The 60,948-nt window shown below is 42.1% G+C and overlaps 3 protein-coding genes and 1 non-coding gene across 10 annotated transcripts; 2 read left to right on the top strand and 2 right to left on the bottom strand.

Moving 5' to 3' along the window:
- The first annotated feature begins 12,380 nt into the window (after positions 1–12,380).
- On the top strand, positions 12,381–33,121 carry NFE2L3 (NFE2 like bZIP transcription factor 3). Its single transcript, XM_087821214.1, has 4 exons — positions 12,381–12,993; positions 27,186–27,353; positions 29,006–29,089; positions 29,654–33,121. The coding sequence occupies exons 1-4, from the start codon at positions 12,394–12,396 to the stop codon at positions 30,908–30,910; spliced, it is 2,109 nt and encodes a 702-aa protein (XP_087677340.1). The 5' UTR covers positions 12,381–12,393; the 3' UTR covers positions 30,911–33,121.
- On the bottom strand, positions 17,773–17,911 carry LOC148092297 (small Cajal body-specific RNA 11). The gene has a single exon (XR_015715224.1).
- Positions 33,122–34,999: 1,878 nt separating the features above from the next.
- HNRNPA2B1 (heterogeneous nuclear ribonucleoprotein A2/B1) lies at positions 35,000–45,481 on the bottom strand. Of its 6 annotated transcripts, none has more exons than XR_015715189.1 (13): positions 45,312–45,481; positions 42,483–42,518; positions 42,275–42,385; positions 41,955–42,101; positions 41,436–41,646; positions 41,194–41,295; positions 41,036–41,116; positions 40,280–40,342; positions 38,922–39,041; positions 38,548–38,670; positions 37,945–38,027; positions 36,498–36,570; positions 35,000–35,827 (listed from the first exon to the last, which is right to left on the bottom strand). XR_015715189.1 is itself a non-coding variant. In XM_087821215.1 (12 exons), the coding sequence occupies exons 1-11, from the start codon at positions 45,315–45,317 to the stop codon at positions 37,966–37,968; spliced, it is 1,062 nt and encodes a 353-aa protein (XP_087677341.1). In that variant the 5' UTR covers positions 45,318–45,481; the 3' UTR covers positions 35,000–35,827; positions 37,945–37,965. The 6 variants fall into 6 exon arrangements, 4 of the variants coding, with proteins under 4 accessions (XP_087677341.1, XP_016072543.1, XP_016072544.1 ...); XR_015715188.1 differs by having other exon boundaries at positions 36,354–36,570; XM_087821215.1 differs by lacking the exon at positions 36,498–36,570.
- Positions 45,482–46,512: 1,031 nt separating this feature from the next.
- On the top strand, positions 46,513–57,408 carry CBX3 (chromobox 3). Of its 2 annotated transcripts, none has more exons than XM_087821217.1 (6): positions 46,513–46,610; positions 47,726–47,777; positions 50,470–50,612; positions 52,784–52,946; positions 55,453–55,547; positions 56,108–57,408. In XM_087821217.1, the coding sequence occupies exons 2-6, from the start codon at positions 47,754–47,756 to the stop codon at positions 56,232–56,234; spliced, it is 552 nt and encodes a 183-aa protein (XP_087677343.1). In that variant the 5' UTR covers positions 46,513–46,610; positions 47,726–47,753; the 3' UTR covers positions 56,235–57,408. The 2 variants fall into 2 exon arrangements, with proteins under 2 accessions (XP_087677343.1, XP_087677345.1); XM_087821219.1 differs by having other exon boundaries at positions 46,559–46,610; positions 47,732–47,777.
- The last annotated feature ends 3,540 nt before the right edge of the window (positions 57,409–60,948 follow it).

The raw sequence follows: 60,948 nt of genomic DNA on the forward strand, positions 1-60,948 counted from the left end.
CTCCTGTCAATGGGTATTTTGTATGTTTCCAGTTTTGTTTGTTCATTTGTTTCTGTCGCTACTGCAGACAGTGCTACTATGAACATTCCTTTCCATGTCTCCTAGTACATATATGCAAGAGATTCTGTAGAGTATATACCTAAAAATGGAATTGCTGGGTCAACTTTATTATGACAAATTGTTTTCCAAAATGGTTGTACTATTTTATATAAATTATCTCATAAAATGATAATTTATAAAAGATGTTCAGGAAATGTTAAATTATAACCAAATGGGGATAAGTGAATTTCTCAACTTACCCAACCATCTACAAGTATACGACCCAGAAAAGGGGGCTCCATTCGGACATTAACTGCCACACTTCATTCCTCTGCTGGGCATCCCTTTTCAGAACACTGGCTAATTGATGCCAGCAAGTGGTGGACTCTAGGACGGCCAAAGGTCTGGAAACTCTGAGGCAGGGAAGGCTGAATGAGATGGGATACCGGTCTGGTAATGAGCTCATGGGCTTTTTGGAGAGTCTAGTTCAGAGGCACAGCTACTGCTCTTTGCTTGGAGAAAGGGCTATTCTCTTCTCTCTGGGAAGTCCATTGTCTTTGATTAAGTGAGAACCTCAGAAGGATCCAGATCCACAGAATCAGCCTGGAATTGGAAAACAGCAAGTTAGGGGACACAAGCGACCTAACTTCGAGGACTAGAAAACCTGTCTTACAGAAGAGGATTCACTCTGGGGAGTTCCAGAGGGCAAGCCAAAGGGTTAGAGGTCAAAGGGGAACTTCATAAACTTAGATCTGGGCAAGCACCCACGAGACAGGCTGCCTGTGAGGTCGTGGGCATATCTGACCATCTAGACTGTCAAAGGTTCCAGGGCTGGAGGCTGGGGCAGCTAGAGAAGATGACAGCTAAGGCCTCTCCCAGTCTGTGGTGATTCAAATGCATCCATGTGGTGGGCACCCCACCCGCCAGTAACATGCTCAATCAGCCTTTGAGGTGGATTTTCTATCTAATTGGTCTACAACCCATTCTGATCTTACCATGACCTACATTAGCCCTTTTAACAACAGTTGTGGTCCCCGGAGAATTAAAACTGCTGCCAAGGCTTAGGTTTTACTATTCATAAAGTAAGTCATCTATTCCACTCATAAAAAGCTACTTCAAGCAGATGCCCATATTTCCCCCTATATTCCAGACAGGGCAGGCTCGGCCACCTCTCCTATAAACGGGTCCACCATCTTTCCAAGATTTCCTCCCACAAGCACTTTAAAGAACTTCCCTATTCTGCAGACAAAAATTCTTCAATTACATTTTTTAAAATTAATTTTTGATTGAGCTTATTGGGGGTGATATTGGCTAAGAAAATTATATAGATTTCAGGTGTACAATTCTGTAATTCATCATCTGTATATTGTATGGTGTGTTCACTCTTTGTCCCCTCCCTGCCACCATTCATTCAGGTGGCGTCACGGTGCAGTTTTCTGCTCCTGCTGCTGGCCCTGGCATCACATCAAATCTTGGTCCAGCCCTTCAGTGTGTGCTGAGTCAGAACAGGTGCGGGAATTGGGTAACCGCTCTGCACCCACATTTGAATATTGCAGCTCCTGAGCGAGTTGGCTCAGGTGTGCTTCCTCCTTTCATCCGCCATCAGTTGCCAGCCCGGGCCGGTTGGCTGCCCGGCATGACCTGAAAGGGTTGCTCCATCACTGTCGTTTGATGAATTCCAGACAGCGCGTTTGAAGCTGTCCTTTCATTGTCACGAGGCAGCTTCTTTCTGATGTGGAATCCCTTCTCCCCTCAGAAGACATGGTTTGGGGCACTACCTAGACTTCGCCCTGAAGCCCTGTCTGGAGACTGTCATCAAAGGGAGGTGGTCATGTGTTTGTGCATCTCAACGCCTTTCTCCTTGCCCAGGTGTGAAGCATAGAGCAGCAGCACGCGTCACCTTAGAGACTAAGCAGGGAAATACTGTCTGCTGTGCACCCATGCACAATAACACACCCTCTCTCTCCTCCCCTTCATCTCCTCTCCCTTACCTTTCTCCCTCCCTCCCCCTCTCTCTCTCTTTGCATTTATCACCCCCAACTAATTATTTGTTTGCTGCCTGTCTCTTGCAGGTGGAATGCAAACTCCATTAGACCTGGGCTTTGTTTTTTTCACAGAAAAATGTTCTCAGAACGTCTGACACAATAGATGCTCATTAAATACTTATTGAATGAATGAATGACTATAGTCCATACCAAAAGCCTTTTAGGTAAACGTGCCCATGTATCTTTGGGGGCTGAAATACGTGTTTCCATAGTGGTCAAAACGCTCCTGGATTAGCTAAATCTAGTTCAACTAGGCTACGGTGTCTGCAGAGCAGCCAAATGCCTTGCAGTGAGACACTATGTGCATCCTGGTCCATTCCAACCTATGGGAGGGACAGCTGGAGGAGATGGCCTACAGCCCTATTGAAGCTGGGATGACTGTTTTTTCCTGAGAAGACTGAGATCAGATGAAGGTCCAACTGAGGGGTGGTGGCATCTGCTGTGAATAAACATAGGTGGATGGAGTGTGTTGGGGTCACAAGAATGATACGGAGTCAGGCGCTACAGATGGTTGGAGGCTCCCAAATGAATGTGTTTTCAGGGGAGAGCTGGACCACACACAGATGGATTAGGAACTGAGTGGCAAATATCACACTGAGCAATACTCCTTAGGAAGGGAACTGGGCCCTGCGAGCTGCCAAATGTATATGAAAGAATTTCACTCCTACCCAAGATGACCTCTTGAATTACCCTTCAGGTTGCTGTTCAAAGTAATCTGCGTTTTCTCCACAGGAACCCAGGTAGCTAAGAGTGTCCTCAGGAACTCAGTTTAGCCAACTGACCACATGTTAGAAGGTGGGCTTTGTGTGTTAAACCTTCACCCTCAAACTGCAACAGAACTGAGTTTCCATATGTAACAGAAAAAAGGAGTATGCTTATTTGCTTAAGAAACAGCATATTATAACGTAACTGAAATAAAGGAACTATAAGAGGGGAACTGTATCTCGTTTTATCAGCTGCTCACTTCCTAAAAGGCTGAGCAACAAAAGGACTTGTAAATAATCTGAATATTTGAATCCATTAGGTGATTCTGCTGAAGAAAAGATTCCTATGTGAAACACTCTGAAAAAGAAAACAATCCCTAGTCTAACAGTTTCAAAACTGAAACACGTTTCTGTACTTCCAGTTTTCATATAGCAAAGTATCTGTTTACATCAGCCAGTTCCTGATCTGTAAGCCACCTTGCTGAATTTCTGTGTCAGCTATGCCAAATAATCATCTCTTGGCTGTGAAAAGACTTTCCGGCAGGCTCTCAAAGACAAGGACAGATGGCATTCCACTGGGGGTACTCCCACCTCGTTGTTGTAGCAAATATTGACATTTTTGCAGGAAACAGATCCAGGTTTCTTCCTAACTCCTCTTGGCCATCCTTAAGGTTTGGAGGGATATAGTTCCATAGAATTGGGAAAATGCACCTGCCACTGAATTTAAAAAGATATATATGTCAAGGAGAGTAATGTTCATATTTAATTCATGCTTGTAAAAGTCACAAAGTAGTAAATAATACACTGTGATCACAAGCAGTTTCAAACAGAAATGAGGCAGGATAGAAAGGGAGAGAAAAGACAGCTGAAGAAAAAGGCCCTCCAAGAAAATTGAATTACTGTATGAAATTATTTTTAATATCCTTTCTAATCTAGATGTTGGTAACAGCAAGATTATATTAGTTTTACTCAGAAAATCAGGGACTATTTACTGAAATTCAAAATTAGGAGATACTGTTAAAAAGCACTTAAAGTCACTAAATACAGTCCTTTCTGAAAGATCAATTGGCAGAATATATCTTACCCTTCCCAAAAGTTTATATTCTTTGACCCAGAAATTTGGGGGAATTTGTACTATGTAAATAATCAGCTATATGTCCAAAAATACGTATAAGATTTATCACAGAGTTGCTTATAACAGTGAAAATTTGACAATAACCTAAACTGTTTAATGAAATCAAGGTGGGTACATCTGTATAGTGGAATATTTTGCAGCCTATGAAGATGACGACATGGAGCTACATTTGTTTATATGGAAGATGTCATCAGTATAAGTGGTTTTTTAAAAGCAGTTACAAAAACCAATATGTTACAAAACCAAAGTATTTTAATAAAAATTATTATATAACTTATATGGTATTATAAAAATTACTGTAAAATTATTTTTACAAAAATTATATATATCTGTATAATTACATTTTAAAGAGTAGTTATCTTTGGGTGATGGAATTCCAGGTGACTCTAAGTTCTTGTTCCCTTTCTGTATTATCTGCTATTGTTTTACAATAAGCATATATTACTTTTATCATCAGGAGGAAAACTAAAGTTATTCTCAGTTTGTAAAACAGGAATTCCCACTAACTTTTAATCAACGTCTCTTACAAGAGCCTGAGGCAGTGTTTTGCTGGGAAGAGGAGAGGGTAGAGCCTTGAAGGTAAGACACACAGAGGAGCTAAGGGCTCAGGTGGCCTCCAAGTCAGGCCACCTGCCCATCGGCTGCCCTTACCTGAACAGGCTTCCTCAGAGCCAACATCCTAACTCCCTGTTTCGGCAACACTCCTAATGCCCTGGTTCTGAGGTTGCCACAAGCTGGGCAGAATTCAGCTATCCAGTCTTTATTCGAGGAAGAAATAGTCCTCACTTAATAACAAGAACAAAACAAAAGTGGAAAGAGAAATCTGTACTAGTTTCCTAGGAATGCCAGAACAAACTACCACAGCCAAAACTTGGTGGCTTAAACAACAGAAATGTATCTCACATGTGGTTCCAGAAGCCTGACAGCTGAAATCAGGCGCTGGCAGGCCGTGCTCCCCTGGAGGCTCTAGGGGCAGATCCTAACTTGCCTCTTCCAGCTTCTCTGGCGGCTCCCGGCATTCCCTGGCTTGTGGCAGCATCACTCCAGTATCTTCACTTTACCTCCTTCCCTGCATGTCTGTGTGTCCTTTCCTGTCTCTTCGAAGGACACTCTCATTGGGTTCAGGGCCCACCCTAATCCAGTATGATCTCATCTCAGCTACATCTGCAAAAACCCTATTTCCAATCAAGGTCACATTCTTTTGAGGTGGATGTGAATTTTGGGAGCAACATTACTCAACCCACTACAATATTATAGATAACATTTGTTCAGCAAGCAAAAACTCTGACTAGTATTTACCTTTTTAAAAGGGGGGTAGAAGGGAGGCAGGTGCTGGCAGGGGGGCTCGGAAGTGGATCTATATGGCCCAGGAAACCCCACCTTCCGTCTTGCAGTTTGGCAATCAGAAGCTGCCGCTGAGTTAAGATCAGAAAGAGATTCTGGAGTGCAGGAAGATAAAAGTAGGAATTAGAGAAAACCAGCAGGACAAAGCAACAGTTAAGCAGGAATTGGTTAATGATATGATTTCATAATGAGCACATTAGAGCTGCTATCAAAAATACAAATATGCTTAAGGGAGATGATTAAACAAAGGAGATAATTCAGGTGCTGAACTAATCATCAGTTCAGATAATTTTAAAAGCCCATCAAATTTATTAAATAACAATCAGGGTTGCTGGCCTCACAATGAGTTTCTTATAAGCAAAGGAGCCATAAACCGGGCCTCTGCAAACTGTATTTGTCCTTTTCGTTCCCAGTTATGGGTGCTTGGGTCTTCTACCTTGTGGATGGTCAGTGACAGTCTCCACAACCCAACTTCTGTGCTGCTTCCCTGTCACCAAATAGTTTCAAGTTGAAGAGTGAAGGTCAATGTGAGTGTTGGACTTTCAAAACGCCATCAAGCAGGTACACGTCCTAACAAACAAGTAAGAAGCATCACAAGTCAGGGATGTCGTTTTGATTCTTCTTCCAGTTGGAGACTGAATCAAGAGTCTTTTCCAAAGCTACGTGGTGGTGCTTTTAGGACTGAAAGCCTCATAGTCAAGTGAGAAGACTGGAGTTTGGAAGTAATCTAACATAATCCTCATCCGTGGCCAAGACTTTCAGAGCCACTCAAAGCAAGAAGGGAACTCAGAGACCTGTCCGGTTCAAGTTCTCACTGTGCAGGTGAGAGGCCCAAGGTCCAGAGACGTAGGTGTCCTTTCCAAATGACTTGCTTGGGCCAAGCTCGGATCAGACCCAGGAATCCCAAGCTCTTTCCATGATCTGCATCACATGCTCTGACCAGTCTTACCAGGTGGCATCTTAAACACCTAGACTTGTCAAGCTTGAACAAGCCACTCTAGCTTTGCAATTGTGTGTTAATTCACAATGAGTGGCCAAAAATAATATTTTTAGTCAAAAGAGCTAGATACCCAGGAGGTGCTGAATAAGTGGTTCCTGAATAAATGGAATGTGGAATAAGACCAAGGGACAGTGGTTCACCAGAATTGTCAGAGATACATCTTAGTCTTAGGAACACGGCTGGGCCCCATCTCCCAGGCAGTTAGGTGTGGCCATGGGGCCAAGTTCTAGCCAATGGAATGTGAATGAAAGTTATGGAGGCCACTTCCAGGTGCAGCCCCTACCCTCCCAGGCTTGGTCTTTGCTCTCTTTCTCCATCACCAGCTGAGCAGAGAAGACACTGAGGACCTAGAAGAGGTCCTATGTCCTCAAATGACCCCAAAGGGCAGAGTCCCTGATCCCAACCCTTTTTGAACTGTGAAACGAGAAAAAAAGTAAACTTTCTTTGGGTTAAGCCACTGACATTTGGGGGTGGTTTATTATAGTGGTTAGCCACCCTGACTAGGTTTGTGTGGGAGGTTAAACAGAACCAGGCCCAGAACAGTTTAGGGATCTAGCACTTTGGATGTGATAGACAGGACGAAGGTTGACAATGGTAGTTCCCCTTTGTTCCCAAATGTGTATATGCTGTGAACTTGTAGACTTCTCATTCCCTGCTGATCAGCCTCCTAGACCTCTCTACCTCACCCTCACTTCCCTTTCTGCCCTCTGCAATCCCCCCGCCTCCACCCCCTGCCCCCCAACACACACACAGCAACTGCTGACTCTGGAACCTTAACCTGAATGTTCAATTCACACTACAGGCAGCAAAGCTACTTAGCTTGTGAGTTCCCTGGCATAGGCCTGGCCCTAAACAAACCTATTTTTCACATGAGGAGTCTTAGGCTCCCAAATCAGTGCTGTGCATTTCACCCTGAGCACATCCTGCCTCCCTGTTAAGACTGCACCTCTTATCTTTGTATCCCAATGACTGCCACCAACCGGGTGCTTAATATGTGTCATTGATGGAAATGAGGCTGGCACAGATCAACAGGAATCGAAACTGTGCAAGAATCACCGAAGGGCCAAACATGAGGGGGTGCCCTAAACACACAGTTGGCTATGGTTGCATAAACAGATCAAGAAGGAGCATCGCATGGAGGGACAAAACCAACACTCCACGTCCCCCTGAAACTCTGCCGAGAAGATACGGTTTGAGCAGATTTTACACTTTCAAAAGTCATGGAAAGACTGCACTGACTGAAAAAGGGCATCTTCTTCCTGCGGGAAGACGGATCAGTGAGCCAAACAGCGCGGTGGCGGGGAGACTACAGTGGAAAGAGGACGGGCTGTGGGCTTGGATTCTGACCCTGCATTTACCAAGGGCACGTCCTTGGGCACAGGGTGTCCTGTCCCTGAGCCTCCGTGTCCTCAGCTAGCCAGTAGAAAGTGGTGGTCATACCTACTTCACAGAGCTGCTGCAAGGAATAAATGAAATCATGCATGAAGAGGGCCCAGCACAGAGCCCAGCTTCTGTTGTAAACGCTGCGTGTGAGTAGATAGATGGTGAAAATCGTCACTGTACTGCCCAAAACAAGCTCACAGTTGGGCTTTCATAAGATCACAGACTAACAAGAGATAAAAAACAAACTCTTCCTCTTTGATAAGTATCAGTTAATTCATCAGACTGGTAGGAGGCAGCAAATTAGGCCGCTCATAAATCTATTTCGCAGAAGCCCTTGGCAAAACGTCTCGACAATGGCAGTCATTCAAATTCTAGCGACTGTGCCTGTTTGGAAACTAGCCGTGAATAACTCTGTCTTGATACTATCTTCCTCCTAGGTAATACGACTTCTATCTTAATTTACGTCTTGGATTTTAATAAGTTATCTTGCCTGATCTTGGAATTTCCACCACAAATTTAAATTTCCTGTGGCTAATCTTAGCAGAAACTTTCTAAAAGGCTGCCAAGATTCAGATGTTTTCTTTCTTGCTGAGTGTGGAGAGATACTTGTAAGAAACTGTCACGGAACAAAGCACTCGTGCCCACCTCACACGGGCTGACTGGTAGTTGTGTTTTAGTAGGAGCTACGTTTCAAGTTACAATCTTGCAGTTAAAGAGGTAAGCCGGCTTATTGCATCTGGGACCATAATGCCCTACAGTAATGGGACTTTGTAATTACAAATTATTCAATGAATATAACTGCAGTTGCATTTTTAGTGTGTCCTTCCTCATCTGATGTCCACTTCTCACACAGAGTGTGTTAGTTATCCAGGCTGCATGACAAATTACCCCAAAATGTAGTGGCTTGAAACAACATTTATTATCTTGGAGTCATTTCTGGGTCAGGAATACATGTGTGACTTAGATACATCCTTTGGCTTGATCAGGGAGTTGGCTAGGGTTACAGTCATTTCAAACCTCAACCAGGAAGGACCTGCTTCTAAGTTCCCTCAAGTGGCTGTTGGCAGGACCCAGGTTCTCATTGGCTATTGGCCAAAGATACCAGCGCCTTGCCACATGAGCTTCTACATAGGGTTGCTCACAGCATGGCATCCTCTCCAAGAAGGAGGGAGCCAGAGATGGAGAGAGAAAATGTTTAAGTGCTATGGGCTGAATGTTTGTGTCCTCCCAAAAGTCATGTGTTGAAACCTAACCCCCAAGATGATGGGATTAGGATGTGGGGCCTTTGGGAAGTGATTAGGTCATGAAGATGCAGTCCAAGAACAGGATTGGGGCCCTCACGAAAGCCACGGAAAAATCTCCCTTGCCCCTTCTGCCATGTGAGGACACACTAAGAAGCCAGCAGTCTGCAACCCAGAAGAGGGACCTCACTAGAACCCAACCACACTGGCACCCTGACCTTGGACTTCCAGCTTCCAGAACTGTGAGCAATACATTTCTGTTATTTATATAAGCCACCCTGTTCAATGGCATTTTTGTTGTAGCAGCCTGAACAGACTAAAGCAGTAAGCAAAAGAGAAACCACTCAGAGTCTTTTCATAACCTAATCTTGGAAATGACATTCCATCACTTTCCCCACCTTCTGTTTGTTAGAAGTGAGTTAGGAGGTTCACCCCACGCTTGAGAAAAGGGGGGCACTGGACGTCATCTTAGACCCTGACTCCCTCATAGAAACTGCACTGAAGGCAACGCTTCTAAGCTAATCCTGGTGAAGGACCAGCTTTTGTTTGTTTGTTTTCATTTCCAATCTGTGGTAGGTCACAATTTTTGTAAAATAAATAAAAATTAATTTCTAGAAAAATAAAATAACAAAGATGTTTAAAAAAGCCAACAAACTATTGATCACATGTTGGATGTTGCAACAATGTCAAGCTGCTCTATAAATTTCTAAACAGTCTCCATTCTGTTACTTACCTCATCTGGACCAGATACAAATGGTCTGTGGACTGGCATCGGTTTTGGACTGTGTTTTGATCTGTGCTGGATTTTAATAAACACAGATGACTTTTCAGGATTTTTACATGATCTGCACTATTCATTTGGCTGTTCCTGGATGGAGGGAGTCTAGGGTAAAACAAACAAACTACTCTCACTCCACTCTCTGAATTCCTACAAATGGGACCTTTGTTACAATTAAGGTCAAGGGTGTGTGGGATTATGAGTCTCCTATTTAATATTTTACCCCAAAGTCCCTTATGTGCCTCCTTTTCCTTTCGCCAGTCTGTAAACTAGAATTAAGCCTCACTTAACTGAGCAGTCCAACAGATACTATGATTATCAATTCACGTTTTATAAGGTCAGCCCCCTCCCCAACTAATGTTAGAAAGGAAGTCTGAATGCCCTTCTTAGTCTATTCAGATCCCTCAAAACATATCTCAAGTCCTGCTTTCCCTCTCAGGAGCGTTCCAGCCCCTTTTCCATGCCCCACCCCTTGCCCCAAGGTGTGTTACCTTTGCCTCTCTTTCTCCTAAACTCCAGGGGGCCCTTCTTTTGCTTCAGTAACTTGTTTCCTGGGCTTGTGCAGCCCAGCTGGCCCATTTCTACTACCTCTGTAACTTCCTAAATAAACTTTCTCTTATAATTTGGAAAAAAACACATACCTTATGTGTAAATTCCTCAATTTAATTGAAAAAATATATATATTTTTGAGCACAACTCTGTGTGAGATTCTGGAAGATACCATTTTCAGGAAGGCCCCATCTCTCTTCCCACCTGCTTTACAGCACTTCTTTTAAAGTCATTGACATCTCCTCAATATTTTGGAATTTGAGAGCATTCTTTCCCTTGTTTCTAGGTGTTTCAAACATCTACTCTTAATGAAACCATCAACTTACCGAGCAAAAGTATCCATTTCCTATCCCTCACAGCCTCAAACACAGCATCAGGCAGTTTAGCAGGGTCCCTGCAGAAACACAAATTCAGCTGACGTTTACGAACCCAAATCCCCTGTCCAGGGACTACGTGGTGTGAACAGGGCTTCTGTCCAGATTCTCACTAATCTGGCCGGCATCTCTTTTCATCCCTCTTCCAGCCTCTTCACCACTCCTAAGTCACCCACCACGGCTCAAAGCAGAAGAGGACTCTGCTCCCCTGGCTCTCACAGGGCAAATCAAAATCTCCTGTGAAGTTATCACACTATCCCCAGGAGAGAGGAGAAACCCAGGTGGAGGATGGAGCCTTTGGAAACCAGTCTTGCTCAACCTCCTACACAGCCCTCAGTTGGGCATCCCTTCCTTCCTCGCCAAGGGAGGGAGGGAGGTGAGTAAAACGTACATTTGCAAGCCCGGTGCCAGGCAACTGTGCAGGCACAAAGGTGAGCCAAACAGGTTTTTTTGCCCCAAGAATGTCCAATAGGAGAATCACACCGATCTTCAACTAGAATACAAAGTGGAAGGTGCCTAGTGTTGCAATGTTGGCATATGGAGAAAGCACTGTGGGAGAACAGACGGGGGAAGTGATTAATTTCAAATGGTGAAAACTCAGAGGATGTGTCTCTGGGTTAGGCCTTGTTGGATGGGTAAACAACCGGTAACACTCAGGAGAGAACCTCCCACCTACCATGTGCTGTGGTTGGTGGTTGCCTACATCTCATTTGGGGCTCACAGAAGGTCTGCTGGGAAGGTGCTATTATTAGTCCCATTTTACAGTGAGGAAACTGAGGCCCACAGAGAGTGAGCAGTTTGTGCGAGGTCCAGGCTAGTAAGTGGCGGAGAGGGAACGTGAACTCATACTCAAGAGCTAGTGCTCTTAACCCTCACTGAAGGAGCAAAGGAGGCCACGAGGGCAGGCCTAGCATTGGGTAGAGCAAGCCCAGGGGATAGTGAGGAGCCTGTGAGGCTGGGGCACGCGGCCTGGGGAGCGGGGAGTGCTCTTTAATCCCAATGGCAGCTGTGGCATCTCTATGTCAAACTCTGGGCTTTATATATAATATTTCACGTGACCTCACCACACCCCTATTTGACAGGTAGCATTCTCCCCATTTTACAGATAAGAAAACTAAGGCACAGAGAAGTTAAGTAACTTACTCAAAGCCACAGGACTGGCAGGCATCGGAACCCAGCCATCAGGCTCCTGAACCCACGGAGGGGGCCCCGCGTTCTCACGTGGGTGGAAGCCCTGCGCCCGCTGCCTGTGCCTCGACCTCCCCCTCAGCCTACACATCCTGCCCCCTCCCGCCCATACTTCCCCCGACTCCCACCCGGGTGCTCAGCCCCCCAGCGCAAGGCCGGGAGCCACTCGGCGCCCACAACTCCCGCTCCCAGAAAGCTTTGCGTCCCCTGGAATAAAAGGCCTTTGAGCCGCGGCGCCCCGCCCCGCCCCGCCCCGCTCAGGCCCCTCCCCTGGGCGCCGGCCCCGGGCGGCGGGGGGCGTGTCCCCGGCGGCGGGGCCCGCGGCGGGAGGCGGGGCCTGGCGGGGCGGCCGGGCGGCGGGGGATGCGCGCAGGTGGCTCCGCCTCGGTCTCTCCCGAGCCGCGGGCACCGTGCGGACCTGCGAGAGGTACCGCCTTTGTGCCGGGCTCCGGGCACCTGCGACGGCCGCCGCGCGTTCGGGTCCATTGTTTCGCTTCTCCGTCTCTTCCGGACCAGCGTTGGCGGTGCGCGGGGCCCGCACGTGTCGCAGCGGCGGCCGGAGCGCCGGGACCCGCGCGGGCGCCGGCAGGGGCGCCCCGGCGTGCGCGAAAGGATGAAGTACCTGAAGCCGTGGTGGTCCGACGGCGGCGGCCTGCTGCACCTCACCGTCCTGCTGAGCTTGGCGGGGCTCCACCTGGACCTGGACTTGGACCTCGACCTCGACCTGGACCTCTACCTGCTGCTCCCGCCACCCACCCTGCTGCGGGATGAGCTGCTGCTCTGGGGCGGCCCGACGAGTCCCGCCTACGCGCCCGGCCCCTTCGCGGCCTCGGGAGGGTGGGGGCGCGCGGACCACCTGCACCTTAAAGGACGGGAGCCGAGCCCCGCGGCGGAGCCCGAGGGCCAGCTGCTCCGGGAGGTGCGCACGCTGGGGGTCCCTTTCATCCCCCGCACCCACGTGGATGCGTGGCTCGTGCACAGCGTGGTGGCCGGGGACGCGGACGGGGCACACGGGCCGCTCGGCGCCGCCGCCGCCTCCGCCTCGTCCGCGGGGGGAGTCGGCGCCAGCGCGGACGGCAGCAGCCAGGCTGCGCTGGGGGGCGGCGGGGACCCCCGAGCGGCTCCGAGTAGCCCCTTGGCCGCAGGGGAGGAGGAGAGGACACCGGCGGAACCGACGGCGCAAGTGCCGGACGCCTGCGGACGCGCGAGCGAGGTAACAGGAGAGCGAGGACGCGAGCGCGGTGCGGGGCAAGCTGGCCGGGAGCCCCGGCGGGGAGGGGACGGACACGCCGCTGACCTTCCACCCGCAGCCCTGGGTGGTTGGAGGTTCGCTGACACCTCTGCGCGTCTCCTTTTTGTGACTCTGAACGAGGCTATTCGTGCTGTCGCTGTGGCTTTTAGGGTTTTGAGAAAAGTGGGTGAGGTCACCCGTTTCGTTGTAGGGGACACCTTTCCTGTGCGTGACGGCTATCGAGGGTCGTTCGGGGCTGGGGAGGGGAGAAGGGACGCTGGTCATGTTCTTGCCCACTGCCTTCTTTCAGTACCTCGTGTACACTGAGACATTTTTTTTCTGGAACCCGTGCCCGACTCGGAGGACCCGAAGGAGGCCTTGGCCGCCGGGAGGACACACGTTTCTCTTTAAGAGCCACGGTCCCGGCCTAACGCGACGGCCCCCGCCCGGATTTTTAACCCAGTTGCAGTTCGTTTTTGCTGCTTTCCTGGATGCAGGGGCGGTGGACAGTGTCCAGGCCGAGGCTAGCAGCTGGCTGACCGTCCCGCGGTGATTCACCTTCCCCATCGCTAACCACACGCCTCCCTCTTAGAACAAGTGTAATCGCTTATTAGCATAAAACAGGATCCTGACGGTCACCTAGTGACTAACAAGTTACCTTTGGTTTATAGGTTCAAACCCTTTGCTTGACTTTCTTTGGAAACCAAGATCAGTGGATCGAAGGATGTGTGGCTCCCAGCTGCCCCTTCCAGTCTAAGGACACTTAATACCAATTTCCACAAAGCCACCGTATCCAAAGTTCCTTCAAAGGGACCTTTTTAATTCTTTCCTGGCCCAAACCTCAGTGTTAACAATTGGTATCGATCAACAAGTGTTCCTTGGATGTTTTTGTGGAGTGCAATCTTATGCAAAATGGGGATTGGGGCTAGACTGGTTTGTTTGCTGCTCTTCGGAATTGTCGTTTGTGTAGGCAGTTGTCAGACGAGCTTCTCCACCCTCTCCGGGAGGGTCATTGTGCCCAAGTGCTCGGTGATTCACTGTTATGCAAATCTGATTCCTCCCTCTTCCTGGGCCGGAACTAGTGGGGTGGCCTGTTGGTGGGAGTCTTGGTTCTTCCCACCCACTCATCAGATGGGGGTCCTCACCACAGTCCGCTACCTCCTAGGGTGAGGTGCGTGCTGCGATCCTGTAACATACAGGTGAAACCCAATGCTGGGTGCTGTACCAAATGGCAAAGCATATAGGGACCTGGAGGGAGGCGAGACAGTTCCCTCTGCAAGGACTTCCCTCCCCTTCCCTGCATCACCTGGCTGATACCCTTTTAGACAGGCAAGCCTGCCTTGGGGGAAGCTCCGGGGCCTAGGCCCAGCCAGACCTTGGAGTCCTTGAGCCCAGCTCTCCTAGGGGAGAGGGTGAGGTTCACTGGAAGCTATTCTGGCAGTGTCCACCACCTGGCATTTGTGGACCTGCTGAACCTTGGTAGGTGTGACGATGACCTGGTTATGTTAATTTCAGCAATGATCAGCTGTGGAGCACCTTACAGTTTTCACAGCCAATTCACTTTTATTGGTAATGCCTTTTTTACATCAACCTTGTGAGGTCCACAGGCCAGGCAGCTATATATCCAATTTGTACGTAAGGAAAATGGAGGCCCAGCGAGGGTAGGGGACTTGGCTAAAACCACACAGCGTGAGTGCTGGAAGTGGGACTAAAACCCCAGCTTCCTGACTCGCAAACTGGTGCATTGATTAGGCACCTGCACTGTACTCAGGTTCTCTGAACAAGCATGCAGCTGACCCCACTGCTCTTCAATGCTGGATTGACATTTAGAAGCAGATTATACCATCTGTAATGCCGAGGCTACAGTTTGGAGCCATGACCCTGGGAGAAAATAGACTGGGAAAATGACATTGGTCTTTGCAATCAGCAAACCTGGGTTTAGGGGCATCACTTACTATTGGGCCCTCATCCAGGTCACTCCAAGCCTCAGTGTGTCATCAGTGGGAGAGTAATGCTTACCTCGGGGGTTTTGTGCCAATTAAATGGGAAAAGCATGTGTGACGTGCCAGCTCAGTGTCTGGATTGTAACTGGTGTTCTCTTAACTTCGCCTCCATCCTCAACCCACCCTCCTTAACCTGTCCCCACTCACTTTATTGTCTTTTATTTATCTGTCTGTCTGGCTTGGTTGTTTGTTTGTCAAGGGGGTGGGGAGGGTTGGAGTCAGACTGCCTGGTTTTGAGTCCCAGCTCTACCACTTATAGCTCTGTGACCTTGGGCCTGTTTCTCAACCCATCTGTGCTTCAGTTTCCTCACCTGCACACTGGGAATAAGAAAGGTGCCAACATCATAGGGTTATGAAAGATAATATATTCCCACAATAGGCTTAGAACTGTGCCCGTCATGTCTTAAGTGCTTAATAACTGTTACTGTTAACTTCAAAGAGGGGGAGTCCTCTGCCCCATAGACCCATCATAGGTTTGTTATGTTTTTAAATGGATCATTCTGGTAGCTTACATTTGAGTTGTAGGAAACCCTGGTTTTATAGTACAATTTTTCATACTTTCTGTTCAAGTGCAAAAATATCCTGGAGTAGGGGATTTTCCAAGTGTCAAAAGAAGTACTGCTTTGGTTTCACTTCTTAGCGGGTCCAATCACTATCTGAAAACAGAATCCGGAATTCCCCAGGGCAGACATGCTTCCCTTGGTGACCACAGCCATTCACTCACGAGGGATGAAGCACTCGTTCTTCAGAGTAATGCGTGGGTGAAACAAAGAAATGAACAGGTTTTGCATAATTGAATGTGAGCTTATTTGAAGATGGGTGACTGCTCACTGCCAGCCTCAGTATTTCAGGGAGCTGCTGCCACTTTGAAACTGAGAAGGCTGTGGTCGTCTTGATGTGGTTTCATTCCCTGGGATGGGCACCCTCTGCTGGGCGAGGGGTCCAGGAGGACCTCTTGGTTTACTTAGTGCATTTGGACTGTGTTTCTTTAGGTCACAGGAAGACTCTGGTACCATCAATACTTGCTGCTAAGAGGAAAGGGAAGAGAAAGGTCCTTGATTGTTAAAGTAAAAATTGTTTTTCCTTTCAAAATCTCAGTCCCTGATGCCTAGGCAGATAGATGGGATTTCAAACAGTTGCCTGTTTTTAACTCACACCTAGGATACAGAAATAGTCTGGCGAGCACTACAAAGTTTCACAGCAGGCTCTTCGTTCTGCTTACTAAAGGGACGCAGGCAAGGTGACCCTATGGTCTTGGATAGAAAAGGGTGACACAGGCCACAGTATTAGTGTCCCAGGACTACCGAAACAAAGTTCTACAGGCCGGGTGGCTTAAACAATGGAAACGTACTGCCTCCCAGTTCTGGAGGTGAAGGTGTTGACAGGGCTGGCTCCTTCCGAGGGCTGAGAGAGAAGCTGTTCCAGGCCCTGGCCTCTGGCACTTCATTGGCAGCCTCTGGCAACCCTCGCCCCAATCTCTGCCTTCATCTTCATATGGCATTCTCCTTGTGTGCACGTCAGTATCCAAATTTCCTTTTTTATAAGGACACCAGTGTCCTGTTGGATCAGGGTCCCCCCCATTCATCTTCACTAATGACATTACAGTGCTTCAGTTTCCAAATAAGGTCACCTTCTGAGGTGCTGAGGGTTGTGACTTCAACATGTGGTCTTGAGGGTTACAATTCAGTTTGTTACACAGTCACCATCTCCCTTTTCCTGGCAACTCGGGTGTTCAGCTTGCTTAGCAAGCGGGCTCCAACTGTTGAAAACTAAGCTGTTTCTGCAAGCAGCTGTCCATGTGTAGGATCATTTGCTGCAGGATTTGGTAAATGCTCAGGAGCAGATCTGCTTTGATTTGCAGCAACCCTGAGGAGACTTATTTCACACTTTCTCCAGTTCTTCACCTCAATTGGTAGGTAATAGGCATACCATCTCTGCAGTGTCCCTTGTACCATTGTCTTCCTCTCCATTCCCTCCATTTCTCAGTTCAGCTGAGACATCAGAGTGCAGGGCGCAGGCCCTGACTCAGAGGCAGGTTCGCCTAGTGGTCCAGTGCCCTGGACTGGAGTCAGACCAGCTGCATTAGCTGTAGACCTCCGCTCCACCCAACGGGCTGCGTGATCTGGGGCACACTTCTTAACCTCTCTGTGCCTTGGTTCCCTTTTCTGAAAAATGGATGGGAAGTGTACCTGAGGGAATTGTGAGCAGATATTGCAAGTTCAGCAGGGTTGGTACACGGTAAGCCCTCAGTGATGTTAGCTACTGCTATTAATTCAGCTCCCAGGGCTCTGTAATACCCTTTCCCATAGTTATTTCTGTCCAGTCTGCTACCAGGGACAGGTTTCCAAAGCATGCCTTGGTTCTCTTCACTTTCATTTGGAGAGCCTCCACCAGTTCCTTGCTACTGACCGATTTGGTATTTTGTCATTCAAGGCTCCTCATGTGGCCAGTGTGACCCAGCACCCTAACTGCCCCAGCTGAGCTCATCTCCCACGATCCTCTGCCTGTAGCCTACTTTCCAGCTAAAACTTTCTTCCTTCCTTTTCCCCAAACAGCCCAGTTCCTGCTTCTTACTGTTAGCTTTGCCCAGAATGCCTCTTCTCATTCCTTCCAAGGTTTTTACTGTTAAATTCTCAGACTCATCTCAACTGTCACCTCATCTACAAGCATTTCCTGTTCTTTCCTTCGAGCCCTGTTACATTCTGTAATATTTATTTTGTGGGAATTGGCATTCTCTCCTTTTTTTTTCCCATCTTAAATTGTCCTCTTATGCCTTGAAGAGCCAGCCCTATACTCAGGACAGCCCTTCTAAGTGGAGAGGGAGATTGCCGATGTCCTGCCAGACTCCCCTGTTGGAACTGAGCTCAGGGGAGCTGAGAGAGCACAGGCCAGGGCAGGTAGCACTGTGTGCTTTGAACTGCAGTGTCTTGGGTGTGGAAACTGGGTCTTCACTTTAACCATTAAGTGGTACCCAGGACGGGGTGAGGGGCGCAGGCCAGTATCGCCAGTGTCTGTTGAGCACTCCTCCATCCCTCCATGTTGGCTTGATACCGTGAACTTGAGTGTGTCGTGGGTCCTTCATGGCCAGAACCCAACTGGAAAGTAGGTCAGATCTGAATCCTCATGGGCCACCTTACCACTTAATGCCAATTTGAGTGGATGGGGGCAGCAGACTTGCAGGTTGGCGTTATAATTAATCAAGTGGTGAAACAGGATTGCCCAAAGTTACATAGCAAGTTAGCAACCTTGCCCAGAACAGAACAGGCCTCTGTTCTTAAGCACTGAGTAAAGCCTACCTCCTACACACTGCAGAATGACCAGCTGTAAAAACCAGCTTCTCCCATTCATGGCAGCCTTTCGATATCAATAGTTTATTCTCAAAATCTAGTGAAGGGTCCATGTTACTATTCAGATCCACTTGTGGGCAGCCGAAGCTAGTGAGGCTCAGGTATGCACCGGAGTTGTTTTGGGTTAAGTTGCATGTGGTGGTGGCAGAATATAAGCAGTGACATAGAGGCCTGACCTACAGGGTGTGACCTTTTGAGATTAGGTCTGACTCAGTATCAGTCTGTGCTCTTCAGAGAACAGAACCAACAAAATATGAATAGTATATATTATAGCAGTATAATATGAAGACACACACACACACACACACACACACGATTGATTTCATGGCATTGGCTGTCTCGGTTGTGAAGGCTGATGAGTCCAAACTCTAGGCTAGTTGGAAACTCTCAGCAGGCTGGAGGCAGAATTTCTTCTTTCTCAGGGAAACCTCCCTCAGTTTTGCTCGTAAGGCCTTTCAATTGATTAGATGAGGCTCACTCACATTATCTAAGATGATCTCTTTAAAGTCACCTGATTGTAGCTATCAACCACATCTACAAAATACCTTCACAGCAATACTTAGGTTAGTGTTTGATTGAGCAACTGTGTACCACAGCCTAGCCACACGCCACGTTAACACATAAAACTGTTCCTCACACCCTCCCAGCTCCATTCTACCTGGGCAGCCTTTGTGGGAGGAGAATGGTGATAACCTCTTTCTGGACTAGTGCTGGTGAGAATAGTAGCACCGTGCATTAAAGGGCTGGTACAGTTCCTGGCATTTTACTGTGTGCCCAACAGACTATTTGCTCTTATTGTCCCAGAGCTGGGGGTCGAGTCTCCAGGAAACTCCTGTCCCACTAGGTCATGCTTGTACCTGCTTTGGGGTGACAGGAACCCTTCTGTCCCCAAGGGGGGAAATCATTCAGGAAATGATTGACCAGAGTGGAGATGCTCCAAGCTGAGATGATCAGACCGAAGAGGGATCGAGGTCTCCAGCTCAAATATTTGAAGAGCTGTGGTGGGAAGGAGGCCTTGGGCTTTGGAGGAGGCAGAACCCTTCTATAAATATATCAGTATACATTCCTGAAATATAAGGACTCTTTTAAATATAAGCACAATGCCATTAGTACACCCCCCAAAATCCATAATTCTTTGGTATCACCAAATATCCAATCAGTATTCAGATTCCCCAGTTATCTCATGAGCAGTTTTCCACGGATGGTTTGTTGGACTCACGATCCAAACAGGATTCGTACCTTGCATGGTGGCCAGCTGTTCTGCATAATAACCTGATATTCAGGCAGGAGCTTCTTTTATTCGTGTGGAGTCAATTCTTCCCACCACTGCCGTTCTCTGTGGGACGCAGTGTGAGGCACGTAGGAGCCAGTGTGGGTAGTGGTGGTGCAGTCAGTTTCCGGCAGGAAGCAGCATTCACCCTAGATGGCTCCACGAAGGGACTTAATGAATGACTTCTTGCAGGAGCAGATGGGGTGGGGTACCCAGAGACTACTTGCGGCAGGAGTAGAAAGAGTGTCACCAGAGCCAAGTGAGGTGAGGAGGGGCTGTTGTCACAGAGAACGAAAGAGAACTGCCTTGGCCTTTCCTCTGCTCGCCCTCCAGTCTCCTGCTCCCTCCTCCCACTGGTGAACCCAGTGTGAAGCCAGCCAGCACAGGAGCCCAAGGGTGGCAAGGGACAGCTTCTGGGGGACACATATGGTTCTAGAGGGGCAGTGTAGCAGGACAGCACCTAAGATCTGTCTATGAAGTAAAAATGCCTGCAACCAGATCCTGGTGCTGTCACCTACCAGCTATGTGACATCAAGGCAAGTTGCTGAACCTCTCTGTGCCTCAGTTTCTTCCAGTAAGAGGAATGCAGAGCAACTTAAGTAAGGTCATGTAAGTGGTGCCTGGCCCACAGCAAGTGCTCAATAAATGCGAGCTATAATTATTATAAACTGCTGTTAAAAACCACCCAGGCCAAACAGGACAGTCTCTCTTTAACTGGCTCCTCGCGTCTCTCTAGACCTGATGACTCCAGCCTAGAGCCCAGCCTCAGAATTCTTTGGCCTTCACCCCTCTCCCTCTGATGTCATCCTTCTCGTAGGCATCACACTGCTCTTTGTCTTTGAAGGTTCGTCCAACCCCAAAGGTCAAAGCAGGTCTCAGTCCTTCTTCCCCCAGATGAATAAATGAAAGGCCCGGCGAAGCCAGCTGTGACTGTTCACAAAGAGTTTTTTCAGCATCAGACTCTGCATCACACTATTCAGGTACCAATATAGCCTGATACGTACAGACATAGAAATCATGTTGCCAGTTAGCAAAACTTCAGAGATTTAGCAAGAAGAGAAAAGCTTGGCACCTTTCTTCCCCTTCCCACTGCTTTCATTGACTGAGAAAGCCTTTGTGCGAGGCTTCCAGCAGTGGCAAAGGTGAATGAACAGCTGGAGGACAGGTGTCATAAGTTTCCAGCCCAGCAGGAAAGAAAAAATCCAACTAGATGTAGTTTTAGATTGAACAGGGTGAGTGTCATGAGAGAAAACCTAGAGGCCATGGGATTTTAGAGATAGGAGAACCCGGTTTTAGCTGGGGGGCCCACACTGAGAAGGTTGTGGATCCATGTGGAGGGTGAGGTGGGTCTTCTCCCAGCAAAGAGGGCTTTGGTGAGGGGGCCTTTCTAGCAGGGGCCAGTTCAGAACAAGTCACTGGATTTCTGGTTGTGATCAGACACCCTGGCTCACCGGTTTACGATGGCTTCCTATGGTGAGCATGGAAACTTTCTTTTTTTTTTTTTATTTATTGAGTCCCAGCCTCACAAGGGTAAATATCACCTACATACAAATAAAAAGTAACTTAATGATGGGTTTAACTTACTCAGTCTTTAAATTAAGAGCATGGGCCATAAATCTCCAGTGTACTTGTAAAACACATGTGCTCTGTATCTCAGCTCCATGTCACTGAGTTGAGAAAAACAGGAAGAGAGCCAACAGTCATTACTGGCGACAGGGGCCAGCATCGCTTTCTCTGGACATCCTGATTGAATTGCTAGCAGTTGGGTATTAATGGCAACTCTTCAGAATCAAAAAGCAGTAGAAAGGAGTAGCAATTCATGTCTATATAGCATCCCCAAATGTATGAAGTACTTTTTCTCAACTAATTTCTTCAAATGTGATTTAGAAAATATCCATTCAAAAATAAGGCTAGGTCTTCAGTTACCCAAATCCTCAAGTATCTTGCATCCACTTGAAATATCTTGAAATAAAGGCTCTGTGTGTTTTTTCTTTCAAAATCAGCCCTGCCACTGGCACTTTGGAGCTCATCTTCTATTACCTTCTGGTGGCCCTTGCTTTGCAGCTACCCTTTCCCCTAAATCATTCCCTTACGGACATACTCTAGTGAGCAGCTTTCATCTTCAAAACAAAACTACTCTGACCCATTTCTCCACTTCACAGCCAAAATTCTTGAAAGAATTGACTGTACACGGCTTCCAATTTGTCACCTCCATTCACTCCTCCACCCAGTTATCATCTGGCTTCCTCCTGAAACTGATTTTTTGAAGGCCACCCACAGCTTCCCTGTTGCCAAATCCAATGGATACTTTTCTGTCCTTACTTGTGCCACCTCCAAGCAGCACTCAACACAATGGACCACTGCATTCTTCTTGAAACACTTGGATTCCTAAACATTGTCGTCGTCCCCCCCCCACTCCCCCCCCCACTTCCTGTCCTCAGGCTCTTTGCCCGCTTCTCCGAATGAATGTTGCAGTGCTGGTGATCAGCACTCTTGCTTGGCACTCTCCTGTAATCGCATTAGTTCCTGAGTGTTTTTGTGTTTTTTCTTTATGTATTTCTTTATGTATTTATTCCCCCATTTATACCTCCAATTTAGTCCTTTGCTGTAAATTCCCGATTCTCATTTCACCAGTGTAATGCATATTTCTACTTGACTCTGCACATCTCAAATTTAACACATCCAAATGGGACCACTCTGTTTCCCTTTTAACACTGCTCTCTTCATAAGCATCCACCAGTTACTGAAGCCAGAACTCTAGGAGTCATTCTTAATTCTTCCCTTCCCTTTATGTCCCATTTCCAGTCCACCAACAATCCCTAGCTATTCTTTCCCCTCAATATATTATGGATTCTTCCACTTCTCTGTCAGTTACCAGTACCTTTTTCCTGACTCATCTACTCTCCAATTATTGCAATAGCCTGCCTGGGCTCCTCACTCCCATTCTTGCATTGCTGCAGAGACTGGGTGGGAGGAGGTGAGTAAAAATGATCTGATACTACCACTGATCAATAAGAACAGGACTAACAGCCCAGCAGAGAAACGGGCTAAGGCCACAAACAGGTCACAGAAAAGGAAATACAAATGCTTTTAAACTTGTGAAAGATTTTCAGCTAATAAGAGAAATACACATTAAAATGACAATGAGATGCCAGTTTTCATCTACAAGTTGACACTTTTATCCATTGTTGGTAGGATTTTAAATGACCACAAGTGTCTTTGAAGGCCTGGTGGGTAGAATCCATCAGATAAAAACTATACATATCTCTTGAGCCAGCATAAATTCTAGGAATTGTACATGTGTGCAAAGAAGTATTTATGAGCACGTTTTACTATTGTTTGTTATAAGAAAAGATGGAAACAGCTAAACATCCATCAGTAAGAAGCTAATTAAGTACGTTACAGTAACAGGCAGATGAGCCCAACATGGATATTCTCTGTGCCCTGAACACATTCCTCTTGTCGTGCAGCTCTTTCTCTCTCTAGATCTCAGCTAAAATATCACCTTCCCTAGGTGAGAGGCCTTCCCTACTGACCGCTCTCTCTAAAGTAGGTCCCCTCTTCTTTTTTAAAAAATATGTTTTTATTGATTTTTTAGAGAGGGAGCAAGAGAGAGAAAGAAACATTGATGAGAAACATCAATCAGCTTCCCCCTATTGGGGACCAAGTTCCCAGCCTGGTCGTGAAGCCTCACCTGGAATCCAGCCGGCAACCTCTTGGGTCGATGCTCAACCACTGAGCCAAACCGGCTGAGCAGTCCCCTCTTTCTTCTTTCATTTGCCAGAAAACCTGCAATTATTTTGTTAGTTCGCCTGTATTTTTGGCTCCCTCTCCCTTTAGAATGTGAGCTCTGAAAGGGCAGTCTGGGTGTGTTTTCTCACTATTTTATCCCCAGCATTTAGTGTGGTCTTTGGTATTCATATTGGTTGAACGAATGACTGAAAAAATAATTGCCTGTTGGATCTCAAATAAAAACCCACATGTCATCCTCACTGGTGAAACATTAAAAGCATCCCAGTAAAGGGTGTAAAGCGTAGCATAGGCAGTGTAATCAGTAGTATTGTAATAACTGTGTGGTGTCAGAGGGCTACTAGACTTACCAAGTTGATCACTTCGTAAGTTACAGAAATGTCTAATCGTTGTTGTAGACCTGAAACTAATATAAATTGTACAGCAACTATAACTGGAAAAAAATTTAGGCGGCTCTCCCTATGGAGCATGCCCCCCCCCCCCCAGCTCTCTCTCTCTGTGCACAGCAGGACACTCAACCAACTGTGCCACTAACGGCTGGGCTAGGATAACTTTGTAATTTAAAACACTTGCTTGAATAGCGTATGTCCTTTACTCAGATTTACCTGTTAACATTTCACCACATTTGACTTATCTATTTTTCTGATGATATTTATCTCTGTATAGACACACAGTACATAATCCTTTTTGTTCTGAAACATTCAAGAGTGAATTGAAGCCATTGTGTCCCTTGATACCCAGATACTTCCATGTATGTTTCCTAAGGACAACAGTTTGCTCTATAACCAATTATTAAAATCAGGAAATTTACCATGAGCCTAAGACTATAGTCTATTGTCCATATTCAGAGTTTATCGCTTGCCCTAGTCATGTCTCGTAACACCTTTCCTCCTGGGTCAGCATCTAACCCAGGACCACCTATTGAAGTGAGTTGTCACGTCTCTCTTAGTCACCTTTAATCTAGAAAACATTTCCTCAGTCTTGGGATTTCTCGACCTTTAGATTTTGGAAGAGTATCAATCTGTTCCTTTGCAAAATGGGCCCAATTTTTATTTGTCTGATGTTTCCTTGTGATTATGTTGAGATTATAAATTTGGGGCAGGAGTAGTACAGAAGTAATGTGTCCTCCATATCATAGTAGGAGGTGCTTGATGTTGGTTTATCTCCATATTGTGGCAATAGATTTGAACACTTGGTTTAGATGGTATTTGCCAGGTTTTTCATGTAGTGTAATTTTCTCTAAGTAATTAAAAAAATAATCTGGAGTGATGCTTTGAGACAAAACCTATTGTTTCTCATCGGATTTTTGCTTCTTAGTTTTAGCATCCATTGATGATTTTCTAACCATTTTTGTATATTTATAAGGTGCATCCTACTATACAAAGAGGTTTCCTTTTTTCATTTGCTTGTTTGTAGTCAAATGGAGTCAATGATTCTTTAAACACATTTAATGAGTGATATTATTATATGAGAGGCTTTTTAACCAAATGATTCTTGCAATGTGAGTGTGGTCATACAGAATTTCTCTACCTTCAGTTCTTTTCTTCCCGTTTTTAGTTAAGCCATCTTACATACCTTTGTTAAAACCAAACTCTCATACACTCTAAAAAATGTTTCCGACTAAAGTTTACTTGGTCCGTTTCTTTATGGGCTTGATACAGTCTTAGTTCCCTCTGCTGTTGTTTATTGATATAACCTTACAGATAGATGTTTGCAAGTTCATGTGTGTGTCCACATGTGTTGTATTAACTCAGGGTACCTTGCCTCATCTAAAAATCGATCCTGTGATTTAGGGATTCGAAGCTCCCATGCCCACCAGCAGCAAATTTGTAAACAAAATCAGCTGCCTCAGGAATCCAGAAGTTAGAATTTGATTACCTTCAGATTTAACAAAACAAACTTTGCCTTGGCAAAAAAATAGAGGTCTGAAGAGTCATGACCCTTTCCTTCCTTCCCCAAATTTAGATAGGAGTCAGCATTGTAATTGCAGAAAAGAGCAAGACTGTGGATCTCACCTGCCAGAAGTCAGATCCCTCCCCCGTCTTAGGATGTTGTGTCTTGAAGTTTATTTAACAAATACCTATTAAAGGTCTACTGTGTGTCATACAGCAGGAACCAGGCAGACAGAGTCCCCGCCCTCAGGACCAGCCTGAAAGTGAGATCCTAATATTTGAACAGGGACCTGAAAGGAAGCCACAGGGGGGTGGCGGGGAGCGGGAAGCAATCAGACGGAGCGCCCCTGACAGTCTGGAGGTGGGAGAGGCTCGGTGCCTGAGGCTGAGCCCTGGGCCACTGCCATTTTTAGAGACAGTAAAGATGAAGGTGCAACAAGCAACAAAGTGGTGGTGAGCTAGAAGGTGCTTGGATGCCATGGAAACTACCTGTTTCCAGGGACGGAGCAACTGTGAATGCTGCTCGAGGGGCCAGTAGGATGATGGAGAACCGGCGACCAGGGGAGGCCCTGATGGGCTCTTTCAGAGGAACCTTGGTGGGGACAGATCCTCCCTGAAAGGGACTCCAGAGAGATGCACTGACTCCAGAGGCTGGAGGGTTTCTCGGAAACTGGGAGGGGATTTTATAGATGGGTGGTGCCATTGTAAGTTAATAGGCCGATGAGATGGGAAACAATTGTTGGTGCAGAAGGGAGGGTACAGGAGCAATGTTCTCGGGCACCCGGACTCCTTGTAATCGGGTGTGCGCATGGACAGATGGATTGAGGTGGGATAGACTCACATCCCCATGTCAAGAGGGAGGTTGAGTGTCTGTCACAGAGGTCTGTGTGGTGAACAGAGAAGCAAGTAAAAAGCAAGTGGGCCACCAGCACATCAGCTTTTTTCTGCTCTTTGATTACTCTCTTTGTTTCTGGAATGTGGATTTTCGTTTGACTTTTACATTTAAGATTAACATTTCTATGATTTTGGGCTGAGGGGGGTTGCTGTTAGTCCAGTGTTATGTTGTTGGAAGAGAGAAATTAAAAATAGATGCTTTGAAAGATTTTGAGAAGCCTTGGTTAAGTTAGAGGGGGGCGGAAATTGTACGGAAGTTTTAATACCATAGTGGAAAGTATCAGTACATATAACATATGCTAAATGGCAACTATTTGAATGTCTAAATATACAAATTCTCTGGCCTTTTAATTATTTAAGTCTCCTCAATTAAAAGGTGGAAGGACTCATCCGGTTAAATAAGCATAGTTGAAAATATCTATAGAGATGTTAGTTTAAGCTTTGTTGGTAACTTTATTTCTTCAGAATAAAAATATATTTACCTTTTTCCTGTGTATAAAAGCATTACGTCTTTGTTGTGAAATATCCAAACAGTACAGCAATGTATAACGTGAAATCCACTCTTTTTAAGCACTCTGCCCCAACTGATCCCACCTTTCAGACAGAACCACAATTACTATGTTGAAATATTTTCCAGATTTTTCTGTGTATATTTGATCAGTGTTTGCTTCTAAATTAGCTGTTTGCTCTATTTTCAACAGAAAACTAAAAAACTCCAGGCAACATTGCTTTCCATATTTAATCAAATCCACAAGTTCAAGGGCTTTGTAACTGCATGGAATTTAAATCATACACGTTAGAACAGTCTGTCTCAGCGAGTTCTTACGAAGGCCAAGACAAAACTGAGCTTCGTTTCAGAATTAAGCGTTTCTTTGATAGTGAAGTGGCTGTGTCAGCTTTTGGCTCGTGTGTTTTCATGATCGCGGAGCGGGAAGTGCAGTGCCCTTTTAAAGACTGTTTTGACTGACTTGATGAAATACGGATTTCTACTTAGCACATTTTGGGGGTACTTTTATAGGAGTATGAGGTACTAAGAGCTACGAGTCCCAGTTCCCAGGAGGAGGACAAGGAGCTACGAGTGTCGGCCCAGAAGGACAAATCACTACCGCAGAAGAATGAAGATGAAGCCAGAACAGCAGAGGAAGCTGAGTGGGAGGCGGAGAAGACCGCGGAAGCTAGGGATGAGGTGAGCGTGTCACCATCTCACTTTAAGGTGGATTTGTCAATTTGTGTTGAGGATGAATTTTGTATATAAGTATGACCTAGTATAAGCAAACCTGATATATGAAAAATACAAGGTATTTTGGGTTTTGTAATCTTTTATTGTGGGAATGGTTATTTGATTTACAAAGGAAATCAGTCCATAGAATTAGTTATCCCTGGTTAAACTCAAGATTGTGTGTGTGTGTGTGTGTGTGTGTGTGTGTGTGTGTGTCTGTGTGTCTCTCTCTCTCCACCCCTCCACCCCTCCACCCCTCCAGGACCTTGCTAGCAGGTTTTGTTAGTTCCATTTGCCATGGCTGGGTGAGGATTCCCGGATGCAGGATGCCTTGTCACCCGCAGGCAGATCATCCTCAATACCAGCTGGGGCTTAGGCTCACCTCCTCCCGCAGTCTCCCTCTGGGCCATGCTCCTTGGGCATCCAGGGGCCCATTTTGTACCTCTGGCCTAGAATAAGGCCAGGCCCAGTGGGGACAGCCTCCTGACTCGTGTCTAATAACCACACTCTCTAAAGGCTCTTTGGTTCAGGAAATGGGGACTAGGATAATTCTAGCCACCAGACAGGAGACAGCCAGGAAGCTGTCTACCCTTTAGAAAACAGAACCCCAAATGGGCCCCAAAGCCAGCTATAGAGTCTGACCCACACCATTACCATCAGGAATCCTGAGCCAAGAAAGCAAACTTGAGAAAATGATATAAAAACTGATCCTTGCAGAGAAAAAACACAAAACTGTCTCATAGTCGGTAACCCTTGATATGTGGGATTCCTACATTAATAGCTCCTGACAAAGATGAACTCTCTAATCGTCCCAGGAGAGATTAGAAAGCATGAAGGAGAAGCAATTTCAAAGTTTATGGCAAAATATTTACAAAATTAAAATGATCTTGTGACTCAGATGAAAAGGAATATAGAGTCCCAAGCAGACTAAGTACAAAGTCCCAAACATATCAAAGTGAAATGGCAGGACAACAAATAAGGAAAAAAACCTTTAAAATTACCTAGGGGAAAAAAGATTGCAATCTGTCATCTTATAGCCAATCAGTAGTAATAAATGCCATGGACAAAGTACTGAGGGAAAACCTTAAACCTGATCATCTTACCAAATAAGTTATTTAAACATGAAGGCAAAATAATTCCAGGTTATAAAAACTAAGATTTACTACTTGAGGAGCCTCTAAAGAGTTATTCAGGAGTTATTTCAACAAGAAAGGAACTAAACCTTAATGGCAGATGACGTAATGGTGAGTAAAGAAGTTAGTCGAAAATTTTGGCACATCTAAATACATATTTGACTGTGAAGTTACGTAATTTTGTAGCAAATTTGGAGGGTTGGCTGTGAAGGGGCAAAATAAGATAGAACAAACAATTCTAGCCAAAAGTTATATGGAGATGGTTAGGGCAGGAATAGGGGAGGAGTTTGGAGTTGGAAGGATCTTATTTTAAAAAGGATATGAGAATATTGAGTACCTAAAGGAGGGGTATAAAAACCCCAAGGTAGGGATAAAAAACCAGCATGGAGACAAGATCTGGTTGTCCTTATAAGATAAAACCCAAAGCACCCAGGCAACCACTTCAGTCTTTTATTTTAATGATGTACCTTTTGCATTTTTCTGCAGAGACATCTAAATGGGACTGACACATCTTTCTCTCTGGAAGACTTATTTCAGTTGCTTTCATCACAGCCTGAAAATTCACTGGAGGTAATTGGAACCTTGGCTTTTTGTCCTTGCAGGAAAATATCTGTACTGACCTGTGAATGAATATAACCTTTATACCTGGATGACATAGTTTAAGTACTTATGCAGAAATTAATATCTAATGTACTATTTAAGCACAGACTTAGGATTCCTTTTTATAGAAACACGTCAACTTTGTAGAATTAGTCTAATGTGTATACTATTCCTCCAAAGGTCTAATTGAATTTGTATAATTCATATTGAATCAAAATGGCAGTCAACACTGACAAACTAAGGCATAGCTTTATTTTTCTTGTAGCATTTGTGTCATGATTATACGTTATTGGTCTTACTTTGACACACACACACAACCCAACCAGCACTACTTCACTATTACTATTTTTATCCATGATCCTCCACAATGTAGATTTAGATTGCCAACAGCTAGGAGAGCTGCATCTTACAGTAGTAAAATATACAGTAAGATTAGAACATTAGAATGATCTAATAGCAAGACTAGGTTTTTACTAACCTAATTGTTTTCTAAATTGCCATATTGTAAGAACTAACTAAGTGCTCTTTTTCCAGGGCCTCTCACTGGGAGATACTCCTCTTCTCCCTGGAAGTATCAATGATGGCATGAATTCTTCAGCATATTATAATGTGAATTTTAGCCAGGCTATAAGTCATGATGTCAACCTCCATGAGGCCATGTTGCTGTGTCCTGACAGTACATTTAGAAGAGATCCAGTAGCAAGGACTCCACAGCCACAGGAACCATTTCTGCAGTTAAACTCTCAGACCACCAGTCCTGAACAGACCCTTCCTGGAACTAATTTGGCAGTTTTTCCACCAGTTGACCAGCAGATAAGGAATCTTACAAGCCAAGACCTGTATGACCTTGATATAAACATATTTGATGAGATAAACTCAATGTCTTTGGTGACAGAAGGTGGTTTTGATCCAATGGAAGTTTCTCACCTTTTTGAACAACCAGATTCTGATTCTGGGCTTTCCTTAAATTCGAGTCATAATAGCACCTCTGCCACCAACTGTGATTCTTCTGTGTGTGAAGGTGCTATGGGTTCTAGTAGTGACCTTGAATCTCTTTCCCACCATGCTTTAGAAGGGGCTGTAGGAGGCTACTACCCGGAGCCCAGTAAGATTTGTCACATGGATCTTAGGGATGATTCTGGTTTTTACGGGGACCTTGCATTTCAACACATATTCCATAACCACACTTACCACTTACAGCCAAGTGTACCAGAAACCACTTCTGAATCTTCTCCATGGCCTGGGAAGTCACAGAAAATAAAAAGTAGGTACCTGAATGACACAGACAGAAACTTAAGCCGTGATGAGCGCCGTGCTAAAGCTCTGCACATCCCTTTTTCTGTAGATGAAATTGTCCACATGCCTGTTGATTCCTTCAACAACATGCTAAGCAGGTACTACCTGACAGATTTACAAGTGTCACTCATCCGTGATATTCGACGAAGGGGGAAAAATAAAGTTGCTGCTCAGAACTGTCGGAAGCGCAAACTGGACATCATTTTGAACCTAGAAGATGATGTATGTAACTTGCAAGCAAAGAAGGAAACCCTCAAGAGCGAGCGAGCCCAGTGTAACAAAGCTATTAACATCATGAAACAGAAACTGCATGACCTTTATCATGATATTTTTAGTAGGTTAAGAGATGATGAAGGTAGGCCAGTCAATCCAAACCAATATGCCCTTCAGTGCAGCCATGATGGAAGTGTTTTGATTGTACCCAAGGAACTGGTGACCTCAGGCCACAAAAAGGAAACTCAAAAGGGAAAGAGAAAAAGTGAGAGAAGAAATTGAAAATGGATTAATTTCATTAATGTGTATATAGTAGTAATGTTCAGATGATACATGGCTCACAAACCATTGGAACGGCTTGAAGGTTTAGCTCAAAATATTTTATAAGCATCTTTTAAGTACTGCTACTTGAATCACTCAGTGCTACATTTTGAAGCTTATATGGACAAGTTTAGGACTCCCAGGTAAGGCCTGTGGGAAATCTGGGGAAAGCCACAACTTTCCAAGAAGTCCTCATGTATTCTATGCACAATTCATAAATATGTACCGAGTAGCTGACAAAATATTTTATAAGCATCTTTTAAGTATTGCTACTTGAATCACTCAGTGCTACATTTTGAAGCTTATATGGACAAGTTTAGGACTCCCAGGTAAGGCCTGTGGGAAATCTGGGGAAAGCCACAACTTTCCAAGAAGTCATGTATTCTATGCACAATTCATAAATATGTACCGAGTAGCTGACATAAAAACTTGATAGGACTATATAGTCACTTTGGTAGCCACTTCTTATTCTTAGTAAGATGGTCACTTCAAGCACTGGATGCAATTATTTTTAAAAGTTTTAGCTCTTGACTTGAAATGCAGAGTAGCCTTAACATTGTTTGTTGGCACTGAATTATAGTGAGCTTTTCAAAAGCTATTTTAATTCTTATGAATACTTAAATTATAACTTTTTCTGTGGAAATAAATTTTATACTTGTATTTATTTAAAAAGTTAACGTTTCCTTTAAATACAGAAATTCTAAGCAAATTTACCTTGGCTATTTTTCCTCTAATACACCTACATTCAGGAATACAGGTGAATACTTAGCAGAAAGGGCTTGATCTAAATTGAACTAAATATGGTCTGTTAATGTGATAAGGGAAATCCCCACTTGGATTTAACAGAATACTATATGAAATAAAATGGCCAAGCTGTAAACACGTGTCAAAAACAAAACAAAAAATGAAGCTTTAAAGAGTGCATTAGACTTTAATGACTGAGATCAATGCTCTACAGTGATAGTCACAGGTTTTAGAGATAAAACAGAGCTACCTATATATAAGAACTCCCAGGCAAGTAAGGTAGCCTATAGGGATGGCCTCACGTCCAGAACATTGATGTCTTACCAAAACTCTCGTAGCTTCGTGTGAAAACGTTACAAGCCATACATGAACACAAACCAACAGCAGGGTAAGAGTTAATAGATGAGCATAGACTATACAACCAAACTGGAAATACCAAAACCATATTAAACAGGACAGTAAGAAACAAGTGTACTTGAACTAGTCATTAATCCTAAAAATAATTGAAATGCAAATGAGTTATTGTGAGTACTAATTTCAAAATAAGGTTGTCATATATTTCTACCTAACAATGTTATCTTGGGTTGCAAAAATGCAGTGTTTTATAAGAGTGGATTTTTATAATAAACTTTTTCTCCACTTTAAATTGGGCCTAGGCATTTCTTTCAAGCCCTAGATTTTGCCACAATGCTTCTAGACACATCACTCTTCGGATCAGTTTTGTACAATCACCACTGTTGTCATCTTTGGTATTTAGATCACAGCTTCAGGGCACTTTACCACAAATTATTTCAAGTCTGAAATATAAAATTCAACAGTACCAACTTATGTTGTTTCAAAATTGTTTGTGGCCTTTTTACTCAAGTATTGTCAAGACTCCCCAAATCTCTGGAACTACCAAGACCACAATAGGCGGCATCAAATTCACAAGGAAAAAGGACCTGTGGAGCACTGGGACTTAGTACATTAACAGACTTAAAACTTTTGGTCTGGAAGGTATTTTGGTGCATTGTAACCAAAGGTCAATGAATCAAAACTCGGAATTTCCTGACACATCGTCCCCCCTACACAAAAATAATCAGATTTAGGGTGGGTCACCTGAAGCTGCTAATTCAGCCATCATTGATGACCCAGTTTTAACAGCAGAAATCAAGATTTTGTCTTAACTCCCTATTTTGATTAGAGAACACAAAGGTTGCCTAAACTGCTTTACTAGTTCAGTAGTTTTAACATGTAGGTTATGGAATTAAGGGTAGTGTTATGAGAAAATGGAATTCAGTCTATTCAGCTTCAGACTTTAGGACTTTTCAAAGGCCAAGTTCTAACTGAAGTTGCATTTTACTGAAACTGTTGACCCATTCCTTAAACACCTAAACCAGACCAGTTAGTCTTAACACAGGTGAGTCTCTGTTGAACTGAGACAATTCCATCAAAACAAGGTTTGTGCAAAATGTCTTCCCAATTATTTGATGTTTAAAAATAAACCTCAAGGTGACCAAGATCTAGACCCTCGAGTAGTTTGCTCTTGTTGGTAGTTAGCCCTTTTAAGTTTTCTGGTAGGCATCTTTCTCTTCAGATTTTAGTGGATTGACCCAAACCTAAATTCCGTTTCAAACATGAAATCACTCTTACCTCATTTAACTTTTTTTTTAAAAAAATATATCTTTATTGATTTCAAAGAGGAAGGGTTAGGGAGAGAGATAGAAACACCAATTATGAGTCATTGATCGAGCCCGCACCCCGGGGCATGTGCCCTGACCGGGAATTGAACCCCGATTGCCTGGATCCTAGGTCGACGCTGAACCTGCTGAGCCACACCCAGCTGGGAACCTCATTTAACTAGGTAATTTTTAAATTACTCTTCCATCATAAAAGTCCGTTTAAAAGTGAAATCTGGCAGACCATCTCATGCTAAGCACCTCATTTCCTCCTGCAGCCATCAAACGAAGGCTCTGCTGAACATCCTCACAGGTGAGATCAGATTTTTGGTCAAGTGTAATCAATAAATGTGTGCTCAACAAGAACCTCTGGATATTTGGGTTGTTCCCTATCAAGGCCAGACGCAGTTCAATATTGACCAATTTCCAGAACCAAGCCTCAAGATGCCAGCCTACTGGTCAACACTTTATAATTTTTAGTATACTCTGAATCTGGATCATTTCCCACTTGCTCATTTTTGCATAATCCACTGATTCAACTTTACTTATGAAGAAATTAACTTGTAGTGGTGACATTAAAATTATATGGTGCATGCCAACCACCTGAGCATGTTAAAGATTGGAGTAAAATTAGGCTAAGAATGCACATGCATTTTTGGTATTCCGATTAGTGTCTCCATAGGCACATTTTTGAGCTGTTGTTACTAAGGAGCTGAGACGTTCTTTTAGAGCCTCCCCAGATTACTAAATTAACTCAATTAATTTAAACATTTAATACAATCACCAATTCTTAGAGTAACTTTTACAGAGTAACCTGACTTGCAGGCCCAAGTCAAACTGGGTTATTGAAAATCTTGTGTGAAGACCCAGTTCCTAGAGAAGTCCCTTGTGGAAGCCAGTCCATAATCATGCTTGCACCTTCGCGATCACAAGTAAAAACCTGTATTATGCAACCATCAGAATACAAGTGACACTTCATAACATCGGTCCTATTTTGACCCTTGTTCTTGGACTGCTGAAGGAAAACAGCCAAACCAATCTTGCCAGCCGTCAGGCCATTTGGGATGCATATTTTCCAAGTCTAGTTATAACTGCAATTTTGAGCTTCGCTTCCAAATTGTTAACCTGTCAATACTAACCTGTCAATACTCCGAGGTCACAAATTTATTGGTTTAAATTGCTCCGTGTACCAAGGTAATGTTGTGCAGCAGTAAGTTTTTTATACCTATTTGTCAGATCAGCAGAAAATATTTGATATGCCACAGAAATTGTACTGTGCCATGAGATGAAAAAGGTGGAGAACAGCTGCCCCAAAGCTATTATCTTCTTTAAGTCTTGGGTTGTACATAAACTACCTTAATTCAAGTTCTAAAACAAAATTACCTGTTAATAGTTGATTTTATTACATATTATCAAAACCTTTTGCTATTATGTGTGCTGGTTAAGGGTTGGGTGTTTTAAAGTTACACCAACTTCATTTACCTCCGTTATCAAGCTAGAGACTTCAGACACCTGCAGTTATTTTCCTAATTTGAAGCCGAGTATTGTAAGTTTCCTTGACGAATAGCTATTTTAAACAAAGCAGCTCATCTTGTTAGCTGCTGTTCATTTGACTTACCTGATAAACTTCACATGATCAAAACCAAAAGCAAGCAAGCCAACATTAACATGTTTCATATTTTTATGCTGTTATTTCAGGTAAATGTCCAAAGTATGAAAGTCACTTTTACTAGATTGTGTCCACCACACTCAAAACCCTTTTAAGACAGCTACCAATAATGATAAAATGCAACATTTCTTGAACTATAACAGATTCTATGTCTTGGTGCTTTGCATAACCACTTAACTTGGACCACTCTAGCTGCTTAAACCACCACCAGCAATGTTGAACGCACAGGGTAAAGCCAGAGAAACTATAGCAGCATTCGAACGCTAAATATAGTGTATAAAGAATGGCATTTTTATTAGGGACAGCCAATAATGTCCACAATGCTCTTCTCATCTATTAGTATTGAATAGAAAATGGTAATATGCACAGCTTTGTGAAACTGCTTTAAAAATCTAGGGGATGGCAATTCTTTAGACAACTGAAGGTTTATAGAACAAGATTCACACATTTTATGTGTAAACATTACACCAAGTATTTGGATACAAAAGTATTTATTTTATAAATTTTATATTTAAAATAGAACTTTAATCTGTCTACTCACAAAACCTAATTTAAAACATGATACATTTATCTCTAGCTGATTTTGTTACTTGTACAAACAATACTCAACTTGTAATTGTTTTATATTAAGAACCTATACTAAATGAAGTTTGTATTTTATCAGAAAACATTTCCCTTTAATCTTAGAGTGCTTTTTAAAATGAAGGCACCAACAAGAACTACTTTCAGATGGTACAGAATTTCTTATTTCTTGAAGACTCTGTGGTTGACCACTTCTTCATTAGTTACCTGCAGCAAGACACCTTCCTGCCAAAGGAAAAAAAAAGTATCTGAAGAAGTTTATCATGTTTGTCCATAGAACCTAAATAACTTCAGTGGTGGTCCTAGGATCAAAGAAGACTTACTGGTGCATACAGGAGAATATGCCCTGATTATCACATTCCTGAAAAGGCAATAAAGCCAGGCAATCAAATTGATGACATTTAAAAAATGAAATTTCAGCAGCCAACCTAAATCTCTCCTATAAGGTAGGGAATTAGGAAAATTACAATCATACCCCCGGTATTCAGTACTAGATAGATACATGATTTATAATGTAGACAAACACTTGAAGTATAAACTATTATCTGAAATCTGATTCAACCATTTTGCCCTACCTCTCTCCTTAGCCTGATCCTTGTAAGCATGTAAAGCTATAACCTTATCAAATTAAAAATGTAATTAGTAAAAATCCGTTCACTCAAAATGCTTGATCCAAGAAATGTGCATACACATGGGTGTAAAGGTGGGAAATTTCATGATTTGTTGAAATTGTAGCCTAACTTTTACCTACCATTTTACTACCAACACCACTGAAGAAACCAAGAAAAGGAAATGTCATATGATTTATTGAACTTGCAGCCTAACTTTTACCTACCATTTTACTACCAACACCACTGAAGGAACCAAGAAAAGCTTTATTAATCACTTGGCTTGCCTCAGCTGTTGAAATGAAGCACTTTACAGTCTTTGTGGCAGCAGAATATGCTTGTCCATGGTTCATATCAATGCTAAAATTCCAGCAGGGAAAAAAATGATATGTTAAGCACCTGAATCTTCATAGAGGGGGAGGGGGTGGGAAAGAAGGAAAGGGGGAGGGGGGGGAACAACCAAAATAATTTAAGTAAATGACAGACCGGAAAACAGGGTTTATGAAATTATTCTCTTGAGTTTATAAATTGTTAAACTCAATTTATAGCTATGTTAAACTACATAAGAACCACTATACTGAAAGACCATTGAAGAGTATTAGTTTATCTTTTGGGGAGGAAAATTAAGAAAGGAAAAGTAAATAAGATCTTACCTAAAGAAGTTTAACTGAAGCTTAGACTATTTGCTCTACACCCTCAGCTTTCGTTGGCATCCTTATAAACTACTGTAGTTAAAGCTTTGTAGAAACAGCACAGTTTTTTAAGACTGGCTGAACTTAGTAGCCGCCAAAGAGTTTTCTTGTACTAGACCTGTATCCCTGAAGAGTACCTCGCTGGGGTTATTTCCTTTCCTTGCATTGAAGAAGCAGCATCTAAAAGATCTAAAAAGGTGTTTCTCCTTGCAGAGATATCCCTTAAGTTATCTAGATAATTTAATCCTGATGAATTGCAGCAGACAACACACTTATATCTGACCAGCATTTATCTTACACAAATATAACAACAACTTTGCAATGGACCTTAATTATACTACCCACTCCTTAACTTATTTAAAATAAAAAGTCTATAATTACACAATTTCCTTTAGAATTATTTTATTAAATCATAAATGTACAACAGCTTCTTAACTCTACACACGCACTTAAATTTTTTAAAGGAAAAACGTTATGTCTTATTACACCATGATCCTGGCTAATAGCTTTTCAAAACTTTGAGAAAAATCTTAAAAAAGGTTTCACATGTCACCTGAAACTTACAAATTTAACATTATCAAAGAAGGAATGCTTCTACACTCTTACAAAGACCACTAGAAATAAACAACAATTAAAAAGCTAAGAAACTGTCTCAAAGGCATTTTTTTTTTTTTACAATCCTTCCTCCACAGTAAGGTAATGTTATTAAATAATCCAATCCATTCACAAAATGGCTCTCTGCATCTGCTCTGGTGTCTTCTGCCATATCACTGCATACTTATGCATGACTGAGATAAGAGTTTCCTTAACATTGTTATTTCGATAACCTGAAGCTGTTCTGTTACCTCTGGGCTCTCATCCTCTCCTATTTATACAGTGAAGCCTGTTTCAACAGAAGTAAAGAGTAAAAAAAAAATAGGTTATGAAATTATCCATCTAACCAGATTTTAAGGAAAGATAACATGATCCTAAAAAGCTTTTACTCCTGACAGCTAGGTCTCCCCAAGACAATAATAATGTAAAACTCAAAAAAGCTACTTACCCATGGCAAATAGGAAGAAGCTCAATATCGGCTTCTCCCTCCATAGCCCCCACTTCCTCCACTTCCTCCAGGACCATAGTTTCCTAGAACAGGACAAAGCAAACTTACTTGATTTCCCATAATTAGCATAACAGTTATTAATCCTACCTTATACCTATATAAACTTTAAACAAATCATAACCCATTGCTTCTAGTTATCTTAATTATTTGGGAAATAAATTATCCAGATTCATAGGCATAATTTTCCCTTTAAATTTGGAAAATATTTTACTGACCCTATTCTTTGAGAGGGTTATCGTTTGGAGCCAGTAAGGGATTTTTCATAAGTATACCAAGCGTAAGAAATTTATTTGGTCATACTAGAAACTTTCTCAAGAATAACTTGAATAAAGACCTGTGATTACCAAGTTAACTTTCAGAGACAACACATACAAATTTATTCCACTTTGCAGTGTGCTTGGCAATTTTATTTGCCAAACAGTCAAGGAAAAGAAATCCCCACAAAATATCTAACCTACTTTCCCAAAAGTATATTTACAGCTGTGGGTATATAAAACCAGTATTTATTCTTGTATCATTAATTTAAGCAATATAACAAATTACCTCCACCATATGGTCCCCCCATGTTCCTGCTACCACCAAAATTTCCACTCTTCATTGGACCATAGTTAGATGGTTGCTGGTTATAATTTCCAAAATCATTGTAATTTCCACTTCCGTAATTTCCTGTAAAAAAGTTGCAATGCAAGTTTTACATAATGAACCTCAGAATCAACACAATTAAACATTAAACAGTGATACATGTTAAGTATTCAAGACAAATCTCCCCAAAAAGGTAAATCAGAACAAATGCAAAACGCCTATCTACAATTCTACAATTTTTAAGGCAACTACTGACAACATTGAAATGAAAGAAATGTCATTAAAAGTCATTAATTCCACTCCAAATTCCCACATAAAGGTTGCAGGTGAATTACCTCCTCCATAGTTGTCATAACCACCTCCGTAGCCCCCACCCTGGTTGCCATATCCAGGTCCTCCACCACCATATCCTCCTCTTCCTCCTCCATAACCAGGGCTACCTCCAAAATTGCCACCTATTATAAAATAAGCCTTTAAGTAATTACTTAATATTTTCAATGCCATTTGAACTGTCTTATCACACCTAATTTCCAGCTTCCCAAAACATTATTTTTACAAGTAAAATATTTGTTCTATGAAATCTCTTCTAGAATAGCCTCAAGGGCTGAACAAAGTATCTCTGATCAACATTTGGGGATGGGGAGTATGTATCCACAACCAACTGGATAAAACTTTTAGAGAGAAATACCTATGTTACTGCTCTTTCCTAAAACTAAAGGTATTAAGAGTTCTCTTGAGGATACTTTGTATTTAGTGTCAAGGTTTGTGAGGACAGATGAGGTGTAGGCTAATAAAATAAGAGCTAACCCCTGGCCCCTTATCTGGTCTAAAAGATTCAAAGTTCCCAACTCAGGTTTATGTTTCCTAATATGTTCACTACACCCTTCACCTGAGTAGAAATCGGGTTGGGGATCAGAAATTAGCAAATCTACAGGCAATCCAAAAAACAAACTGTTAGTTTCACATTACTTGTAACTCATCTTTCTCATAAAACCAAATTAAAATTTGTATTTCCAAACAAAGTTGGATATAGTGAGATGTAGGTGAAACTTAGATGTGTGTAATCTGTGGCAAAATTAAAGCTTTTACTAGCTCAGTTTTCAATGTCTTTACTAGGACATTTGCCAACAGGTATTAACATTTTCTAAAATCCAACAAAACATCTAATTTATCACGATATGTAACAGTGCCTCATAACCTTATCTGGACCCAGGAGCACCCTTGTGGATTTTGGAAACATTCCTTTGGTAACATTTGAGAAGTTATCCTGGGGAATTAATCTTACCAAGGGCTAAGATGACAAATGGTTTACATATATTCCCCTTACATGTTGATGAAAGACACATCCAATGTTCTATACTTTTTCAGGTAAACAGTACATAAAGTATAGTCCAACTCTTTTATTGAGAAAACGGGATAGCATGATGGCATCTTTAAATTCTCATTTCAAATTCACCCAATTGCTTTTGAAACCTATGCTACAATTATATATACTCTTCCCCTTCAGCTATACAAAAGCTAAGATGTGAATTATAAAGGAAAAGCCAAATAACTAATCCACCATCACCTAAGCTCTTCATAAAAGGTAAAATGTCATACACTAAGAAAAATCTCATGTATACATTAAACTGGACAAACATATACAGTGATTAAAACTTTAAGTCTCATAAATCAAAATGTGTAACAAACTGACCTCCAGGTCCTCCTCCATACCCATTATAGCCATCCCCAAATCCTCGACCACTTCCATAGCCATCTGTTAGGGACAGAAAAAGGATTATCTATGATTAATATACCTATCCTGTTTCTTTTCCTCCTTTCTTCCATATTCTCTATTATTACCTGTGGATGATTGATTACTAGGAACCATCTCCTTTTATGCTGAGCACTAGTACTACTGCTTTATTCTTAATAAACACACCAAAATATAATTAAATCTATCAGAATAACTGCCTAATTTGGGGGACTGAATTTGGTAAGCCCAAGTTTAAGATTCATTTCAACATAGAAATAACATTAAATGGGGAGCTCAACTCAATTCTTTCAGTTCCCACCTGATTATTTTATTCAGATAAATATTGGAAGTCTGAAACAAAAGAATTTAACATAGATATAAACCTTTTTAAGCCCACAGGCAAAGCTTCTATGGTACTTTCACTCACTATTCAGGTGTGCTTGGTTGTTTTTAAGGTGGTGGTAACATGATTAAAAACTTTTTAAAAATCAAAAGACCATAAAATTATCTCTGTAATTGATTGTCCTTTTATTAGTTTTAAGAGTATGTCCCAAGTACTACCTCTCCCCTGGCCAAATGAGAATATCCCACCTACTTAAAAAATTTAGGAATAACTCCTTGAAATTAGGCCAGATTTCCTGATTCTAATCAAATGTGAGTCATAGTTTTTCAGTCAAGCACATTCACCCTTCAACATTTAGAACTTAAACTTACCAGACCCTCCTCTAAAGTTACTTCCTGGTCCTGGTCCAAAATTTCCACCGCCACCGCGAGAATCTCCAAAACCAAAGTTGCCTACAATAATTGCCCTAGTTAGTAACAAGCATTTACACAAATATGTTGTTAAAAGACAAAATAGAATTAAAAGTTACCTCCTCTTCCACTTCTAGAACTTTGAACTTCCTGCATTTCTTGTCTAGACAAAGCCTTTCTTACTTCTGCATTATGACCATTGATGGTATGATATTTCTGCACTGGAAGGGAAAAGTTCAGGCTCCAATAAATCAGCAATCTATAAATTATAACTTACAAAGTACACCTTTTTAATAAAGTCATAGAACATATCCAAAATTTAATCTATGAAAAAGCACACATCTAGTGCTTATACACTTACACACAATCTTATCCACAGGATCATGGTCATCAAAAGTAACAAATCCAAAGCCTCTTTTCTTTCCAGACTGCCTATCAGTAATTATCTCAATGGTATCAATTTTTCCATATTCCTCAAAGTAATCTCTAAGATGATGTTCCTCAGTATCTTCTTTAATCCCACCAACAAACAGCTTCTTCACAGTTACATGAGCCCCTGGCTTTCCAGACTCCTGTAGTAGTAGGAGGGGGGAAAAATCATGACACAATAAACCAAACATTGACAGCATCTCTGGGTACCATAAATGGCTTCTACCCTATGATAAAACACCAGGTAAAGCAGTAGCTTATAAAGAAACTAGTCTTTTGAAAAACAGGCAAATAAGCTACTCTAGGACCACACTACCGTAGCTTAAAAAAAAAAAACACACACACACAAAAAAATGGAGCTAGATACCAAGTTCTTTCAAAGACTACATTCTATCTTCAGTGGGACAAAATTTTCTTCGCATTTATTGCACCAAGTTAATACTATGCTCACCTCTCTTGCAACAGCACGTTTTGGCTCAACCACTCTGCCATCAATTGAATGGGGTCTTGCAGCCATGGCAGCATCAACCTCAGCCATGGATGAAAAAGTTACAAAACCAAATCCTCTTGATCTTTTGCTTGCAGGGTCTCTCATTACCTTTAAAACCAATGGGGAAAGGAGTTCGTTTAGTTATTTGTTCAAATAGCATTTTTCAGTGAAGAACCTAGATTTTAAAGTGATTTTCTCTAGGAGTCACTCATCATTTTAAATACAGAAGTCCAACAGCTGAAGCACTAGTATGTGAAAGCACTTTTATATATTTAACGTACCACGCAGTCTGTAAGTTTCCCCCATTGCTCGTAGTAGTTCCTCAAACTTTCTTCTGTGGTTTCAAAGCTCAAGCCACCAATGAAGAGTTTACGGAACTGTTCCTTTTCTCTCTGCAAAGGAAAAGACCATTTCAATTTTTATTTACATTTTCTCTCTGTATGCAGGAAATTAAATTCTTAAATATAAGGTGACCTGCTGGCAGAGTACCTTTTTCCTCTCCAAAGGAACAGTTTCTAAAGTTTTCTGGAGGGAAAGAAAAAACTTACATCAAATTTAAACCATATGTTAAACTGCGTATATTAGTTGTGTTACACCAAAAAATCGCGTCAGCTGTACTAAACGTTTCAAAGTCACATACTTGGTTTAAATTTACTTGACATTATTTCGTATAAACTCAGTATCACTTAGCTTTAAAAAAAAAAAAAAAGAGAAAGAAAACAAAACAAAAAAAAACACCACCTTTTTGGAGAAAGGAACAAATCTATTCCCCATCATTGAAGAGTTAAAGGACTTACCAGAATTTGCATCCAGCCCTATATCCCAGAACAAAGAGCTTAACATTAAGTACTCAGCTGACATTTTTAATATAAAAATAGTTGGTTCTTTACAACCCATAGTTGACCATTTCAGGACTTAGTTTTTATCAGATTTGCTTCTTTCATTGCTCCCTCTGGTGGAGATTCTAATGTATTACAGTAAGAAAAAAAAATCCTTTCCCCACTAAACTACTTTCCATTGGGATTACAAATTTTTAATGTATTTACATCACAGCTTCATGGGCACTCCTATTTTTTGGTACTTAGATTGACAACTCAGAAACAGGCTGAATATTATAGAGCTAACCGCCATGAAATCAGCAATAGACATTCACTGTAATCACTTTTCAAAATGATTAATATTTAACATAGAAATGTTTAAATGAACACTGCGACTACCACCATTTATACTTCACTAATTTATTAAAAAACAAGAAAACCCAGAAAGCTTAAGTGTATTGAACTTACTGGTCTTTTGGCAAACTGGTTTCTAATTTTACAAGCAAAAAGGAAAAAAGCCTAGACCGAAATCTTTTAATCCCCATAATCCAGCAAGCAAATATGCTGCATTAACAGTCCTGAATTTGAGGCTGCCAGTTCAGCATGGATTGGTAGTCCTGGTTCGGTTTTCAGTTGACAAGGTTTTAAAATTAAAATATTCAGAAACCAGAATAGGTCTATTGCCCAGGACTAACTGCTACGAATGTGTACTACAAACTAAAAGATCAAATAAATGTGACTTTCGACACAAAAGGAAATTTTATTCCCAGCAAATAGCCTGACAGCTCAAACCAGTTCTATTGAGGCTTCTCCCTCCATGCATGATTCTCCCATTAACAAAAAGTACAGTGATAAGCAACTCAGAGATTTTGTCTGCAGTTAATTTTAAAATTTTCAGATTTCTGAAAGCAGTTAACAAATTATCAGACTAACTCCCAATACATTTAAATGTAAGTATATTAAAATGATTAATTCTTTGGCATACCGATATTTGGATTCTTAAGCCGATTTTACTATTCTAAGTACTGTATCGTCAGAAATAGATCTTTTAAGACCCAAATAAATTACTGAGATTTAAAAAGCACATCAACAATTTTTAAAAATCACTAACAAAAGCAAAAGCTCATTACTTACCTCAGTTTTCTCCAAACTTACCCGATTTCCACTATCGATTACAAATTTATTTTACAAGCGTGCTTAGGGTCAAAGAAAATACCCTGGTAGAACCCCCTTCGCTTGAGACCTTATACTTATCAATGTAATGATCAACCATGATTGCAAACATACATGAGAAAAGCAAGTGACAAAGTTCAAATAAGCAGCGGCCCAGCCTAAAACTTGGGACACAGCAATACACGCATTAAAGGACTGAGCTGTGTTTTAAGCAAAGTCTGAGGGTAGTCATTTTTATTTCACTTCCTGATATTTATAAGGATGCGTGGTCTTAACCAGTCAAGAGTAACTTTACAGGTAGAAGTATTTAGAATACGAAAAATGCAATTCAAAGGGAATCCTTCAGGAAAATAAAATTTTCTTTAATACGTCCCCGACCACATAACCTTCTCCATTGCCACCCATAATCGGCATTAATCAGATGGCTCCTGATTTATCTTTAAAGTTGGTTACAAGACAAATGGCCTTTTTAGTCACCGCACACACAGAAAAAAACCGTTACTCCAAGAAATAAGGGTTGGAAAACAAAATGTTTTTGTGGTCCGGGTCGCCTTAAAACTGGGCTCCACACCCCAGAGGTCGCTTTACCTCTAGGCCCTTAAGCGGTGCGAACCAGCCTGGCACCCCCCCTCCCGCCCGCTCTTCGCCGTGCCTTCTGAACGCAATGGCGCCATTTCATCGAGGGGAAGGGAGCGAGCCTCTAAAGAGGTGCGCAGGCTTAAAGATCCAAGCTCACAAAACACTCGGAATCCACCTCAAAAGGGCATGAAAACGGCCCGGGGAAAAAGAAAAGTAGTTAACCACTTCTATTCTTTCATAAGGGAGTCGAAGCAGTAGAATTCAGACAGTTAAAGAGAAAAACGCGGCGAGGAAGGAGAGGAATGAAAATGGCGGCCGCCAAATCCGGTTCCCGGGAGAGGGGGAGGGGGAACCTCCGCAGCCTCGCTCCGGAGGATCCGAAGGCCGCCGAAAGGCTCACACGCAGGGGCGCCGGGGCCCCCAAACCAGCCTGCTTTAAGAAGGCCGTAAAAATTGCCGCCTCCGCGCCTCACTTACACTAAAGCGGGGCTGCGTCCGCCATGTGGGAGATCCCCATCCCCCACCCCCAGCAAAGGGAAATGGCGCCGGGAGGCTGAAGGGTGGGGAAAGTGCCGTATAAACAGGCCTCCGCAAACGCCCCCTCTTCAGAAATATCCCGAAACCAACCGCTTCTGAAGTGGCCCAATTTCAATGCCGCTCTCCCTCGAGACGGGTAGCCGACTTCCACAGAGGCGCCAACGGCCTCGCCATGCCCTTTCCAATAACTCATTGATTTCAAACCCGTTACCTCCATCGCGGACTCAGTCGCTTCAGCCCGATTTCCCGCAGCCGAGCGAGATGAGAGAGATCTCCGCGGTCGAACGCGAACCGGACTCGTCCTGGCGCTGTAGTGAGAACTGCCGCCGCTGGAGAAACAACAACGCTAGAAGGACCTCCGCACGGCAAGCCGGCGCCGCTGCTACTGCCGCTAGAGCCGCTGCCGCCGCTTTTCTAGAACCTTCCCCCCCACCAACGCGTCTTTACGTCAGGCCGTTGCGTGAACGTCTTAACTGCCGCCAATGGCGGGAACCCTCTACGCCCTCCTTACGCCAAGTACGTACTCCTCCCTCCTTTCCAGCCAGGGGGCTTGACGTCACTTGCGTAAAGGGATCAGTGAATTGCCGAAGGCTCAAGTCAGCGTATTTCCCCCTCTGGGACTTGGGTCCAGCCCCCCGCCTTAGCGCAGGGCAGGTGAGGAACGGTCGCGCAATTTGAAATTAAAGCTTTCGGGTGGAGCATAAACCACAGCTCAGAGGTCCAGCCCCCTCTGCAGTGCCTTTGATAACCCCTTTATCTCGCCTTCTTCACGCAGTAAAAATTTTTGTAGCTTCCCCACTTTTTTCTTCCCCCACCCCCTCTCCCGGAGCAGAGGACGGACTCGGCCCCTTCCGGGAACACCCGAAGCGACTTCTAGTCAACAAATTACACTTCACGCTCCACCAACCTAACTCTGGTCAATATCTTTGGGGGCCAGCCCTCGGGGGCCGAAAGGCGCACCGCCGTCCCCGGTTCGGCCCCAGCTAAGTTTCGTGACCACCCTACCTCCCAGCAATTGGAGATACCCACCCCTAGAGCGAGGAAGTGGGCGGAGTCCGGTTTTGGCGCCAGCGCTGCTGCAGCGAAGCAGAAACGCCTCCGCCCAGAAGACCTTGATCAACGTCCTCGCCCCTCCTTCCCTCTCCCTCCCCTCCGGGGACCACCGGGCGCCACCCTGCGAACCGTAAGTGCCGCTGTTGCCACCGCCCTCCCCCTGGGTCTGGCGTCGGGCTCCCGGCGGGCACAGCGCGGCCTGCGGCCCCTCCCCCTCCCCGGGCGCGCGCGCGCCCGCCCGCTCCGCCCCTCGTGGTCGCGTAGCGTGGGCGGTGCCAACCCCCCTCTCCCCGCCGCAGCCCCGCGCGCGTTGCCCCGGCCCCCTCCCCCTCGGATGTGGCTCGAGCTGAAGGCGCGCAGGGCCGGAGACGCCGGAGACGCGGGAGACGCGGGAGACGCGGGACCCGGAGCTGCACGGAGGCGGTGAAGGCGGTGTCTTTCTAACGATCACTCGGAGGTGGTACTTAAGCGCCCCGGGGACGCCCCCCCCCCCCCGTTCCCGGTTCCTACCCATCCCCACCCGACCCTGAGGCAGGGGCGTGAGGCGAACGGGGACCCCCGACCGCGGGCCTGGCGCGGGGTGGGCGCCTCTAGTTTGTTGGGGTGAGACTCTTGGAGAGGGTAGAGAACTGTGGCTGCAGCCGCCTTATTTTTAGACAAAGCGCTTTTACTTCACCCCTCCCCCACCCCCGATCAAAATGCGAGGCCCGCCTCCCCCTCTCGGGCTCGGCCGGGACGGGGCCTCTTTGGGGAGGGCGGCGCGTTCTCTCGGGCTTCGGCGCGGCCCGCGGGTCGGGAGGCTGCGGCCCGAGCTCCGTTACGTGGCCGCCGCTGGGCGGGGGGAAGTGCGGGCCCCGTGGCGCAGTGCCCTTGAACCCCGCGCCGCGGCCTTTGTTTCTCCCCGCGGATGCGCTGACCACGAGGCCGGAGCTCCCGGGTGGGGGTGGGGGGCGGGGCCGGGGGCCTCGGCTTCCTCACCCGGGGTGGGACCTGGCTCTTAGGGGAGCGGTTGGACGTGCCCAGGAGGTGATTTGTTTTTAAGTGGTACCAAATGGGACTGAAGCAGCTTGGTGTGTTCTTGCTTTAGTTTTTTAACGAGTGACTGGAAAGAGGGAGGGTTTCCAAGAGGCCAAGTTAGGATTACCTAGGCGATTCTCAGGACTATTAGGAGGCCTAGAGGAAAAATTGAGGGTAGTTTACCATTTTGGTTGGGTAATGGTGTATGATTTTGAACCAAAACATTTGGCCATTTTTAAAATAAATGCTGAATATGATATAAATGAGATTCGGATTGGGGGAAAAATTGTCTTTTTTTTTTTTTTTTGCCTTGTAAAGCTGTCTTAGTACCATTGTCCCTAGTAGGTTTCTAGACCCACTTGGTTAGAAGACTGATATACTCAGGCATATATTACTAACAACTTACACAGGAGTTCAAATTTGCCTGCTCTATGGACTAGTATACATGTTTGAGAATATGTATTACATGGGGGGGTTGGAATCCAAACAAAACTTGTGTTTAGCTACCTTTTTGTGTCATGCAGACTTCCTTTTAACTGTCATGCATTTTTCTAGTAATAGCTCTTCAAGCCTGCAATAAAAAATGGCCTCCAATAAAACTACATTGGTAAGTTAATAAAAACCTAAAATATGTAAGAATCTAACTCATTTTTTCCCCTGAAAATTATAACTTTGCATTTCAGTGGTTGAGAAATTGACATCCATTAATACTCCCGTGTTACGGGGAGGAATTATCGGCCAAAAGGAAATCATCACATTGAGATACTTATTGACTTGGCTTAATAGTATATTGATTAAATTAAAGGACCCTAATCTTGAGAGTAGAGCACAGTATGTATGTTAAGAAGTATACTTATCTTGAAATAAAAGTGCACGTATTTATGTAACATGAAAGAACATGTTATAAGCTTGGGCAGACAAAGCAGTAAAGCCCTCGTTAATTGGCATATTACCTAAATCACTACTGAGTTCTAGAGAAATCAAGTATTTGCAGTATTGCCCCGCTTAAAGAACAGGTATCTCGTACAGTACACTTAGATGGGAACAAAACTCATTGAATCTTTCAAATACTTTGGGCACTTTGTCATATTTCAAACTTATTCTAAACTACAGAAGGGCCTTAAATTTGAATCATTGCAATTTTTTTTTTAATATACAAAATGAACCAACTTGCTCATACGTCCAGGAAGGAGAGAAGAGTAGACCTTGAACTTCTGAGTAAATTTTTTCTCTCCAGCAATTTCTTGAATCCAGAGTTTGTGCTCTTAAATATTAAAAGTTCTACAAATGTGTAAAGACATACGTATATTCAGTTATAAGTTTAAAAACACTGGGATCGTCACATGAGAATCATGAAATTCAAAGTTATGGTTCCCACAGTATTCTAACAAATTGCATTAATAATAATCTTAAGCATGTAAAGGTGAGTATTAACATCTAAATAAAGCAAAACATTTGGTTTTGGTTTGTATATTCTCTTGGATTTCACACTAAAAAGGGCAAGTTGGTGATTTATAATTTGTGTCATGTTAGATTTAACGATGACACATAAAAAATACCCTGGGAAATATGAAATATAAAGTTTGTCTGGTGAGTCTCTGGTACAAATGATTCTCATCAAAGCCATCAGTGGAAAAAGCACAAAGCGTCTTCTCTGCCCCTTCGGGATTGAACTGTCCTTCAAATTCCATAATCAGTGAAGAAAGCAAAGTGTGTATAAATGAATTGGCTTTACCTATATCCAAATGATTTCCTTTGTGTTGTGAGATAACAGTGCTATAACCTAAGTTGGGAAAGGGGCATGAGCACTTCAGGCTAGCTTATGAGTGCTGTTGTAATAAATTCTTCATTTTTTATGCCAATTTGTTTTAATCAGGGTTTATCCTTTTAACTGTGTTTATTTTTGTCATTCTCTTTAATCTGTTCCTCTCTTACCTTCCTGGACCTAGCTATTTTGTTTGACATTTAGGATTAGTGTCTGATAAGCTTTTGCCCACACCAATTTTTCTTCACTCTTTAAACTACCGTACTTAATCTTCCTATACTGCACAGAAGCAGAAAATTGACCAATTGAGTAGTGACCAAGTGATGTGTGTACCTTTAAATGACTACATAGTTTTAATGGCCTTTTGTAATCTTTTGGCATTGCTGTTACTTTTTGTGCTCTAATAGCACCTGTTTTAAGATGAAACGATTATAAAATGAGTATAACATTTGGGGTTTTTTTTCCCTTTAGTCTTTTCTAATTAACCATTTAGTTCTGTGAGGTTTTAAAAATTTATTCATTTTCAGTCCTTGTGTAACAAATCTGTTTGAGTTATTAGAAAATAGTGGGTTGGGCTTGGTCTTCTGCCTCTTAGTGTTATAGTTTTTTTTAAAAAAAAAAACAAGTTAAAAGTGAATTTTGTTGGCTACCAATTCAGACTCTTTTTTTATTTTAACTCCTCACCTGGAGATATGTGTTTATTGATTTTAGAGAGAGAGGGAAACATTGATTTGTTGCCACCTCTGCTCACCCTGACAGGGAAACGAACCTGAAGCTCTTCGGTGTATGGGACAAGGCTTCAACCAACTGAGCTACCTGGCCAGGGCCCAGTTTAGACTTGAGAAACCAAGAAAGAAGGATTTTTTTCACAATTACACTGATCCAGCATTTTGACCTCTTGAAATGACAGCATTATAGCTTTGCTCCAACAGAGATGATGGAAAAATAATCTTGTCCTTTTTAGTCTATTCATCGTCTCCTTGTTTGACCCTGCAGTTGATACCAGGATTCTGAACCATGTTTTTTCATTCTTGCAGTCAGCCCTTTTTTAATATTGCTGAGGCTTTTAACATAGGTGTTTGAATTGACAAAGGGGGAGGTGGGTCTTAGAGTTTGACGGCTATGATTTCAGCTGATCTATAGTTCACTTAAGACCTATCACTGTCTACTCTTGTCCTCTATCTAATCTTCTGATACCTTCTAGTGTGTGGCTGTGTTGTAGTTAAAATGCGTGAAAACTTTAGTAAACACAGCCTTGTAGACTATTTAGAAATAAGACTAGGAAAAGGTAACAGTATTTTCCACAGTATTTTTTTGTATTATTTCATTGAAGGGTGGTAAGTGATAGGGTTAAGCTAAACCAACAGGATTAAGTATTCCTTTCTGTTGACTTTTATTTTTTCAGAAGGTGTCTACCCTGGCATACGGAAGTAAAAATTTAGGTGTCAAGTTCAACAATGATGTAAGCAATTTAGCCATTAAAATGTACCCAAAAATAAAAGAAGGTATTTTGTAATTCTTTGTTTTGTTTTAGCAAAAAATGGGAAAGAAACAAAATGGAAAGAGTAAAAAAGTTGAAGAGGCGGAGCCTGAAGAATTTGTAGTGGAAAAAGTATTGGACCGACGCGTAGTGAATGGGAAGGTGGAGTATTTTCTGAAGTGGAAGGGATTCACAGAGTAAGTGAATCCCTTTTAGTATATGTTTGACTGCATTTAAGTGTCATTTAAAACCTGAGCTCTTTTATCAGTTTTCCCAAATTTCTTTAAATTTAATTCTTTTAGTCCAAGGTAGCTTGTTTGAGATCTGTTTTAAAACACCACATTTTTAGCCTACAGTTTAGCCAAGCAAATTCGAGACTAGTTGATTATCTTGGAAAGTACAGTAGAACTGTTGTAGAGTATAGTTTACTATGTAATGCATTTATTTAAAGATTTTTAATTGATTTTTTATTGAGAGGAAGGGAGAAGGGGGAGAGAGAAACATCAGTGAGAGCAGACCCTTGATCAGCTGCCTCCTGCATGCCCCCCCTACCTGGGAATCGAACTTGAAACCTTTCAGTGCACGGGACTACTCCCAACCAAGTGGGCCACACTGGCCAGGGCTATGTGATTCATTTTAATGTAGCTAGATATTGTACTAATTAGAATACCTAATGTACATCATTTCCTTACATAAGGAGGGCACTAAAATACATAGAAGTTCTATAATGTAGACCAGTAGGTCTTAAACAGAAGTGCTCATTATGATCCAGCTCTTAACAGTAAGTTTACCATATCCTAATCTCTAAGAACTAGTCTGGGCATTTTTTAAACTCCGTGGTTCCTCATGTTCCTTGTTACTAGTTGCTCTCATAACTGCTCCACAATATTAACTGTCTTGTGAATAACTTGCTCACAGAAATTATACCCTTAATAGTTTATCATGTGCTAATCTGCTTGGATTCTTCTGTCTTACACCCCAAAAACAGGCTCCACAGGCAGCAACTATTAATAATGGAAAGGTAGAGATCTACAAAATTTTTTCTGAGGATGGTGGAGATGAAGAGTATGATAGTTAAATATTAGGCTCCAGCTATCTGTAATCTACTACCTTCACCATTCACATTTTAAAGCAACCTCCTCTAGCAGTTTGGGAAGTATGAATTGAATGGAAGGTTTAGGTTTTCCTATTTATCTTTTCAGTATCCTTAGTTGAGCTTAAGTATTTATCATAAGTTCATAATTTACCCCTAAAAAAATTTCCTACAGATAGCTGAACCAAGCAAGTAAATCTGAACTGTTTTTAAATTAGATTTAACCAGTTTGCCAAAGAGTTGATAACCTTCATATGGTAGAGAATTGGTTTTTGTTGTTTGGTTTTTTAACCCCATGGGACATTTAAAGCTGTTTGTTTCTATGACCTACCCATTAAATGTTAAGAAACTAACTCCCCTTCTCCCTTTCTCCCCAAACTTAAGGCCACTAGTATGATTGAGAGCCTACTATGTGTGGTACTCTGTATTAGGTAGTATAGGAAGCTGTAACGAAAAGAACACTGCAGAATGGAGGCTCCACTTCAGCTCTTTTGGAGTCTCAGAATATCAGCAGAGGTTAATAACACCTTTCCTAGCATCTCTGAAATTATTAGTTTCACTTTATCTTGTGTAAAGGCTCTTTGGATCAGAGCACACAAAGTTTGCAAGCCTATCACTAGTGAAGGATGATCTTACTTTTACAATTGGTAATTGATGCTTGTTTTCTTTCCAGCCCTTGTTTATGAGCCCTAAAATTCTAATTTTATAATTTTCATTTTGAAATTTTTTCTCAACCAGTTAAAAATGTACAAAACATTCTTAGTTTGCCAGCCACACAGAAGGCTGGATTTGACTTTTTTTCGGTTGCCAAGCCCTTCTTTATATCATTTTTCAATTTGAGCATTCAGCAGACAGCAGAAATTGGAGAATGACTCCGAATTATTTTAAAATGCAGTATTAGAGGCCTTAACGCTAGGTATTTTCTGATTAATTTGTTAAAGTAATTTACTGTGGGAATTAAGAATCTACATTTTTTTAAAAGCTCTTCCAGAGAAATTCTGAAGTGGGTTTTCATGATTTGGAAAAATTTTAGCTCCAGTTATTCTACTAGAATCAGGTTTTGTTAACCTAGGGGTAATATGGCAGATGGCCCCTTTGGGCTGTGAAAGAAGACATAAAGGGGGAAGTATGGTCAGATTGTGTCAAAAGAATGTGAGGGGTAGGGAACAAATGGTTATCACAGAGGACTTTTCACGTATATTAAAAGAATCTGGACGACGGTGATAAACCATGTTTAATTGAATGAACTTTTTTTTTTTTTTTAACTGAATGCAGTGCTGACAATACTTGGGAACCTGAAGAAAATTTAGATTGCCCAGAGTTAATTGAAGCATTTCTTAATTCTCAAAAAGCTGGTAAAGAAAAAGATGGCACAAAGAGAAAGTCTTTATCTGACAGTGAATCTGATGATAGCAAATCAAAGAAGAAAAGAGATGCTGTAAGTATAAAATGTTGCCCACCAAGCTGGCTCTTTGTAAAAGGTTAATGGCTTGATGTTTAAAATGCTTTCAGGATACTTTTAAAAATTTGAATACTTTTAAAATATCATTAAAAAGCCCTTTTAAAATGCTTAAGATCTAGGACAAAAAAGATAGGCATGGTTTAGCCTACATTGTAGAAATACAGTAAGTGCTTATACCATTTAAATTGTGCTAGTGTTATTTAGGGTAGGTTCATGGATGTGGTACCTGATCACACAATTTCCTGTGATCCAAGACTAGCAGTCCTAAATACAAAGAATACTAACATTAAGTCATTGAAATTCCTTGCAGTACAGTGAAAACAATTCACATAGCACATACTGATTGTTGACCATTAGCAGCTTTGAACACAAGTACTTCTGCATGCAGTCTTTGTATTATCAAAGTATTGCGAAACAATACTTTGATTTTGATGTAATCTTTGATAACATTTTTTGTTTTATTGACGTGAATTGAGACAGTTGGTTTCACTCCATATGTGTTTTGCTCCAATCTTACTTCACTGGTGTCTCTGTGGCTTTGGGCAAATCACATAACTCTGCTTCTACCTTCAACTTCAAAACAAATTATACTTACCCTTTGTACTGGGCATGGTAGTTTGGGAAAGGTTCTTGGTTCTGAATTAGTATTTAGGCTTGGGACAAAACATACAATACAGGTTTCTTGATAAGGTCTTTTCATTTAAAATTTGATCATTTGGACTAGATGCCATATACTTTACAGATAATCCATTAAGTGTTCATGACATCTCTATTAAGATTATAGGTATTATCTCCATTTTACAGATGAGAAACAGGTTGGCTATAGATTTGGTTCTGGATACTTTAGCAGCCAAAGCAAAAAAGCAATAATGTTAAGAATCAGTATACACTAGTCCCCTCATATCCGTGGTTTCAGTTACCGGTGGTCTACTGAGTTCCAAAAATACTAAATTTTCCCAACCAACGACATTTCTGCTCCTGACATCCAACCATCAACATCGTCATGGCTCAATGATCCAGGATCACCGGGAGCAGATGATCCCTCCTTCTGATGTATCATCAGAAGGTCATTAGTAGCTTAAAGCTACATCACAATGCCTACGTCATTCATCTCATCATGTAGGCATTTTATCATCTCACATCATCACTAGAAGGGTGAGTACAGTACAATAAGGTATTTTGAGAGAGACTACATTCATGTAACTTTTATTATACAATATTATAATTGATCTATTTTATTACTAGTTAATCTCTTACTGTGCCTAATGTATAAATTAAACTTTATTATGGGTATATGTGTATAGGGGAAGACGTTGCGTGTAGAGTTTAGTACTATCCACAGTTTCAAGTACCCATTGGGTCTTGAATGTATTTTCTTGAGTGGATCAAGAGGGACTACTGTATGTCTCAACAGAAGCACTGTTTAGTAACAATAGCTAGTTATCATGCATTGAGCCCTTACGTTGTGCCAAGCAGTCTTCTGAATAATAACTTAATTTCCATTTCATATACATAAAAAGTCTGTGAGACAGATGGCATAATTATTCCTATTTTTGGGGTATTCTAAACCACAAAGAGGTTAACTTGCCCAGAGCCACACAGCTAGTAGAGGTTAGAACCAAATTCTAGCTAACCTAGGCATCTGACTCCAGAGTCTGGGATATTGACATGAAAGTCTGGATAGGGTGAAAGGATTTGTTTATCTTGACAACTCTTAGAACTTTTTTGGTCTCCAGAAAATTATTTAGGATCCCGAAGAATAGAAATTTCTAAATGTTTGTGTATTCATTTAAGAATGGCAAAACCTCTTGCATGTTCATAACTATTCCTGAAAAGTAGCTTTAAATGTGAAGAGTGTCATTTTACATTTTTGCAAATCTTTTCAATATCTGGCTTAATAGTAGTTCTCTATTTGATTTGCTGTGTTATGTTTGGTGGAGGGATGTGAAGACAATCTCAAGTAACAAATAAATGAAAAGAGGGGACTTTACAGATAAACAGACACCCTAAAAGGTCTCAGGGATTCCCAGGAACCCTCAAATGACAGAATCACTGGTTTATAGGAAGTATTTTATAAGATTTCTTATGATTCAGATTGATTACAGTACTGATTAGTCTTGAGTTTTATACTACTTGTACTACTTTGCTGTTTGTATTTTTGTATGTGCTTTATAAATATATGGGTAATTTAGACTATTTCCTGGAGGTGATTTGAAATGTTAACTTCAAGGATTTATAATTAGTAATTGATCAGAAATAAAGGGATTAGTTTGTTTTCTTCAGTTTTGATTCAGAATGCTTTTAGACATCCAGATTTGTGTTTTTTTCTGCTTGTAAGGTTAATAGAAATTACGATGTGTTTTAGTGCTAAATATGGGGTGTGTTGTAGTCAATTTGTTTCACTATTGGAAGGTTTTTAGTTTGCTGTATGGAAAAATGTATGGGAACATTTAAGTAAATAATCATTTAACCTCTTAAACAGGCTGATAAACCAAGAGGCTTTGCTAGAGGTCTTGATCCTGAACGAATAATTGGTGCCACAGACAGCAGTGGAGAGTTAATGTTTCTCATGAAATGGTAAGTGTGGGGGTGATTGCAGTTATATGATAAAGTACAAATAGATGGGGTTTTTTGTTTTGTTTTTTGAGAGAATGAGAAGAAGAAAGGAGGGAGGGAGAGAAACACCTATTTGTTGTTCCACTTATTTATGCATTCATTGGTTGATTCTTTTGTGTGCTTACTGGGGATTGAACCTACAACCTTGGTGTATTGGGGATGATGCTCTAACCAGCTGAGCTTCCCGGCCAGGGTAATGGGCATTTTTTTTTTTTTTTTTTTTTTAATTTTGTGAGGTTTTTAGCTAGAAAAGGTTTTATAAATATAGTTTCCATCATTAGAGAATAATCTGCTGAAAAGGTGATTCTAATTACCTTTGCTAATAGCATTTCAAAGTAAAGGTTGGCAAACTGACCTGTTTTGTAAAAAGGAATTTTATTGGAACTCTGGCACAAGTACCACATAACCCTCCTGAAGCATTAAAAAACCTTTGATTAAATTATGATTTATCAAACAATTCTCATTTGGCAAAAAGGGTTTAGACTTTTAGCTGATTTTTTTTTTTCTTTTTTTCACAACAGGAAAGATTCAGATGAGGCTGATTTGGTGCTGGCAAAAGAGGCAAATATGAAGTGTCCTCAAATTGTAATTGCTTTTTATGAAGAGAGACTAACTTGGCATTCCTGTCCAGAAGACGAAGCCCAATAATTGTTTGCGTTGCTTTTTATATATATTTATATATATATATAAAATCTGGGTCTTGGTGTTTTTTTTTGATTTATTAGTGTGAAGAAAGAACTGCATTCTAATGAAAATCAAGTTTGATATGTTTGTTTTGAAGTAGTACTGGGGGAGTTGTTGGGGGGGTTGCATCTGTAGCACTGGTTACTTTGAACAAAAGCTTTCTGTAGTCTCTTCCTTTATCAGAAAAGAACATTTGATACCATGGTGTGTTTTTTCCTCTGCATTGGAGAACAGCTTTTCTAAATGTTGGAGGAAATCTGCATAGTCGTTACTCAGTCAGAATTTGTGTTTAACTCATATATGCCTAAGGATCATTGTGGGGTTTTTGTTTATTTGGGGGTGGGTGTGTGTATACATATGTAAATGATTTTCCTTTCTTTTTTTCTTTTTTCTTTTTTAACCAAAACAAAAAAGGCATTTCACAACCATACATAAGCTCATGTTTCTTGGGCTGCCATCATTTTCAGCAACCTAAGAAATCACTTAAAGTTAAATTGAAATTTTTCCTGAAGCTTTGACCTTTGAAATTAAATAGATAATTTGTAATTAATTGGGCGCTTTAAATATAATGTAGGCAGTTCAAGTTGGACAATTTAAAAGTAGCCATATCAGAATCCATATCTACAATCATAAATGCAAGTTTATTTGCAAAACCCCAGAAAGGAAAATTTTATCACTATCAACAACCGCCCCACCCAAATGAGAAAACTAGACAAACCCTCATGTGTTTTAATTAGGCAAGCAACACTTATTTTTAAAGGTATCGCCTAGTACACTGTTCCTTTTCAAGAAGTTGAAATCCCTGTGCTATATTGACTAAAAAGTTAAGATCATGGAATGTGTATGACTTTATTTGTGGATACCGAATCAGATCATTAGAGACCGTGGCAATTTAGGACCTGCTGGAATAAATGGGTGGGCAAACTTTTGTAATCTAAACTCTTGACCTGCATGTTTTGTCTTTACTCCAGCTCATTCCTTACATGTAGGCTCAGTCTCAGTATTTGGGTTACTGGTTCAGCAGAAGCCAGGAAAAACAGTAGCTTTGTAGTAAAAAGAATGTTACCCAACTGTATATTGTTTACTTTATTGTAAATACTGGTAAACAGTGGTCAATAAATAGTTTTATATTCCTTTATGTGGTTAGACTTTTTCTTCATCTGATTGTCTTTATACTGAGTAGAAACATCCACAGATATGTGTTTCCACAAAAATGCTTTTTGGGGGGGGGGGTTAATTTCATGTGACATTTTGATACTTAGAATATAGTTTATTAAAACTCCATCTGAAAAACAGGTCTTCTGATAGGAGTGATCCAATTGTACTAGATCTGTTTCTACTAATTCCCAAAATCCACACAGAGAAGAGGAAATCATTCCACAATATATACACTGAATTACTATGTCATGTACTTGAAACTAACACATGTTTATGTGACTTAACCTCAATTTAAAAAAAAAAAAAGTCCCTCTTTATGTTGTATTAGTTTCTTATCAGTGCTGTAAAAAAATTGCCACAAATTTAATTGCTTAAAACAACATAAGTTTATGACCTGAACAGTTCTGGAAGTCAGAAGTCCAAAATTGGTCTCACTGGACTAAAGTCAAGGGTAACACCTGCTTCCTTCCAAGGAGGCTCTAATGGCAAAGTCTATTTCCTTGGTTATTTTTCTAGAGGCCGTCTACGTTCCTTGGTCTCTGGCCCTTTCCATCTTCAAAACCGGTGTAGCGTAGTCCCTCAAGTTGTTACTTTCTATGCCTCAGTTCTTCATCTATAAAGTAGGTAAGTTGTGGTTTCTATAAAGATGAAATGTGTACGTGAGAGACACTTAGAACAATGTCTTATAACTTAGTAGTCAAAAAGTTTTGTGTTTTATTTTTTACAAGCAAATGTTTATTTTAGAAAGTCACAGGTAGAAGTGAGCCACCTGGGCTGTGTGGGCTCAGGAAAAAAGTTACAGAGGCAAAAAAAAAGCTGTTGAAACTTATGAAAACAAAAGGCAGAGAGAAGGTGCCTGGGGTAAGGAGGAGGGGCAAGGCACTGGTGTGCTCTAGAGAAAGAGCTGCCAAAAATGTTTTATTTTAATACAGGGATATTATGCAAAGAGCCAAAATACGGGGAAACCTTAGTGTATTATTGTTTGTGGATTCCAAAGAAATAACCCAGAAAACTGGCTGCGAGAGACATGGTTTTATTAGGACTTTGGTGTGCACCGGGGGCAGCTGGTGGGCACAATTGTTTAATACAACCCAAACTTTCCCAGTACAGGATTACATGGAGTACAGAGAACAAAGCAAACAGCATGCAGGGTGGCTGTGTGAAATCAAAACTCAAGCTGTTTCTCTTGGGTTTATAGTTCAGGCTCACGTTCAGAAGCAGCTTCTCCCCTGACCAAGAGGCTGGCTGGGCTCCCAAGGTCTCCCGGTCGCCTACAGATGGCCTTCATGTGTTCCCATGGGGTGGGAGGGGGAGTCGAAGCTTGGGAAGGTGCCCCAGCCCGGCAGTGTGGATAACCCATCGACGTTCCTCCCTCTCCCTTGCTCTCAAAGTCAATGAAAACATAGCCTTAGGTGAGGATTAGAAAACACAAAAATCAGAAACCTTCATCACAATATTCAACAAAATCTCTGGTTAAAGGCATGACGGTAAAGGTGACTTAATGAAAATTTAAAAGAATATCCAGCCCGGCTGGGTGTGGCTCAGCAGTTGAGCATCGACCTAGGATCCAGGAGATCGCAGTTCGTTTCCCAGTCAGGGCACATGCCCGGGTTGCGGGCTTGATCCCCGGTCTGGGGCCTGCAGGAGGCAGCCGGTCAATGACTCATCATTGATGTTTCTATCTCTCCCCGTCTCCCTTCCTCTCTCTGAAATCAATTAAAAAAAAAAAAAATCCATATAATTTCAATTTCAGGATATAAAAGGTATTTTTAAACAACACAAAATCTAGAAGATAAAGAATGACTAGAGTTGACACATAAAACTAATACAAATTTTTAAAATCCTCATCTGAGGACATGTTTTTATTGATTTTTAGAGAGAGGAAGGGGAAAGAAATACCGATCCGTTGCCTCCTGCATGTGCCCCAACCAGGGATCCAACCCACAACCTAGCTATGTGTCCTGACGGGGAACCGAACCCACAATCTGTTGGTGTACAGAACGACATTCTAACCAACTGAGCCACCTGGCCAGTGCGGTTTGTGATCTTTGTTTGCCGATGTGGACATCAGTATCACTGGGAAGAAGTTGGAGGTATAGATAGGAAAGTATCACAGCACTACAAAAAAAGTTGGCCAGCAGATAAAGCTGAAGTTTTTCTGTTTCATTAAGGGCCTGGAATCTGTTTGAACACCTGGATAAATACTGGTTTGGCAAGATCCCCAAATGTAATACCATTGAGACAAGGGGACACTGACCTACAGTTTATCATCAATAAGCTACTTTTCAAACCCCTGAAGTTTTAATATTGCAGTCCTTCATTGCTTTTCCCCCCTCCCTGTGCTTTCCTTTTGTAGTTGAAGATAAATGAATGTCCCTTGTTTATAAACCAGAGATCTGGTTCTTGGTAATTCTGACAGGACCTGATACTGCACAGGGTGTTTGGTAGTAATTACCATGGACAGTAATTTCCAAGTTTCTGAACCTTAAGCAGGCAATGAAGAGAATATGTTGGAAAGAAAATGTGAGGACATGAGCTTCAGCTTGGTCATTACTATATTTTCATTTTCTATTTCTGTCATACAATGAACAGCTCAGGTTTGTGTTTGTCTTAAATATCCCACTAGGCTCCTAGCTGGGCTCATATGTATAGGTTACATTCCCCTAGAAAGCTAATGAAAAGTGCCTTTAAATTTTCTCTGCGTGTATGTGTGTGTTTTAAGGGGTAAGGATGAATAGGTGTCTTATATTTGATTTTTACAATATACATTATTTTGTTTTATTAAACCGATGTGAAAATTGGGTGTCTAGGAAAGATAATCTCTAATATGAAGTGAAGAATGAATAGTATGTGTATTTGTAGCCTATAAGATAGTCCCTTATTGGTTGAATAAATTAATGAGTACCTTTCACTGAACGGGGAGCAATTTTAACAACTTAGAACAATTTTAATCAACTACAATATAATCAAGGAAGTTGTAGTACATGCCAGTCTGTCTTGTTAAGAATCCTCATAGCTTGATCTCTTTTCTGAATATAGTCCCTCCTATGAATGTGCTGTACTTTTCAGATCACAACAATTATTAACTTACCTCTCAATAGAATAATTGGGGGGGGAATTGAGGATTGTTGGGGTTTTTGATGGGATTTTATATGTATATTCTAAATTTATATTAAGTTGAAAGATTTCTGCAGACAATCATAAGTCACCTGGAGAAGTACAAAAATAGGAAATTGTATTCATTTGGAGTCTATTTTCCCATTATAGTTCATGTTTTTGCTATAAAAACAAAGAATTAAAATCTCCACGAGCACATATGAGAATTATCTAGTTCCTAGAAGAAATACCTAACAGTTGTTGACTACTGTGCTAAGTGTTTTTCATACTTTATCTTATTTAATCTTCAAATAGCTCTGTGGGGTGGTAGGTATGATTGACCCCATTTTACAGGGGAGGGAACTAGAGCCTAAAACAATTAAAGAGCAATGCTATTTACATGAACTCTAGGGCATTAGCTGTG

Source organism: Miniopterus natalensis, chromosome 10 (genome assembly GCF_054644295.1).
Source record: "Miniopterus natalensis isolate mMinNat1 chromosome 10, mMinNat1.hap1, whole genome shotgun sequence".
Taxonomy (NCBI): domain Eukaryota; kingdom Metazoa; phylum Chordata; class Mammalia; order Chiroptera; family Miniopteridae; genus Miniopterus; species Miniopterus natalensis.

Excerpts from the sequence above, each read along its gene's own strand:
- NFE2L3 (XM_087821214.1), top strand. The coding sequence starts at position 12,394 with ATGAAGTACCTGAAGCCGTGGTGGTCCGACGGCGGCGGCCTGCTGCAC. Across the intron at positions 12,994-27,185 it reads CCTGCGGACGCGCGAGCGAG|GAGTATGAGGTACTAAGAGC; the intron begins GTAACAGGAGAG and ends GTACTTTTATAG. Across the intron at positions 27,354-29,005 it reads CCGCGGAAGCTAGGGATGAG|AGACATCTAAATGGGACTGA; the intron begins GTGAGCGTGTCA and ends ATTTTTCTGCAG.
- HNRNPA2B1 (XM_087821215.1), bottom strand. Across the intron at positions 42,386-42,482 it reads TTCCTTTGGAGAGGAAAAAG|AGAGAAAAGGAACAGTTCCG; the intron begins GTACTCTGCCAG and ends TTTCCTTTGCAG. Across the intron at positions 40,343-41,035 it reads TAACTTTAGAGGAGGGTCTG|ATGGCTATGGAAGTGGTCGA; the intron begins GTAAGTTTAAGT and ends TGTCCCTAACAG.
- CBX3 (XM_087821217.1), top strand. The coding sequence starts at position 47,754 with ATGGCCTCCAATAAAACTACATTG. Across the intron at positions 47,778-50,469 it reads CCTCCAATAAAACTACATTG|CAAAAAATGGGAAAGAAACA; the intron begins GTAAGTTAATAA and ends GTTTTGTTTTAG. Across the intron at positions 52,947-55,452 it reads CAAAGAAGAAAAGAGATGCT|GCTGATAAACCAAGAGGCTT; the intron begins GTAAGTATAAAA and ends CCTCTTAAACAG.